The sequence below is a fragment of the Vigna umbellata genome, chromosome 4 (assembly GCF_029865625.1).
Source record: "Vigna umbellata cultivar VRB3 chromosome 4, Vumbellata_1.0, whole genome shotgun sequence".
Lineage (NCBI taxonomy): Eukaryota > Viridiplantae > Streptophyta > Magnoliopsida > Fabales > Fabaceae > Vigna > Vigna umbellata.
In genome coordinates, this window is record NC_142168.1 from 3,835,777 (window position 1) to 3,907,569 (window position 71,793).

General features: G+C 37.8%; 4 protein-coding genes across 24 annotated transcripts; 2 read left to right on the forward strand and 2 right to left on the reverse strand.

Annotated features, from left to right (window-relative positions):
- The first annotated feature begins 8,150 nt into the window (after positions 1-8,150).
- Positions 8,151-15,253, forward strand: LOC148199039 (putative glucose-6-phosphate 1-epimerase). Of its 9 annotated transcripts, none has more exons than XM_088111815.1 (11): positions 8,151-8,425; positions 8,528-8,616; positions 10,203-11,854; positions 11,942-12,155; positions 12,268-12,342; positions 12,808-12,864; positions 12,947-13,110; positions 13,269-13,403; positions 14,021-14,123; positions 14,348-14,447; positions 14,563-15,253. In XM_088111815.1, the coding sequence occupies exons 4-11, from the start codon at positions 12,045-12,047 to the stop codon at positions 14,769-14,771; spliced, it is 954 nt and encodes a 317-aa protein (XP_087967941.1). In that variant the 5' UTR covers positions 8,151-8,425; positions 8,528-8,616; positions 10,203-11,854; positions 11,942-12,044; the 3' UTR covers positions 14,772-15,253. The 9 variants fall into 9 exon arrangements, with proteins under 9 accessions (XP_087967941.1, XP_087967939.1, XP_087967940.1 ...); XM_088111813.1 differs by having other exon boundaries at positions 10,203-11,403; positions 11,653-12,155; XM_088111814.1 differs by having other exon boundaries at positions 10,203-11,403; positions 11,718-12,155.
- Positions 15,254-16,494: 1,241 nt separating this feature from the next.
- LOC148199040 (exosome complex component RRP41 homolog) lies at positions 16,495-23,040 on the reverse strand. Of its 3 annotated transcripts, none has more exons than XM_088114630.1 (12): positions 22,572-23,040; positions 20,671-20,736; positions 19,789-19,835; positions 19,643-19,703; positions 19,439-19,474; positions 19,280-19,347; positions 18,420-18,498; positions 18,298-18,334; positions 18,062-18,178; positions 17,852-17,937; positions 16,794-16,883; positions 16,495-16,693 (listed from the first exon to the last, which is right to left on the reverse strand). In XM_088114630.1, exons 2-12 carry the CDS (start codon positions 20,722-20,724, stop codon positions 16,646-16,648), a joined length of 723 nt encoding a protein of 240 aa, XP_087970756.1. In that variant the 5' UTR covers positions 20,725-20,736; positions 22,572-23,040; the 3' UTR covers positions 16,495-16,645. The 3 variants fall into 3 exon arrangements, with proteins under 3 accessions (XP_087970756.1, XP_087970757.1, XP_087970755.1); XM_088114631.1 differs by having other exon boundaries at positions 16,631-16,693; positions 17,852-17,922; positions 22,590-23,032; XM_088114629.1 differs by having other exon boundaries at positions 16,631-16,693; positions 22,590-23,032.
- Positions 23,041-56,816: 33,776 nt separating this feature from the next.
- LOC148199041 (putative glucose-6-phosphate 1-epimerase) lies at positions 56,817-63,884 on the forward strand. 9 transcript variants are annotated; one of them, XM_088111834.1, is made up of 11 exons: positions 56,817-57,091; positions 57,194-57,282; positions 58,834-60,485; positions 60,573-60,786; positions 60,899-60,973; positions 61,439-61,495; positions 61,578-61,741; positions 61,900-62,034; positions 62,652-62,754; positions 62,979-63,078; positions 63,194-63,884. In XM_088111834.1, exons 4-11 carry the CDS (start codon positions 60,676-60,678, stop codon positions 63,400-63,402), a joined length of 954 nt encoding a protein of 317 aa, XP_087967960.1. In that variant the 5' UTR covers positions 56,817-57,091; positions 57,194-57,282; positions 58,834-60,485; positions 60,573-60,675; the 3' UTR covers positions 63,403-63,884. The 9 variants fall into 9 exon arrangements, with proteins under 9 accessions (XP_087967960.1, XP_087967958.1, XP_087967959.1 ...); XM_088111832.1 differs by having other exon boundaries at positions 58,834-60,034; positions 60,284-60,786; XM_088111833.1 differs by having other exon boundaries at positions 58,834-60,034; positions 60,349-60,786.
- A 1,239-nt stretch (positions 63,885-65,123) lies between these two features.
- Positions 65,124-71,658, reverse strand: LOC148199042 (exosome complex component RRP41 homolog). Of its 3 annotated transcripts, none has more exons than XM_088111401.1 (12): positions 71,194-71,658; positions 69,294-69,359; positions 68,412-68,458; positions 68,266-68,326; positions 68,062-68,097; positions 67,903-67,970; positions 67,051-67,129; positions 66,929-66,965; positions 66,693-66,809; positions 66,483-66,568; positions 65,425-65,514; positions 65,124-65,324 (listed from the first exon to the last, which is right to left on the reverse strand). In XM_088111401.1, the coding sequence occupies exons 2-12, from the start codon at positions 69,345-69,347 to the stop codon at positions 65,277-65,279; spliced, it is 723 nt and encodes a 240-aa protein (XP_087967527.1). In that variant the 5' UTR covers positions 69,348-69,359; positions 71,194-71,658; the 3' UTR covers positions 65,124-65,276. The 3 variants fall into 3 exon arrangements, with proteins under 3 accessions (XP_087967527.1, XP_087967528.1, XP_087967526.1); XM_088111402.1 differs by having other exon boundaries at positions 65,262-65,324; positions 66,483-66,553; positions 71,212-71,650; XM_088111400.1 differs by having other exon boundaries at positions 65,262-65,324; positions 71,212-71,650.
- Between the last annotated feature and the right edge of the window lie 135 nt (positions 71,659-71,793).

A 71,793-nucleotide genomic window follows, 5' to 3' on the forward strand; every position in this document is an offset into this window, starting at 1 on the left:
TGTTTTAACTCTTGGACATAACTAATGCTCGTTTGTTTTTCTCTGCATCCAGAGAACAAATGGCACCTAGACTTCCTCCTCCTCCTCAACCGAATGAGTCCGATACGTCCAGCAACACTAGGTTGTTGGAAACCGTGGTGGAAAGACTGCATCAACAGAATACCACGTTACTGGAGCAGAATGCTACCTTGATGCAGCAAAACCAAGCTGCTATGCAAGGTTTGGAGGCCTCGCGTGTTAATTCTGAAAACACGCAAAGGCAATTGATGGAGATACTGGCTGCAACTAGAGGTGCGCCTGGAGCATCTTCTTCTAACGCTGCCCCACCTGCAACGGAATGGAGTTTGGAGAGTTTCCTCCAACATCATCCGGCTAAATTCAGTGGGAAATGCCTTCCTGATGAGGCAGACCAGTGGCTAAGGGATATGGAGAGGATCTATGATGCGAAGAGGTGTCCAAATGACAATCGGTTGGCATTCACAGAATACTTATTGACTGGTGAAGCTAGTCACTGGTGGACAAGCATGAAAGCTATCCTGGCAGACGCGCATAACCCCATTAATTGGGAGGTTTTTAGAGCAAAATTTTATGAAGAATACTTTCCGGACAGTGTGCGGTTTGCTAAGGAAGTGGAGTTCCTTCAATTGGTGCAAGGTAGTATGTCTGTCTCGGAATATACAAACAAATTCAAACATCTTGTCCGTTTCAATACCATGGCTACAAGTGAAGAATGGCAATGCAGGAAATTTGAAAATGGGCTGAGGAGTGATTTAAAAGTGTTAATATCCTGCTTGTGCATCAGATCTTTTCCTGCCATGGTTGAGAGAGCAAAAGTACTGGAGAAGAATGTTGCTGAGGCCGAGCAACAGAAGAAGCAGCAATTGAATAGGGGGCAGGTTGCATCCAGAAACAATACGAACGTAAGAAGGCCCCCATACGTTCGTCCAACTCAATCATCTGGTGGATCACAGGCCTTAGTCACTGTTGGCCAAACTGGACAGCCAAGGAATTTGACGTGCTATCAGTGTGGAGGACCACATTTGAGATGGGCTTGTCCTCAACTTGCTGGAGGGAAACATTGCAACAAATGTGGGAGGAATGGGCACTCGGATCGGGAGTGCAATATGGGAGGTCGTGCAGTAATGAGACCACCGAATGCTGGAAGAGCTTCACAAGGGAGAGGTGGACGTGCACAAGCCACAGGAAGGGTGTATGCTATTACTGGTGCTGAAGCTGCTCGTTCAGGTACACTCATCACCAGCACTTGCTTACTGTTTGGAAAGCCTTGTGATGTGTTGTATGATTCGGGGGCAACTCATTCCTTCATCTCGAAGGCGTGTGTTGAGAAGTTGGGGCTAGTGGAGAGCGAGTTACAGTTCGATCTGGTGGTGTCAACCCCAGCGGCTGGTGGGATTAAGACATCTACAGTTTGTGTAAGATGTCCTATAGAAGTTGAGGGACGTAGATATAAGGTCAATCTCATTTGCCTACCCCTTCAAGACTTAGAAGTAATTTTGGGGATGGATTGGTTGAATACCAATCGGATCCTCATTGATTGTGGGAAGAAGGAGCTAGTGTTTCCAGATGTAGAAGAAGAAGAACTGTCAATTACTCTTGGACAGTTTAAGGAGGATATCATGGAGGGAGCAAGCTGTTTTCTTATCATGACGTATGGAGACAATGAGATAGAACGTTCATCCAATATTGATAACAGTGGAGGACGAACAGTAGTGGATGAGTTTCCGGATGTCTTTCCGGATGAAGTACCTGGTCTACCTCCCATCCGTGAGGTAGAATTCACAATTGATTTGGTAACCACTGCTGCACCCATCTCGGTTCAGCCATATAGAATGGCACCAGCTGAGTTAGCCGAACTCAAGAAACAGATTGAAGAATTGATGGATAAGAGATTCATCCGTCCAAGTGCTTCACCATGGGGAGCACCTGTGTTGTTGGTTAAGAAGAAGGATGGCAGCTCACGGCTATGCATTGATTATAGGCAACTCAATAAGCTGACCATCAAGAACAAGTATCCACTACCAAGGATAGACGATCTTCTAGATCAGTTGCATGGTGCGTGTGTGTTTTCTAAGATTGACTTACGTTCGGGCTATCATCAAATTAGAGTGAAAGAGGAGGATATTCAGAAGACTGCATTCCGGTCTAGATATGGTCATTATGAGTATGTGGTGATGCCCTTTGGAGTGACAAACGCACCTGCAATCTTCATGGATTACATGAACAGAATTTCCAGGCCGTACCTTGATAAATTTGTAGTAGTGTTTATTGATGACATCCTCATTTATTCCAAGAGCTTTGAAGAGCATGAAGACCATTTGAGAATTGTCTTGAGCGTGTTGAGGGAGAAAGAGCTGTATGCCAAGCGTTCAAAGTGCGAATTCTGGATGAAGGAGATCCAATTTTTGGGGCACGTTGTTTCTGCTGGTGGTATTGCAGTAGATCCAGCCAAGGTGAAGGCAGTGCTGGATTGGGAGAGTCCACGTTCTGTCACGGAGGTTAGGAGCTTTGTGGGACTCGCGGGCTACTACAGGCGGTTTATTGAAGGATTTTCTAAGATAGTAGCCCCTCTGACTTACCTCACCAGGAAGGACCAGCCGTTTGCTTGGACAGATAAATGTGAGGAGAGCTTTCAGGAATTGAAGAAGAAATTAACAAGCGCTCCTGTGTTGGTCATTCCAGATACAGCCAAACCTTTTGAAGTGTATTGTGATGCATCATATCAAGGTTTGGGCTGTGTACTGATGCAGGAAAGGAGGGCAGTGGCTTATGCTTCCAGGCAGCTGAAAATCCATGAGAAGAATTACCCCACACACGACTTGGAGCTAGCAGCAGTCGTGTTTGCATTAAAGATCTGGAGGCATTATCTGTATGGTGCAACGTTTCAAGTGTTTAGTGATCATAAGAGTCTCAAGTACCTCTTTGATCAAAAGGAATTGAATATGAGGCAAAGGAGGTGGCTTGAATTCTTGAAGGACTATGAATTTGAACTGTTGTATCATCCTGGAAAAGCAAATGTGGTGGCTGATGCCTTGAGTAGGAAGGCCGTAAGAATTTCTGCAATGATGGTGAAGGAGCTGAATTTGGTGGAGAGTTTTAGAGATCTAAGATTACAATTTGATTTAGGAACGAACGCAATAACGTGCTGTAATCTTAGAATTTCCAGTGATGTATTTGACAGAATTTGGATGAAGCAACGTGAGGATGAAGAATTGGTGAAAATCCTGAGCGTGCTTGGTACAGATCAGGCTAAGGGGTTCAATGCTGGAACGGATGGTCTACTAAGATATATGGGGAGAACGTGTGTTCCAAATGACAGTGAGCTGAAGAGAATTATAATGGAGGAGGGACATCACAGCCGTCTTAGCATGCATCCTGGCATGACTAAGATGTATCAGGACCTTCGTTTGTCATTCTGGTGGCCTGGTATGAAGAGTGACATTGCACGTTTTGTGTCATCTTGTTTAACCTGTCAAAGAGCCAAGGCTGAACATCAAAGACCAGGAGGATTGCTGCAGCCATTGGAGATTCCAGAATGGAAGTGGGATAGCATCTCCATGGATTTCGTGACTCATCTGCCACGTACAGTCCGAAACCATGATTCAATTTGGGTAATTGTGGATAGATTGACTAAGAGCGCCCATTTCTTGGCTGTTAATTTAAAGATGTCCATGTCAAACTTGGCCAAATTGTACATTAGAGAGATTGTTAGACTGCATGGAGTTCCTTCGAGTATTATATCAGATCGGGACACGAGATTCACATCTCGTTTTTGGCAGTCACTGCAAGGAGAATTGGGAAGCAAACTGCAAATGAGTTCTGCTTATCACCCTCAGACGGATGGCCAATCTGAGCGAACCATTCAGACTCTTGAAGACTTGTTGAGGACTTGCGTTATAGATCATATGGGAGTATGGGATGAAGTTCTGCCGCTTGTTGAATTCACATACAATAACAGCTTTCAAGCAAGTATAGGAATGGCACCGTTTGAAGCTCTTTATGGAAGGAAGTGTAGAACTCCTTTGTGTTGGTTCCAAGAAGGCGAGAATGTGTTAACCGGACCTGATTTGATACAGCAAACAACCGAGAAAGTGAAACTGATCCAGGAACGTTTGAAAACGTCTCAAAGCAGACAGAAATCGTATGCCGATAAGAGAAGAAGACCCTTAGAGTTCTCTGCTGGTGATCACGTTTTTCTAAGGTTGAATCCAATCACTGGTGTAGGAAGAGTTCTTCGTCCAAAGAAGCTATCACCTAAGTACGTTGGACCTTATCAAATTTTAAAGAAGATTGGAGCAGTGGCGTATGAATTGGCTTTACCACCTCAACTGTCCAACCTTCATCCAGTCTTTCATGTTTCTCAACTCCGGAAGTATATAGCTGATCCATCACACGTACTGGAGTTAGAAGACATCCAAATTCGCCCAGACAGGACACTGGAGATGCAACCTGTTTGTGTGGAAGACAGCCGCACCAGACTCTACAAAGGAAAGGATGTTCGTCTCGTGAAAGTGGTGTGGAATGCAAAGACTGGCGATTCAACATGGGAGGTGGAAGAGGCTGTAAAGGAATTGTACCCTCACCTATTCCCTGGTAAGTTTTATAATTTTCGAGGACGAAAATTTTTGTAGTTAGGGGGAATGTGAGAACCTGATAAATTAATACACACTAATTCATTCTCTAATCATCAATTAATGCACTGTGCCACGTCAAAACTCCACTCACCTTCACACTGCATGCGCCTGCCATGTGTCACGGTTAGAGCACTCTGAGAATGTTAGTGGAAGACAAGTGGTGTGTAGAGAATGGGAGTTAGTTTCTGTGAAGGAAGGAAGTGAATTTTCAGGAAAACTCTTCCCATTCTCTGCATGCAATCACCTTCTTCCTTACGAAACTCTAGCCTTTCTTCATCTCTGACTTCTCTCTAAACCGTTCCATCTTCTCTCTAAGATAACTCACTATCAATTCCTCCAATCCTATTTCAGACACCGTAGAAACCTCCTCAGCACTGTGAGCATCATTTTGATCCGAACAGAACTGAGAACTGATCTGGTAAGTTCTCGTCCCTGCACTTGGTCTGTTTTAGTTCATGCGAACCAAATCCTGGTTGCATGCATGGGTTATAGGTTTGAATCTGATGTCCTTTTTGGTATCTCTGATTTAGTGAAAGTCGTGGAGTGATTCATTGGGTAGAAAGCTGTTATTGATCGAGAGAAAACCTTAAGCATTTGGAAGTGCACTGCTAGACCAGGTAAGGGAAGCTTTAGTAATTTAATTTAATACTTGTTTGATTTGTATGAAAGCAATGAAATGTATTGGATGTCTGAACTGCATGAAACAATTGATGTTTAAGTATGCGCGAATGAGCATGGTTGCACTGGATGTATATTATTAATGTTGTTTGAACTGTATGCAGAGAATGAAATGTGTGAGGTTGAATATGATTGAATTTCTGTATGGTTTGGAATGAAAGTGTTTTGAACTGTATTGAGGATATGTTTGAACTGGAAAATGGAAAATTCTGTATTGATGAGATGATGATATGAATTCTGTAATGTATGAGAATTATGTTGGAGATAAATCCTAAGTTATGGTTCGTATGAAAACTGTGAAGTTAATATGAATGAAAAATCTGGAAATCTTATCTTCTCTGATTGATCATGTACGCTCGTTATCGAACGGTCTTATACCGTTCGGTTTCCCTGGAACATCACCTAGAATAAGGATTCTTTCATTTGGAAAGGACTCTGATTAAGAACGAGCGTTATTGGTGTCAAGAGTTAGGTGTGAGCGTTCGGCTTAGCCTAGTGTGTCCATCAATTGAAAATAAAGTGAAGTGTAGTTAGGACGCTCGGTTTTGTTTACCAGCGTTCGTCATAAGCAGCGCTTAGTATTATACTGAGCGTTCGTCCAAATGAACTCTCGATCTTAGATTGAGCGTTCGTCATCGTTAGCGTTCGGTCTGATACCGAACGATCGTTCAAATGCGCGTTCGTTCTATTTGGTGCCCGGTCATTGACCTAGCGTTCGTCCTAAGGAGAGTTCGGTTTATACTGAACGCTCGTCCTTATCATTGCTTCGTGAGCGAACGTCAATAGTGTTCGTTCAATTTATTAATTAACGTTCGGTCTTTGACTGGCAGTGCTCGTTTCCGAATTTATTAATACTCTGATTATTTATTTGGATTCACTTAAACCGTGATGGTCCTTTTCATTTAACCTCAAGTCCTTATACTTAGAATTTTCCTAAGTATTATTCTGATATTTTAAACTCAATCTCAGTTACATTACTCCTTTGTCTTAACGTCCGTGAATGGGTAATGGTTCGTTTCTTTTGTTCAGAAACGTGACATCAGAGTACTGTAATACATTCGTCTGGATCGATTAAACGATAAACATGGTTTAAATTAAGAGAGTGGAACATAGAATGGAAATCTGAATAAGAGGAATGTTTAACAAGGTGCGAATGATAGTGTGAATGGAATTATTGGATTGGATTGTGAATGAGCGTTTCAAGGAGGAACGTCTCCATGATGTGAATATGAGAAGTAGTGTAGTATGACCATGGTAAAATCGCTGATGGCTGTTCATCCTGATATTCCGTGATTGCTCATCCTCCTGTAGAGGAGAGTAGTTCATGCGTGGGAATGGCAGGAGGCACTAGTCCTACATAGTACTTTGGGCTGATAAGGGTTAACCTCGGGTGGCAGCTGATGCGAATTCCAGTTACTACATCACCCGGGTGCACGAACGCCTGCGGTTACATGGATCATACAGTCCGGACAGTCTTTAATTATGAGAATTTGCATGAGTTACTGTATGCGTGGATATATGTATCTAATGATGTATGAATGGTATGATTGATTTACTATGTTAAAAATTATGATGATTGTATTGAATTAAATTACCTAAGCTTACCCTTGCAATTTTCCTTGTGTTGTCTACTGTATCTGGATGTCCGTCTTGTCAATGCAATGATCATCCGTTGTGGATGTGAGCAGATGGAGAGGTACTCCTGGAATCAATGCTAGAAGAAGAAAATTTGGAGGATGCCAACTTGGTAGAAGTTGAAGTCAAAGCTGAGCAGTAGAGGCTCGTTCCGTAGTAGATATTAGATTTTTGTGCTGTATTTTGGCAGTTCTGTATATAGTTTTGCATAATAGATTATTCAGCACTGTCTTTGAATTGATCATGAATTCTGAACGCTGTAATTTGCTGTACGTGCTGTTTTCTCTTGGAGCAGCTGTTATAAGTATTAAGACTGCACTGTATTTACTGTAAATGTGATTAGTTCTGATTAATGGTAATTACTATTTATTGGGATGTTACACCGTTTATAGTTTGCGAATTTTATAAGCGAGTTCAAGTTAATTTACTGGTTCGAAGTCAAAGAAAAACAATATTTTGTATCGATTTAAATAATTTCAGGTACTCCTTATAAGTTGCAGAAGATCAAAATTATAATTTCTAATTTAAGACTCCAACTAAAAAATTAATCAGTTCAAGGTTTTTGTTTTTAAAAATATTAAACCTTAGCCATTAATACAATGGTTTACTGTAGAATGAAAAGATTGAAAAGTTTAAAAAGAAAAAATAATTTCAGTACAACAAAATGCAAAAAATGTGTATGTAATCATGATTGAAAGAGACAGGAAAGAAATAAATGTGCACAGTGAAAAAGATAATGAAGATAATATTAGTAAACAACATATTGTATGAATAAATGTAAATTTAATGTTCAAAATACTAACGGTGATGCAGAGTCTAGAATTCCATGGACGTCTCTTTGCCCTTATCGTCTCAATTGAACAGCCGTGACGAAATGATAGTATAATAATAATTATTATTATTAATATTATTGTCATACTAATAATATAGGGAGGATAATGATAATTTATTAGACTAAAATTTTTTATTGTGGGAATTTCAATTTCTTTTTTTGTGCGCTCTATCTCAGTATATTAAAAAGAAAGAAAATGGTCAGTGTTTCCGTGTGTGAGGCCCAGAAATATTACTCTGCTAATTATCTGTCCAAAATCATCATTTCACGCCACGTCACACGCTCAGTGCATTAAAAACGCACCAAGCGCTGCATGCACGCATGCCACTTGTCACGTTGGAAGTTTCTGAAGTCAGAGTGGGGGTGCAGGTGTCCGAAAATGAGACGCTCGTTCGTCTGGAATTGGAAGGAACAAAAGTGGTTTTTCGAAAACCCTTCCACTCACCTGCACCATTCATCTTCTACCTCTGAACCCAAACCTCCATTTTCTCCATCTTCTCTCTAAAGCTTCCAACTTCTCTCTACGAAAAATCTCACGTTTATTCTCCAATCACAGTTTCAGAACCATAGGAACGCTCTCTGAGACGTGGGCGTTATTTTGGACCGAATAGAAGTAGGATCTAAACTGGTAAGTCCTCTCTTCCCGTCATTCGTCCCTTAGGTTTCATGCGAACCAGTTTCTGGGTTCATGCATGAGTAAGATCTGAGTTATTTTGATTTTTGTGTATAGATTTAAGTGGAGTTAGTAAGTGAACCTGGAGTAGAAAGCTATTAGAGGAAGCACCATAACCTTGCATTAGGGCGAACACTGCTAACCAGGTAAGGGAAGCTTATATGTTTAATTTATACTTGTATGTTGTGTAATCTGGATTGCATGTATGAAAAGTATGATGTTTGAGCTGTATGGACGACCACTGTTATGGAATATGATTTCTGATTTTGATTGATCTGCATGTTGGTTTGATACGTATGAAAAATGGATGTTATGTTGTATGAAGTAAATCTGTATTTTGATGTTGAATATGAAGTTACTGGAATGCATGTTATAAAGTTTATAAATTGAAAATCCTATGAATTATAAAGTATAAATTTAAAGGTTGAAAATCTGGAAATTTGTTAAGTTTGAGAAATCTGAAACTTAAATCATCCCCTTGATAAATGACGCTCGTCATCGTACGGTCATAGACCGTTCGGTTTCCCTTAAAATAACTTAGAATGGAATTTCTTTCATTTGGAAAGAATTCTGCTCGAGAACGAGCGTCCCCAATTGAATGTCTGAGCGTTCGGTTCAGCTCAGCTGTATATAAATATTTGAAACTTTATGAATACGTAACGCTCGGTCTTTAACCGAAGCGTTCGTCCTTAATAGCGTTCGGCCTTATGTCGAGCGTTCGTTCTTAATAGCGTTCGGCCTTATGTCGAGCGTTCGTCCTTAGTATCGTTCGGCCTTATGTCGAACGTTCGTCCTAAATAGCGCTCGGTCTTATAACGAGCGTCCGTTCTAAATCTCGCTAGGTCTCATACCAAGCGCTCGTACTAATTGGATAAATGTCTGATAAAATAGCGTTCGTTCAAAGTATTAAGTATTTATTTTCTTTACGTTCGTTCAATTCCTGGCATTAGTTTTCATATGCAAATCTCTTCAAATAAAATTCTAAGTGTTCTTGACCCTCCATTGTGCATTAAATCTGGACCAAGTTTTTATCACTATTATTTTCTAAGTACCCGTACACTTCAAGTCGAGTCAGTTCATTTAACTGGCCAAACAGAAATTACGTTCGTTACATATATTTTCCTGAGTATCCAGTAACTTCATTTGGACGTTCGTCCTAAGTTTTCAGTGGACTGAGCGTTCGTCATTTTTTTACTTCTAAATCTAAAGATGAAAAAGATGATGAAATATGATAAATTAAAGTGTGAACGCCATATGGAGCGAATTTATGATGTTGGATTTTGGACGAGCGTTCCAGGGAGGAATGTCTCATATATGATTGAATATTGAATTGGTAAAGTATGACTGTCCGTGATACTCATCTTCATGTAGAAGGGGGTAGTCATGCGTGGGAATGGCAGGAGGTTCTTCGTTCATCGCTTAGTTATGGGCGAGGGATTAACCTCGAGTGGTAGCTGATTAGGTATATCCCGGCTAATACACCACTCGGGTGCAAGGACGCCTGTAGCTACACGGTTCATACAGTCCGGACGGTCGTCTAGAATATATATAAATTTACTATGTTACATTATGTTGAATTGTATGTTGTGCGTGTGCATTTGAAATGTTGAATGAGTATGTTGAATGTATGAATTAAATATTATAAGCTTACCCTTTCGTTTTCCTTGTGTTGTCAATTGTCCTTGTACGTTCGTCCTGTCTTGCAATGATCATCCGTTGTGGATGTGAGCAGATGGTGGTGCGTCCCTTGAAGAAATGCTGGAAGAAGAAAATTTGGATGAAGCTAATCTGGTGGAAGTAGAAGTAAAGGCCGAGCCTTAGAGCGCTCGTTAGATTAGATTGTAAATGTTTAGTTTATTTTTGGACGTTCGGTTATATGTTTTGGTAAAACCGTTCGTTATTAGCGCTCGTTGTTTTGAGCTGTATATTGAAACGCTGCCTCTTAAGCCGTTTGGATTTTGGAACTCGGTTATTTGTAAAGACTGCTTAATTACTGTTAATTGTAATTAATTCTAATTTATGGTGATTACTGTATTTTGGGATGTTACACCGTGCTAAAAGAAAAAAGAAAGAGAAATTGAAAGATAAGCCCGGGATTGCGGTGACAAATCCATTTTGCACACCTCATTGGAAGAAATACCGAACATCTACGCATGCCCTTATAATAGTATGCTGAAGTGATGTGATGTCTCTGTGTTGTGTGTTCTGTGTTTAAGACATAAATGTTTTTTTTTGTTTTTTCTATTGGTTTACATCTTGAGATGGATTCATCCATCACCTTCGATTGTGTTGTGCTGTGTGTTGTGTATGTGACTCTTGATTCTGTCCACCACAGTCCAAAGAAAAAGTAGCTTTCAACCCTGTACTAGAATGGTGTATATTTTATTCTGGTTTTAAATCTTGTACACAAAATTAATGTAGTTTAATTGTCATTAAAAAATGTTTAAATTTTTTAACGGTTTGTACATGTGTACATTTACTTTTCGTATCTCCACGTCCAAGAACTAGATCTCTTCAGCAGCCAACAGACACAGAATTTACAAGACCGGTTTTTGCTCCTTATCTTAAGCTTCTGTAAAAGTTTTATCTCGCCTTCACACAACATTGCCACCTACCATTTGCTGTAGTTTTTTTGGTTTTTCAAATCTTGGGGTTGTTGAAAGTTTTGAACTTTCTTGATTCAATTGCAAGTATGGTCTTGAATGCATACTTCTAAGAAAAGGGTACCTTTCAACTTTTTGAACGCTTCTTCTTCGTCATGTATGTATCTATGTACTTGATGAGCATGTGCTGCCTCGTGTCATTGGATGTGTGAATTTTCTTAACTCATTTCACAGAGGTCATGCATTATTCTGGCTCCTACTGCTGCTTCTCTCTGCATCCAAGACCTGGTGTCGGTTTAGACTTAGAATTCCTGATTCCGGATTGTTGAAGTAAGTAAACTTATTACCAGTGTTTGGTTAATGGGAGATTTATTATTCAGTATTCTCTTGAGATTTATTAGTGTTTGGTTTTTCTTCCTTAATTTGAATTTTCCTGAAGAAATTATGGTTATTGTATTCTGCTTATATTAAAGAAAATTTTAATTTTATTACAGCTGTAATATATGTATGTGTGTGTATGTATATGTATGTATGCGTGCGTGATTTATTTATTTACTGATAGTTATTATGTTTTTTCAGTGTTTAATTGTCTTTTTCTGCTGTGAATCTGACAAGTTTTAAGGACATGTTTGGATGTGTATCAGGTAGATTGGTATTCAATTGCTAAATGTTCAGTGTAATGTTTCTGCTCTTGGCTTTCTGGAGTTTTCGTGGAATTCTATCACACATTCCAGATTCTTGTTTAAATAGGTCTATTGTTCCGTAGATCTGAATCATACCAGTGAGAAGAAATTTTCAGTGAAATTGGGTGTTGGGATTTTGGATTTAACTGACGAGGAGGCTAATTCACGTGTTTGTTACGGTATAGGTGTGAGGTGGAGACCCCTTCAATCCTCTGACATTTGCATGTTCTGAATTTGAGAAGCTTAATAGGATTTTGCTGAAGAAATTTAGGATCTGCATTAATTTGAATGGGGCATTCTGCAGCCGTATGGGACTATAGAGCAGCAACTGAAATTACAAAGGACTGGAATGGAATTGATCAAGTTCTGCTTCGGACCCCAAGGGGTTCTTCGGCACGGGTGAGAAATTGTTCATTGCAAAACTGGTGTCGGTTTTAACATTTGGTAAAGTTATGATTTTAAAATTTAATTACTACGATTACTTAGATTAACTGTTTTTTCTCGAAATTAGGTAAGCTTACATGGGGCGCAGGTCACTTCATGGCGGAATGAGCACGGGGAAGAACTTCTATTCACAAGCAGCAAGGTATGTCTTTCAATTTTGATTGAAAATCAATTTGTACATTTTAAATTATATGAATTTTGTTAGTTGTCAGCGCTGATAAGGAAAACATGTCAATATTTCATAATCTTGCTTTCTGAAAATTTTCATTTTGGGATAATCTGCATTATATTGCAACTGGCATGTGAAGGGCATTTGCCCAAATAATCAATAAATTTAAGAAGAGTTTGGATTTTGATGAATCATAGTATTCTATGCTGTCCATCAATCACATCGATGCAAGAGAAAAACAGGGAAGAATGGTGCATTGTAGTGCTTTTGTCCTTTGGAACCACTGGGGTTGAATACTGGTATAATGAAAAACTTTGACGGCAAAACCAACTTCTTAACTGATGCTTTTGTAGGAACACAGAACTTTAATCAATTATACTTTTTAAAGAGGCAAGTAGTAATAACTAACTGTTTTGTTTCCTTTTCCATTATCTGTAGGCAATTTTCAAGGCTCCAAAAGCAATTCGAGGAGGAATTCCCATGTGTTTTCCACAGGCAAGCTTATTCCTTTTTACGTTCATTTTATATAACTTGTAACATGCATACTTACATATCTTGAGCTGAATTTGTTTCACAGTTTGAAAACTGTGGATCGCTGGAGCAGCATGGTTTTGCAAGAAATAGAATGTGGGCAATTGATGAAAACCCTCCTCCTCTTCCTGGGAATGACTCCAGTGGGAAATCCTTCATTGACCTGGTGCTAAAATCATCTGAAGAAGATATGAAGTGCTGGCCACACAGGTATGAATAGCATGATGTGACAGTATAACAGGGATATCCACTCTCCATGTGTTTGATAATTTGAATCTGGCATATATGCACTCGATATTACTTTTTCCTGTGTTTGGCAGTAAATTTCAAGCAGTAGTAATCTAACGATTGTTTAATAATTGTACCAGTTTTGAATTCCGTCTTCGGGTGTCTCTTGCAGCAGATGGGGACCTGACTTTGATATCTAGAGTCAGGAATATAAATGGCAAGCCATTTAGTTTCTCATTCGCGGATCACACATACTTATTGGTTTCTGACATTAGGTATGGATAATTCTTTGTTGTACTTGGTCTGCATTCCCTTTTCTGAGTGTGTGGGATGATGTCCAACCATCATTTTTCTTTTCCATAGTAAATTGATTGCTGAACACTTGATGGGAGTTTTATTAGCACTAATGGTACTTCCTTGTTCAATATTTATAGTAGACAAATATATTTGGTTTTTGTTCTGAAACGTGTAGTTTCTGCATTTGCTGAATGCTTTAAATTGTGGGATTTTAACATTCAAGCAGATCTTAGAGGACTGTTTCTCTTCTTTAGAAACTAATAACAACTTACACTCTAATCATTTGAAACTAGCATGGATACTCTATATATTAGGTGGATTCTTCTCCGAATACTGGAATTATGAGTTTTATTCATGTCAGTTATCGGGAAATATGTAAACAAGTGATCAGTCGTAATGAAAGTACAAAGTTCTTACACAGCCTATAGAATTTGTAAGCATTTGAAGCAAACTACTGTTTGCAATGCTTGTTACCTATATAGATTCTTGTTTACATATTTTTACTTGAACTACCTCTCTTTTGATTGTTTTAGAACAGGAAATTTTATTTTAAGATTGACGATCATTATTAACGTCACATTAACAATTTTTATAGTGAGATAAGGATTGAAGGTCTGGAGACACTGGACTACCTAGACAACCTTTTCAAAAAAGAACGATTTACTGAACAAGGAGATGCAATAACATTTGAATCTGAGGTAAACCCTTCTAGGTTATATTGATGTTAACAAAATGTAGACATTTATAGTTCCATGCTGCAATTTAAGCTATTACTTCAGGTTGAGATAAATAGAGCACTATATTCCTGGCCTATGCTGCAGTTTTGTCAATAACACACAGTATCCACTACTAAAGTCTTTTGGTTTTGACACAATGAAGGCTAATGAAGATGTTTTTAATATCCATACTTCCTTCATGGCAGGCGGATCGAGTTTATCTTAGCTCTCCAAACATAATTGCAGTGCTAGATCATGAGAAGAAGCGAACATTTGTTACAAGGAAGGAAGGTCTCCCTGATGTTGGTAAGCTCTAAGTAGCAAATTTTTTCCACAAACAAAATACAAACGTAGATAAGGTTTCGAGTTGTAGAAAATATAAAATCAGTCCTTTTCATCTTAACTTTTATGGTGTGTTCAGCTGTGTGGAATCCATGGGAAAAGAAATCAAAATCCATGGTAGATTTTGGTGATGAAGAGTACAAACAGATGCTTTGTGTTGACGGGGCGGTGATAGAGAAACCGGTGAGCTTGAAGCCGGGAGAGGAATGGACCGGTCGGCTGCAGCTATCAGTTGTGCCATCAAGTTTTTGCAGTGACCGTCTTGGTCTTGACAGAAGTGGTCTTTGAGGAATTGTACAAAATGGGTCTGAGTTAATGCTGCTACTACATCCAGCAATGTAGCAGCATCTAGTTGTAGAAATAGTGCTGTTCAGTAGGAGTGTCAGGTTTTATGTTGTTATGATCTTAGGCTAGAAATAGTGCTTTATAGAGGCCTATGTTTTTTGTGAGAATGGCTTTCAAGTGTTACCAGGTCATTAGTCAGTTGGTTCCTTCCGTTCTGCTATGGATGCTCCTTCTTTAAGCATTAGATTTGTTGAGTTGGTGCCGAGTTTATTCTCTCCATGGATTTGATGATATGTTCCACGGCATGGATAATTTAGCTTTGGTGTTCCAATTTGCTTATATTGGATGGTTACGGCTATGATCTGCCTCTCATGACAGAGATAAAACGAGTGATTAGTGGACAATGTGATCATGCATCTTTTTTTGGCATTTTCCATTTTACAGTGATACGTGCATAATTCAATAACCTTCACATAAATTTTGTATACTCTCACTGTTTTTATTTCATGGTTAGTTGGCTGAATTATGCTATAAATGGCTTTTAAAGTAATCTAGAAGTCAATATTTTTATTATAAATGATGTTTACAATTGAATGACATTGTCAAGAATTCTGATGTTGACTGTGATGTAATTGAATTCATGTCTGTATTCAATAAAGTGGGTCAAAAGTGGTGCGTCAAAAAGCAATAGCACTTCTCCTGCTTGAGATTCGAGACATTGCGGTTGGTTATTCAAACTATGAATCGGTATTTACTTTTTTCCAACTGAGCTTCATATGTTCATCTGCACTTATAATTATCTTAATTTTTTCATCATTTACCAGTGGTTTCTTTTAAGAGGTAAAATTTTTGTGTTCAATTATATTCTCGTTATATCACTCTCCATTCATAATTCTCATAACTTCAAACTTATTTTTATAAATAGTTAGTATTATAATATATTTTTTAATGAAGTCTGGTATTAGTTGAAAACAAACTCAACCATCAAAATACTTTCCTTTACCATAGAAATAATCCTAAAATTCTCTTGATCATTAACTTTCAGGTTAACTTTTTCTGTGAAATTTTTTTCCCAGAAAAATTAACATTTTTCCATACAATATTATTACTTCAAATACTTTTTTTTCTTCTAAATCTGTATTAGTGATGTTTCAAACTTACAGTATTCAACTCTACCAAAAAACTTCAGTATTCCGCTCTAGCATACGTATTTAAAAGAAATAAAAAAATGTTAACTTAATTAAATTACTTTATATTTACCAGGATTTAGAAATTACTATAAATTATTTACTTTTTATATTTACATAATTAATCAGTTTAACTCGTTATATCAAGACTTTAACTGCAATACAAACATTTAACACCAAAGCTGTCTTTATCAAACTGTATCGTACCCAAAAAGGAAATTTAGGAAACTAACCATTGAAATTAGTTAGCAATTAAATTGTCAATACTGATGTCATTGCTTTTTCTGAGGATGCAATCACCATGTACACACACTCCACCAACCCAATGATTATTTCGATTCTAACTTCAATCATTAATTCTTCATTCGTTGAAGTGTCAGATCATTAGTTCCATTCTACACGTCTTATTTTGGGGGATTGGTGGAAATTCAGAAAGTGGTCCCAAAATAAATCATAATTTTGCTACCTTTTATTCATAGTGATAAGGTGACAGAAATGAGAAACGAATTCTACAACAATTTTCCGTTTTATTCAGCACCGTATGCTAAAAACAAAATTGTTCCACGTAAATACAAGAGAATTCTCCTCCATAACCAAAAAAAAGCACAAATGCTGAAAGAACGGACCTACAAATCTGGAAAACCGTGACCACAGGTAATAATAATCATAGCATCATTTCTGCTATAAAAACTATACACCTCGTCGATACTCCAGTTGCTTTGTGTTCTCCAGCAAAATCTGTCAGCCATCAAAGAAACAGGATTTAAGCAGTGAAATTAATGTAAAACTTGTTTGGACTCCTCTTAGTATAATCACAAAAGTGTCAGCAGGTTCTTACTTCTCGAATGTAGTTTGCTATTGCTTTGCAGCCTTCGATTGCCAGTTGCATAACATTTTCCAAAATGTCAATTGGTAGTTTAGAATCCATCTATAGACAGTAACAACAGTAATTAGTGCAAATAAAATTAAACTAGGAGCTTTTCCATTCTAAACTACGAAATATGGCAGGGAGTGAACGAATGAAATAAGCTGGATGAGAAAAGAAAAGCATTGCATGCTTTTCATAATAATGATAGTAGTAAATTTCTGATTAAAACTTTGAAGGTTCACAATCTCAACCAGCCTTTACATAGTGGCACGTGTTCGAAACAAATTTAACTCCATAATATCAATCTAAGAATGGGAGCAATAAACTGACTGATAAACTGTCATTGGAAAAAATCTATGCCAGCCCCACCAAATGAAGTTACCCTCCCTCTCTGTTTTGTGGACCATACATGAATTTCATCCTATAATAAGGTGGCGGAAAGAATATATCAACTATATTTCTTCAGTCAAAATTTAAAGTATCAATAAAAGATCTGCAACTAAAAAAGTAAAAGATGCTGAACTGGAATTCCAAATAAAGAGTTACCAAGTATGATACTAGTGAAAATTAAGTTACACTTGATCAAACATTAACTCAGACTAAAAAGAAGATTTGTCATAACATAACTCCATCAAAGGGTACAACAGCAAATCACTCTATCAGGAACCTTCGTAAGAAGTATCTGTTGATTAAAAAACAACTGATATTTGAAAAAAGATTCATGTGTACAGCAAACTATTAAGTTGTTAAATCTGAGGCGAGCTTAGATAAGCTTCTTTTGGGGATTTCCGAACATGCACCTATTCCCTCGAGTAATCAAGGGTTAAAACTCTACTGTTCTCTCCAAAATCTCTAATAACAAGAACAGTTTTTGAAGGAAGAGGAATTACAGCTTCAACACCACCAGACTCTTTACTACGTGAGTACCAATGACTGAGAGAGCAATAAAAAGTTTTCCTTTCTGTTGAACTAATTTACCTGGTTGACTACACAATAGATACAGAGAAAATAACAAGACATGAATTAACCTGAAGCAGTGTTACTTTATCCAACTTTGGCAGAATTCCTAGGGTTACATCAGGACCTCCAGCACTGTCTTCTACATAGTTCAAATCTGTACACATTCAGAAACCTTTAATAATTAGGGCAGCCCGTGCATCAGAAGTAGACAGAAACAAAACAGACATACCACACTTGTATTTAGCCAGTTCAAATTTAGAGTAAATACAGATATATACCAAGCAGACTTGTGCTGTTAAGGTATCCGGCACTGCAGGATGTTACAAGATCACGCATAGGGATCCCAGCATCGGCAAGGGCCAAAGTTGCAGCATTTATACAAGCAGATCTAGTTCCTATAAAAGACATGTCAACATCACCCAAAATTAATGTACATATTAAATGAGTAAAGAGAGAAAATAAAATGGCAATGACAGAAGAGAATCACAAGATCCCATTATCAAGTCTTAGTTACCTCCATCTGCTTGGAGAACTTGGACATATATATCTATCTGCAAATTTAATAAGTAAAACATTAGGGAGGACTAGGGGAAAGCAAAGCACATGACAAAATAAGTTCTTAATGTGTAATAAAACCTGAGATCGAGGCAATAGATGTGTCAATATAGATGCTTCCATGGTTTGCCGAATAACCAGGGAAATTTCAGTTGATCTCCTGTAGAATGAGAACTTCAAATCACGTAGTAAAAAATAAGAAGTGATCCTATTATCCTTCTGTAAGAGAACCTTACAATGAGAACCATATTAAAACTATGAAGGAAAAGCAAAACAGGATAACATTTATATCTGCAAACATTGATAGTTAAGCCATTCAAAACTATTCAGTGAGTTTTGGCCAAAGATTACTCAAAAAAGTCAAAGCTTGCAAAAAAGATTAAAAATGAGAAAAGGCAGTAAAAGGGTGCATGGGGTTAAGCTTTTCATTGTTTTATGATACATAACCCATTGCTGAGCCTGTAGTCAGCTATATCAAAGGCATGGAGCAGCCAGCCCCAAAAACACTACAATACGTTAGTGGATAGCAAGATAGTTGTTACATAGAAAATTATGAATGCAAGATTAAACAAAAAATTATACTGTATCACATGAACGAATGCAATATATATATATATATATATATATATATATATATATATATATTACTAATTAATAATATATATATTACTAATTAATAATCAAAATTTATACTCTAAAAGTCTAAACATGCATTACCACCATTGCTATTAAATTCTTACCTCAGTAAAAAGATCAAAAAGTCCAATTTACAAATTACAAGGCACTCTTAAGATAGATTCTACTAATGCAACATTCACTATCATCCTAGTAGTCTATGCTCCAATACCATTTTGATAAGTATAAAACTACGAATATATAAAAAATAAGTGAAAGGTCAAAAAGAATAGGAAGTTAAACAAAAGCAAGTAAATGAGCAAAACCTGTCACCCTTTGATTTCCTCATGCGATCTCCAGTGCTAAAATTAGCCATGCTGTACTCACACCGAACCTATAGACATACATTGCACATAAGCAACAATTAAGTTTTTGTTACAATTCATATAAATACAGACAACAAAACTTAGAAAAAGAAAAACTACCAGAGCATGGTTGGTTATTTGGCTTCTATTTTGCACCTGAAATGCAGAGAAGTTACTAAAGAAAAACAGCAAATCATCTAAAGCTCAACTACAACATCAAAGTTTTTTAAATGTCTAAACCAACTAACACTGAAAAAGGATAGTTAACAATCCTTAAATTACATAGACAAATTTTCATTAGCAAGGTAAATAATTAAACAGTACCTCTCTAGGGCCATAGACAGCAGCAATAACTTTTGTATTACCCATCTCAAACATGGCAGAACTGTTTTCAAAATAAAAAAACTTTATGGTCAAATGCTTCAAATGATATCACAACTTAATTTTCTAAAAAGCTAAAATTCATTTACCCATCTGCTTTGGATACAGCACCAATTTCTGCACGAATTTGTCGCATCTACAATATACCATAAAGAGAGGAGAAAAAGTTAAAGGCAAAAGATCAGTAGAGAAAGAAATATAAAATCATAGATTTAGATCCTCTGCAGTGAAGGAATAACACTTTAGAGGATAAACTGCAGTAATAGTCATTGAGATTTTAATAACTTCATAGTTTCTTATACATGTACATATATTTTATCACACTCTTAAATACTAAATTTTTAATAAATAGTAATAACTTCACCTTATCCTCTAAAGTGCATCTCCTCATTTTAAATAGTCGAATCCCAAAATCATGTCCAAATCACAGCTGTTAAATAGGACTGAATTCCATAGGCCAGACCTTAAAATGCTGCTTTCAATTAGCTCATTTTGTCATAGGACCAAGTTCATATATCTCACTAAAAAAGGTTGGTTAGACATCCTTAGGGTTAGAACCCTCCATTTTCTTACTTTTATCATTTGGCAAACTACAACATTTGTAGCTTTTAAGTGATAGGTTTTAATGTTTATCAGAACTAAGGTTATTGACTGCTTCTAATCTGTTTATATGTTTTTTTGCAGTTCAAAATGTGCCCTTACACATTTCCATTACCCATGGCATGGCTCATCTATGTATAACCCATATGCAGAACTATCTACAGATCTTATATATACTAATTAACATAAAGCTTCAGTAATTCATGACTATGTAAGAATTCATGTAGGATATTATTATTTATTAATACTCCGCATTTCATACGCTTCATGAGTATTCTTGAAAGATCTAAAGGAACCTTTTTTGGAATGAATATTAAGTGAAGAAAAAAAGGAGGAAAAAAAAAAGCCCAAGAAAAAAATAATAGCTGTACCTCCATGGGTCTGCGACCATCCAGTCGAAGTCCTTCTGGGCTGACGTATTCCATCCTCAGGTCAATCTATGGCAGAGACAAAAAGGAGACAAAGATGAGACATAAGCAGCTGGATTTTGTTTTATTTTGCTTTATATTCTTCGCTTCCAAAAAAAAAATGATATTTTCTACTAAAGTTATTGAAACAAAATGGTGAGATTTTGCAGAATCTGTGTAAGGACTTGGATTTGAGTCAGCAAAAAGGGGATGACAAGTGGCAAAAGATGAGAGGTTGAGTACTTTAAAATAAAAATTGAAACATTGATTTTTAACTCATTCCTCTTGTCTGAGAAACCATTCCTCTTCCTGCAAGCTCTCTCCTCCCCCTATATCTTCTCCCTTTCCCTTCTTCACACTGAACCATTAAATTCTCGATTAGGTGCTGCCCCAACGATCACAAAGTTGCGGGTCTTGCTCTTAGTCGATCAATTTCTCTAATCAGAACCGGTAAGAAAACCCCCTTTCTCATGTGCCCTAGGGTTGTAAGCATGTGATTGAACTTGTTGCATGCAACCCATTTCGTTTTCTTCCGTAATCTAGCTTCTATTGGGTTCTAAGATTCGTTTTCTATCATCAACCTCATTTGTTTACGTACTTACCTAGGCCTTTTATTAATTACATTAAATCTATATCATCATAAGTACACAAAGGGTCCCACCCCTTATTAATTCCAACGTACCAAAATCCCTCCCCTGTCAATGTCCTATTAATCCCACCATATGGCCCACATCATCTAGGCTAATTCAAATTTTTTTTAACACCAACGACTTACTACTTTTCAAACATACCTCTAAACCTAGTATCTACCATTCAACAACTGGAATAATTTTCAATAGGTTATTAATCTTGCCCAAATTCATTGCCACTTCCAAATGAAATAACCTTCAAATTCCATGGTCAACATTATCCTATTCAGCAACAGAGTTCATGCAGTCACAATAACTGATGTGTAGCATCTAATATGAAATCCAAAGATTAACCATTCATGTCATATTATAGTACTCACAACATTTATGATTGCACCGATCACACACAACCAAAGCATCCATAGCCAACTTATATTAACTATACATATAAAGAGACACAGTACATCGATCATGCAACTTTATTCAAACTTACCTATAACTCCGTTTTATTTACCTATACTACAACATTTATCATTTGATTATCATCCATCAATTGATTTAATGCATTTAAAAGTGACAGGACAACATTCCAATAACGCAATATTGCTCACAGCACCATGCTCTCTTCACTTTCAAGCACATTATTACAATACACATGGATTAAATCTTGGCATTTATCACTTCCACATTTAAAACATCTATTTCATGACTCCAGCAACAATTTTACACGATTTAACCCAATCATTCCACATTCTATCATCATTGTACATGTAGAACATAGTACACATATTCACTTTTATATTTCTTATCTCTAAGAAACAGGAAATAAAAAACATCAGTCACCAATCAAAATTGTACCAGTCTCCAAATAAACTGCCCAAGATAGCATCTAGTTAATTTCAGTCAACTTTAATCCATAAATACACTAACTATTAACCCATAAATAACCACTAGAATAGACAGGAAGGATGCACAATAGAGACACCCTTAATAGGTTAATGAGGCACCACGACAGGTACAAAGGCACTTTGTAATATCACATACAGGCAACACTCATCAAATAACATTTACTCACTACTAAAGCATTCACACCCAAGATGAAGTATGCACCAGCCAACATCCTCACATACAACCCAAATCTAATATACAATCTACCACAAGCAATTATGCACTCAACACAGGATACAACAACATTACATTAGTACAACTAGTCAGTAAGTTGAAGACTAATCTCACATCATACAAAAACACGACCTTTTCTTGTGGCAATTGAGCACGACGAGCAGTGGTGGAATAGAGAGCAGGGAATGAAAGAGCGCCACCTACCAACGAACCTCCATCAACATCCACACCACCAAACGTGCACCGTGAAACCGCAATGTTGAATCGACTGACCGCCACCACTCCTGACGTAAACGCCAACTTCCACGAGTCACCACCCTACCGCAAGCGCCACGAACCCTAGCCACCAACGAACCCACCTCCGCGTTAGGAACACAACAATGGCTTACGGTGACCAACCTCAACTTAGGGCAAAGACAGGGAAGGGGAGAGAGGGATCTCTAAAATTGGGGAGACGAGAGAAGGGGAGAGGGGGAATTCTGAAATTTGAGAATTTGGGGCAAAAAAACCCAAATTTCTGATTTAACCTATAACTGACATTACCGAAGGCCTACATGCCTTCGGTATATTATGTCCACAAAATTTTTCCGAAGGTCTAAAGGCCCTCGGTAAATAACCGTCGATAATAACGCTTTTTCCTGTAGTGACCTTAGTCATCATAAACATAAGCATTTATTTCATAAAATTCATCAAGACAAGCATCCTATCATGTTAAGACTCTAGACACGTCCGGACATAGAATGTATGTAGAGTTGGGGCGGGTTGTGCACTTGTGATGGCCTCTACTACTTTGCAAAGCCATTGCCGAGGGGTTACACCCGACCATACACAAGGCTAGTCCGTTACCGCGGAATAGACCTCCAGTGATAGCGTCTACCCTAGGACCTCCCACTACTCCCACCACACGCGTCAATCCTCTCTAAGTGAGAATGAAAGACCGTTGGAGTGTTAGGAATAACCCCCCATATGGAAGCCTCTTACATTCATTCAATACACTAACTGATCCCACCGAGAGATCTAAATTTCCGATTCAATCCTACCATTTTAAATCTTATGATATTCCTTTTGGATCAACAATGTACATCATAAACCACTTATAACCATACACTTTCAACCAATCTGGATCACATGAAGATGCATTCATAAATTGTAACCGAAATATTTAAATAACATAACTTACTGGAATGAGAGAAAACATAACAGAAAATATCACCACTGGACGAACACTATTTGGACGAGCGCCAAGAGCCCTTGGGAGGACACTGTTTGAACGAACGTCCAAAACCCATTGGTCGGACACTGTTTGAACGAACGTCAAAATCCCTTGGGCGGACTTTGTTTGGACGAACGCTCAACGATCAAACATGAAGACCGAGCGCTAGCGATCACTAACCAATATCAAGACCGGACGCTTAAGATTCAACCCTAAGAATACAAACTTAAGGCTGAACGCTCACAATCGCAACTAAACCAAGGCCGAACGCCACCAACATGAACGCTCGCTATTACTTATGGACGCTCGCTACTAATTCAACCTCTGACCGAACGCTAATTAAACCATCAACTGAACGAACGCTACTAACCAACACCTGAGCGATCGTTACTAAACCATAACTTGAGCGATCGTTATTTAAACCAATGACCGAACGCTGTTAATATCATCCCCTAAGACCGAACGCTCCCCAGACAAGGACGAACGCTAATCAAACCAACATTTGACCGAACGTCACTCAGCACATGGCATGACCGAGCGTTCAAATCCGACATGGACGAACGGTCAGTTTGCGCATTCTGCAGAATTCTGCAGAATTATGCAGAATTCTGCAGAATGGTAACAGAACCTCCCTTTGACCATTTCTAACCACTTTTCTCAACTTCTTAGACTCTTAATTCTCGTTTTAGACTTAATTAAACTTGTCCAACTGATTCTAAGCATTCCTACTACCATTTTTAAGTGATTAAAGTTCACTTTCAGCTCCAAAACACTAACTTCAACAACTTAGGGACCCAAATTTGATTCTACTACTTGGAACATGTTTCCGACCACTCTTATGTTTCTAACAAGTCACAATGGACTTGTCTAGGCTGCCCAAACAGTCCAGGAACACTGCAGCCTTCATTTACTCAAAATCCCTACCTCACTTCCTCTAAAATGGCCTAAAATTGACCCTAAAGACACTTTATTTCCTTTCTAACAGCACTACCATAGAATTTTCACGCTAAAACAGTTCCAACATACACAATTCCATCATTCTAAGTCATTCCAAACAGTTTATAGACATCAATCACCAAATACACATAACACACACTTCCATACATGCATTTCAAGTTTAGCTAGAACCAAGTTCATGCTTCCACCACAAACCACTACAAATTTTATCATGCATTCACTCCACACAGTAAAATCAAAAGTAGAACTAGCTCCCCTTACCTCTAGTGTAGACAACCAAGCTCAAGTAGGAACCCTAGACCACTTGCTTGCACTCTCAAAATGTTAGAATCACCTATAAATCATCAATTGATGATAGAAAACGAATCTTAGAACCCAATAGAAGCTAGATTACGGAAGAAAACGAAATGGGTTGCATGCAACAAGTTCAATCACATGCTTACAACCCTAGGGCACATGAGAAAGGGGGTTTTCTTACCGGTTCTGATTAGAGAAATTGATCGACTAAGAGCAAGACCCGCAACTTTGTGATCGTTGGGGCAGCACCTAATCGAGAATTTAATGGTTCAGTGTGAAGAAGGGAAAGGGAGAAGATATAGGGGGAGGAGAGAGCTTGCAGGAAGAGGAATGGTTTCTCAGACAAGAGGAATGAGTTAAAAATCAATGTTTCAAAACTAATGTAATTTTATTTTAAAGTACTCAACCTCTCATCTTTTGCCACTTGTCATTCCCTTTTTGCTGACTCAAATCCAAGTCCTTACAAACGACATCAATAGAAAATAATATTTAAACTGTAATTAATTTTAACTATTCTATCAAAATAATATTGATTTTATAAAATTAAATTAAATTTAAATATCAATTATTTTAAATTAAATTAGATTTAAAATTTATATTTTGAAGAAAATATAATAACTATTCAAACCAAATTTTATAGAAAGGAGTGATCTAAAATGTTATCGGGAATTATTAAGACAAAGATAATAATACTTCAATAATATTTTTTCATAATATTTTAATATTATTTATGTATCATTCTGTAATTGATTTATATTAATATTTATAATTATTATTATTAATTATAAAATAATTTTAAATTAATTATATAATGATACATAAATAAAGTTAAAATATTATTAAAATATCATTTTTAGATTATCGTTATCTTCGAAAGAATATAAGTATTAAGCAGAATTGAAGATTGAGGATTGTGTGGGTGTGGTGTGAGAGATGTGACATGTATGGAAAGCAATGTCGTTGAATAGTGGACATTAAAAGGATGAGATATGTGGGACGGTGGTAGTTGGCTACATCAGAAGGTAGTTTGCTACACCCATTCCTCAACACGAAATGTAAGGACCTGCACGTTCATTTTAATGTTAGTGGTGGGGTAGGGACTTCAAGTGGGCGGCTGCACGTTCACAAGCAGTGGAGAGACTTCCTGTAATGACCGCACGTTCTCTCCCTTTTGGTAGTGTGTTAAGAGATTTCGGCAAGTGTACCGAATCGTTCAAGTAATAAACCGGTAAGACCGGGTATCGTTTTCCCAAGAGACTCGTAATACTAAAGAATTGTGCGATTAACAACTCATATAGACTCAATAACATAACATCAATTTACAAAACAAGTGCAGAAACATAACTTCACAAGTAATTACAAGGTTGGACTTTGGTATTGAAGGCACTTGGAAATGGAAAAGACTAAAAATGGTATGAAATGACATTGTTAAGGTTAGTTTTCACCAATGCACTCTTGTGTATGACCAATTTCATCTCCTCTCTATCAATTTACTAAAGTCAATCCACTAAAACACTCTAGCCCTAATCCCTTAGGTGAAAGAGCCTAGGTTTTCCTTATCAAACTCCAATCCCTTGGACAATCTAACAAGCAAAACCCGCATTAAAGAGCTGGGATCTAAGACAACATGTGAATCATCTTCCATCCCTAGAATCAATTGTTGGAACAATCGGTACCGTTATAGAGTTGCGCAGCGGAATAAAATATTCGGAAAGCGTGTTACGGTCACAAATCAAGTTTTGATGGTTCGTTTTAGAAAAACAATTTTCTTAGAGAAAATTAATCAAACAGTTAACATGCGTAAAAGGTAAAGAGTATAGAGAGTAGAAAAATTGATACACTGGATTTTTATCCTGGTTCGAATCAAAAGATTCTACTTCCAGTCGTTAATCACTATAAATAGTGATTAACCTTTTTCACTAAAAATGGTTTCACAGATTACAACAAATAGTGAATAAAGCAGATAAATAAACCTTCCTTCGACGAACGAACAGGAAGAAGAACACTCTGCCAACTCGAAGAGAAACGCTCCGAATATCGACAAACGAAACGCGAGCTTCTCCTATTCACGAGACCAGGCAGAGCACCTTGCTAACTCGAAGAGAGCTTGCTCCGACTATCGACACACGACACACGAGCCTCTCCTGTTCACGAGACCAAGCAAGGGAACTTGAATTATAGCTTCTGAGAACTTCCTCTGACAAACAGTATTCTACAAGAGCTTCTGTTCAACAACGTTACCTTCTGATTTCTCCAAATCAAAATATATACCAAGTACACTGAATGCCAAAGGACAGCTCCCAACTGCCATGAATAATCGATTATTGTAAGTGATAATCGATTATTCAAGTCCGTTACAGGTTTTCAAAGATGTGATAATCGATTATAGGAAGTGATAATCGATTATTCAAGTATGACTTGTGATAATCGATTATTGCTTAATCATAATCGATTATTGCAGGTTAAAAATGCAAGTTTTACAAGGTTTACAAGAATTTCCTACTACATTTAATTTCTACAACTTGCTTTTAACTAATTCTAATATCTTCTTCAACTAAAACTTCTTGTAGCATCATCAAAACAAATTTCTTCAAGATTTACCAATACTCCTTATTGGTAACATCAATGACCCACAAGGACTCCTATTTCAGTTCTGGGTTTCATCTTACGTCCCCATAATCCATAAAACCCCAAAATCAAGTCATGAACGTCCCCATTACATGCAAGCTTTAAGATCGGAAACAAGAATACTAGCAATTGATAGAAAAGGCATATATATATTCAAATCATTCAACAATTACACAAGAATTCAAAGGCTACAACTAATCCCAACAAGATGGGTTTGGCTCTCCATTTCCATGGAGAGCCTTTAAGCTTACAAAATGGCCATGGAAGAAGATGAAGAACCCAAGAGGAAGAAGGGAGTGTTCCCACGAACCCTAGCAGCCCTCCAAGCTCTCCTCTAAGTGAAATCGCGCCTCCAACGAACCAAACACCGTTTCCCCTTCGCGTTTTAGGGTTAAATAGCCACATTAGCAAAAGTCGCGCCCGGCGCCCCCTCTGTTTCGCGCCCGGGCGCGAAACTCACTGGAAAGTCACGCCCGGGCGCCCCATTTCTCACGCCCGGGCGTGAAATTCTCTGGAAAAATTGAAAGTGGACGAGCGTCCTCTTCTCTGCAATGGACGAGCGTCCTAAATCTGGACGAGCGTCCTCTTTTGCATAGACGAGCGCCCACTCGTGCGTTTGTCCGTTCTGGACGAGCGTCCGTTTCTGTCTGCACGGACGAACGTCCAATTCTGCTGGACGATCGTTCTCTGATTGCTTGGCCGAACGAGCGTCCTCTCTGGACGAGCGTCCTCTTCTGCCTGGCTTGGACGAGCGTAATCTTAACCCTCTCGGGACGAGCGTCTTGTCTGGACGAGCGTCCTCTTCCACCAGGACGGGCGTCCTCTCTGTTGGACGAACGTCCACTCTGCTTGGCTTGGACGAGCGTCCCTTTCTGCATGGACGAGCGTCCTCTCGTGCTTCCACTCTGGACGAGCGTCCTCTCTCTTTGCTGGACGAACGTCCTAAATCTTGGACGAGCGTCTGCGTGCACATTTCTTGGTCCAGTTCTATAATTTGTTGGAGACTCTTCCAAGCTCATTTTTAGCTACAAAATAAGGGATTATTGATGAAAGTAAATCAAAGTAGCCAAAAACACAATTATTTAGAAAACAAGACAAAATAAGAGGATCAAGTGTTGGAACAATCGGTACCGTTATAGAGTCGCGCAGCGGAATAAAATACTTAGAAAGCGTGTTATGGTCACAAATCAAGTTTAATGGTCCGTTTTAGAAAAACAATTTTCTTAGAGAAAATTTATCAAACAGTTGATGTACGTACAATAAAATGAGTGTAGGGAATAAGAAGATCAACACAGAATTTTTATCCTGGTTCGAATCAAAAGATTCTACGTCCAGTCGTTAATCACTATAAATAGTGATTAACCTTTTTCACTAAAAATGGTTTCACAGATTACAACAAATAGTGAATAAAGCAGATAAATAAACCTTCCTTCGACGAACGAACCGGAAGAAGAACACTCTGCCAACTCGAAGAGAACCGCTCCGACTATCGACAAACGAAACGCGAGCTTCTCCTATTCACGAGACCAGGCAGAGCACCTTGCTAACTCGAAGAGAGCTTGCTCCGACTATCGACACACGACACACGAGCCTCTCCTGTTCACGAGACCAAGCAAGGGAACTTGAACTATAGCTTCTGAGAACTTCCTCTGACAAACAGTATTCTGCAAGAGCTTCTGTTCAACAACGTTACCTTCTGATTTCTCCAAATCAAAATATGTAGCCAAGTACACTGAATGCCAAAGGACAGCTCCCAACTGCCATGAATAATCGATTATTGTAAGTGATAATCGATTATTCAAGTCCGTTACAGGTTTTCAAAAATGTGATAATCGATTATATGAAGTGATAATCGATTATTCAAGTATGACTTGTGATAATCGATTATTGCTTAATCATAATCGATTATTGCAGGTTAAAAATGCAAGTTTTACAAGGTTTACAAGAATTTCCTACTACATTTAATTTCTACAACTTGCTTTTAACTAATTCTAATATCTTCTTCAACTAAAACTTCTTGTAGCATCATCAAAACAAATTTCTTCAAGATTTACCAATACTCCTTATTGGTAACATTAAGCAAGTTATAAGTTAGAAAGGAGTTGATTTTGCTACTAAATTGATGCTTAAAATATGGTAAAATTTAGCATTATCATAGTGGTGGGACTCCATGTTCAGCAATGGTGCAGCTGCCGGTGGAGGGTGAGTCACTCCACTTGGAAGTGCTCCAACCACCAAGGAACACCATCATCTCCTTCGTTGGTGGGCATAGCACTGAGGAGTGGCTGTGGGGAGCACCATTTCTTCCTTCTTAAAGGTAAAAGCCATGGATTCAAAGGGTTTTGGGGGATTCTGAAATTCTGGAGGAGTGAGAGGCTTGCTGCAATCTGGGAGAAGAGAAGGAGAGCTGGGCACTGTAGCAGAGAACTGGAACGGCAGAAGAAGAACTCAGGGATTGATTCAAGGTTTCCAAGGAAGTCTTCAAGAGGTAAGGGGAGCTAGATCCTTTTCTCTGGATTGTATGAACCATGTATGTGTGTACTGAAATCTATGATTTAGTGTCGTTGATGAACAAATTTTGTACTTAGAGTGACTTTATCGTGTATGAATCTGTATGAGTGATGGTAGAATATTGTTGTTGAAGCAAATCTGGGAAGAAGGGGATGAAAATGGGGTTTCTGGGTTCTCTCTGGAAATCTGGTGCGATTCTGCAGAATTCTGCAGATCGCGCGTTCGTCCAATTTGGAAAGCCAAATTGGACGTTCGTCCAAATGGCTCGACCAATTAGTGGTCGGCCAAAATAGCATGAGCGTTCGGTTTTGTGTTAACGAGCGTTCGTTCGTTATCAGTGATATATTAGACGTTCGTCCCAACTGTATACAGAGAACTAGAAATTTTAGGCGTTCGTCCCTAAATTGATATTTACGTGATCTTGAGCGTTCGACATTGGGTATTAGAAATTGCAGTCGTTCGTCCTTGATATGGATTCTTAAGTTTAATCTTGATCGTTCGACCTTAAGTTGATACTTTTAAGTCTGGATCTTTAAACGTTCGGTTTTGGTGTATTAGTAAGCGTTCGGCCTTGGTTAATTGTGATGTGAACGTTCGGTAATAATTTGATAGTCTTAAGTTTAAATCTGGAGCGTTCGGTTTTGTTCTGTGAGCGTTCGGTAATGGTTTAATTCTGATTGTGAGCGTTCGTTATAATTAGTATTCTAAGTCTGAATCTTAGACGTACGGCCTTTGTGTATTAGTAAGTATAAACGTTCGTTCTAAGGATGCTGAATTTAACAGTGTTTGATCTTGAGTGATCCGTTTTGGTGTACGGTTGTTCGTAAGCGTTCAGTGTTAGATTGATATTCTTAGGATTTAATCTTGAACGTTCGGTTTAGATGTGTTAGTGTGCGTTCGGTTTTAAATTGATATTCCTAAATTTAGATCTGGGACGTTCGAATGTAAATTGATATTCTTAAGGTTGGATCATGAACGTTCGGTCTTAGTGTATTAGAAATTGTAGCGTTCGTCCCAATAGTGTTTAAATCAATATGGTAATTGGTAAAATAGTGTTCGGCCTAAGTACGCGATCCCAACGTGCGTCCTAAGTATTAATCTCAGCGTTCGGCCAAATGGTGTGCAATTTAATATTGTACTCGGACTTAGCGTTCGGCCTGATAGTGTAGGATTTAATAACGTTCGTCCAAACAGTGTTCGGCCTGGTGTTTGGTAATTAGCGTTCGTCTATGGTGTTAATAGCGTTCGTCCAATGGCGTTCGTCCAGTAGCGTTCGTTCGGTGAGCAGTGCTCGTCCAAATAGTATTATGCAAATGTTGGGTGTTAAGTTCATTCCTCTTGAATTGAATTATGTGCAAAATGTTTGGAAAATATATACTGTGATGGGATTTATGTGAATGTATGCAATACGTTGGATTTATTGTGATATTTTGGAGGTATCTGGTTATTCATGACTTGGGATAAGGTTTAAAGTAGCAGTATAATTCATGGACGTAATTCCATGATCCTCAAGGAGAGGATACATGGTGGTGTTTTGAGGTTGTATAGAATGATTACATGGTAGCTCAGTTTTGGGGGTCATCCTGAAACTCCAATGGTCTTTCTTCTCATGTAGAGAGGATTGAACATGTGGTGAGGAGTAGCAGGAGGTCCTAGTCTTGGATGCTTCCATATGATCCAAGGTGAGTGATAACGGATTAACCTCGTGATTGTGGCCGGGTGGGAGTGCCCAAAGTTCCACCGGGCGGTAGTGCCCAAAGTTTCACAAGGCGGTAGTGCCAGGGCGGGAGTGCCAAAATTTCATAAAGCCACCACGAGTGCAAGACCCGCCATAGCTCGGTAATCATTCTAGTCCGGACGAGTCGGTCTATAAAGGAACAAGTCGGGGTATAAAGTAACAAGTCTTGTAATGTCAATTTACTATGATTGATGAACTTTCACATGTCGTGTGAGTGTATGAATTATGATTTAATGAGTATGCTTTAATCGTTCTTTTATATGAATCTATGTATGATAACATGTTTTTTATATCTAGCTCACCCTTGCATTGTTTGTGTTGTGTGCTGTTTGGGTATGTTTCTTTGGCGATGATCATCCACTTGGATGGGAGCAGTTGGCGGGGAGGATACCTTAGGAGCAGCTCTTGATGAAGACGGCAGTGCTGCAACCTAGATTTACTAGTTCTTATTTCGTGGACTCGTTTAATTATATTTGTTGTATTTTAAGTTTTAAATTTTCCGTAATTTCCATGGAAAATTCCAATACTCTAGTTGCCAATTCCGTACTATTTAATAAGGATGACTGTAATCCTTGATTAACTCTTGACTGCTTTCCTATATTATGCATGATGACGTCTTTATTATATATGCATGACGTATATAATTGGGATGTTACACGAAACAACCATAAACCCTACAACATCAATAACTGTGAACACATGCTTATATTTCACTGTTAACCCAACATTTTCATATTTTCAATAAACAGTGAACGAATGAGTTTGGAAGGTTCATGTTTGGGAAAGAATGTGTTATGTAACATCCCAATAAATAGTAATTACCATTAATTAGAATTAATTACAATTAACAGTAAACAGTCAACAGTCTTTATAGCTAAACAAGAACTACCAGGCCAAACTGCTAGGAGTTTCAGTGCTACAAAGTCGAGCCCCAAAAATTTAAAACGAACGCTAATAACGAACGGTTTTACAACAAGTAACCGAACGTCCTAAAACAAAACTAAAACCACTAACAACTACTAAAAGCGAGCGGTCTACTGCTCGGCCTTAACCTCCACTTCGACTAGGTTGGCGTCCTCCAAATTTTCTTCTTCCAGCATAGCCTCAAGTGGCGCCTCTCCATCTGCTCACATCCACAACGGATGATCATTGCATTGACAAGACGGACGTACATAACAGTAGACAACACAAGGAAAAATTGCAAGGGTAAGCTTAGGTAATTTAATTCATACATATCACATGTAATTTAACATAAGAATTTAACACACAAGACATGCATCAATATATCAAAGCATAATATAAATCATCCAACTATTATAAGACCGACCGTCCGGACTGTGTGAATCCATGTAACCGCAGGCGTTCGTGCACCCGGGTGACGTAGTAGCTGGAATTCGCATCAGCTGCCACCCGAGGTTAACCCTTATCAGCCCAAAGTACTATGTAGGACTAGTGCCTCCTGCCATTCCCACGCATGAACTACTCTCCTCTACCTGAGGATGAGCAATCACGGAATATCAGGATGATCAGCCATCAGCGATTTTTCCATGGTCACACTTTACAATTCATCATAATCATTCATAGAGACGTTCCTCCTTGGAACGCTCGTTCAAATTCCAAAATCATAACTTCATCTCAAATATGGTTCTCACACTTTATAATCCCCTCACCATTACGTTTTCATTCTTAGTTACATTTCTTTAAAAATACGAACGTTAATTAACTGTATAGACGAACGCTATTTAGAAATCAGGACGAACGCTATTTAGAAATCAGGACGAACGCTATTTAGAAATCAGGACGAACGCTATTTAGAAATCAGGACGAACGCTATGTAGAAATCAGGACGAACGCTATTTAGAAATCAGGACGAACGCTATGTAGAAATCAGTAATTATTCAATTAGTACGAGCGCTGGATAGGAGACCTTGCGCGATTTAGAACGGACGCTCATTATAAAGCCGAGCGCTATTTCGGACGAACGCTTGGTATAATACCGTGCGCCGTTTAAGACGAACGTTCGACCGAAGGCCGAACGCTATCAAAGACGAACGCTCGACATAAGGGTCGAACGATATCAAGAACGAACGCTCGACAGAGGGTCGAACGCTACCAAAGACGCACGCTCGACATAAGGTCGAACGCTACCAAAGACGCACGCTCGACATAAGGTCGAACGCTATCAAAGACGCACGCTCGACATAAGGGCGAACGCTATCAAAGACGCACGCTCGACATAAGGTCGAACGCTACATATCATTTACCTTTTTGAACGAACGTTCGGTCTAAGACCGAACGACACTTTAGGACGCACGCTCAATTTAGCATTTCAAATGGGGACGCTCGTTCTAAGACAGAATCCTTTCCAAATGAAAGAATTTCACTCTAATTCAAATTTAGAGAAAACGAACGGTATATGACCGTACAAGGACGAGCGTAATTGATCAATCAGAGAACATGATATTTTTCCAGACTTTTCAGTTTACAATGACTTTACAGATTTTTATACGATTCATAACTTATGATTTCTCTCCACCAAAATTCTCATACGTTACAAAATTAATATTATCATTCCAAACCATACAGCACTTAATCATATTCCAAATCATACATTTCATTCTCAGCATACAGTTCAACCAATGTTCATCACATACATCCAGTGCAACCATGCTCTTTCATGTATAACTAAATATCAAATATTTCATGCATTTCCAAGCATCCAGTACAATAACAGAGTTCGTTCACGCATGCTTAAATCATCATACATTTCATAAATTCAATTCAATTCATGCTTTCATACACACCATACCAGTATAAATTAAATTACTAAAGCTTCCCTTACCTGGTCTAGCAGTGAATTTCCAAAGGCTAGGGTTCCACTCTCGCTCTCACAGCTTTCTATCCAGAAGCTTACTCAACAACTTCCACTTAATCTAATACACCAAAATCGTAGACAGATCAGACCCCTAACCCACGCATGCAACCAGAATTTGGTTCGCAGAAACAGAAGAGAAGAACGTTCAGGGACGAGAACTTACCAGTCACAGAATTCTAACTTGTTCGGTTCAAATGAAAGCTTACAGCACCGAGAATGATCCTACGGTTTCTGAAATGGAAGCAAAGATGCTAGTGGGGAGTGATCTTAGAGAGAAGATGGAAAGGGTTTAGAGAGAAGCTGGAGAAAGAAATGGTCAGGGTTTAGCGAGGAAGAAGATGAATGCGTGAAATGGAGTGAAATGCTTCAGAGAAATCATTTTCTCTACCTCGTCAACCAGCCATGCATTCACGCACTGCCACCTGGTTTTCCACTACCGCTTTAGAAGCTTCTGACGTGACAGAATGGCGTCAGTGCACGCAGAGGGTAAATTTCCCTTCCCACGCAGAAGGATCGTCCAATCCACTGCATGCCACTTGTTTTCCACCAACTTTTCTGGAACGCTCCCTCAGTGACACATGGCAGGCGCATGCAGATTGGGTTTGACGTGTCAAAATGCTTTTAATGGTGATTAAAGAGTGTGATTTGGTGCGTTAATTATTTAGGGTTTCACATGTTACATTTGTTATTTTCTGCTGACTCTCCCATCATCCTTCACATCGCACCTTCCTTCAACACATCTTATTTAAAGTATGTTTTTTTTATTCATAGTCTTCAATACTCACATGAGGAATCTTCAACACCCACATGAACACAGTGAGTGATAAAGTTTTCCTTTTCAAAATCATCATTCTGGAATTTAAATTCCTCATATTGGTCTTCTGGGTTTCAAACCACAGACAGTAAAAGGTTGTTTCATTATTTTTATCAAAACTATATTCAAACCACAATAAACCAAGCCAAACCAAATCTCTAAAATATATTACTTTACTTTATCATTACTCAATATATATGATGAACGGTGATGGTCAATTACCATAAATAAAAGTAATAATACTTTCGTTCTTTTTATCTATTTATTCTTACTAAGGTGACATATTAATTCAGAAATAAAATTTATGTCTTTGTTAATCATTGAGCAGTCAATAATTCTTTTAATTCTATATAAAACAGTCTTTTAATTCTATATAAACAGTGATAAATCGGTTGGTTGAATTAAGTAAAATTTACACTAAAAATAATTACAATTCTATGTCATATTATTATTATTTAGGTAATAAATAATCAATATTAATAAATGATTGTCTTTTAATATAGGACATTCAAATAAACACTGAAATATTCTTTGTAGGTAGAATGTAACATCCCAATAAATAGTAATTACCATTAATCAGAACTAATCACATTTACAGTAAATACAGTGCAGTCTTAATATTTATAACAGCTGCTCCAAAAGAAAACAGCACGTACAGCAAATTACAGCGTTCAGAATTCATGATCAATTCAAAACCAGTGCTGAATAATCTATTCTGCAAAACTATATACAGAACTGCTAAAATACAGCCCAAAGGTCTAATATCTACTACGGAACGAGCCGCTACTGCTCAGCTTTGACTTCAACTTCTACCAAGTTGGCATCCTCCAAATTTTCTTCTTCCAGCATGGTTTCAAGGGGTGCCTCACCATCTGCTCACATCCACAACGGATGATCATTGCATTGACAAGACGGACATACAGAACAGTAGACAACACAAGGAAATTTGCAAGGGTAAGCTTAGGTAATTTAATTCCATATAATCAACATAATTTAACATATAAAATCAGTCATACAATTCATACAATATTAAACACATATCCACGCATACAGTAACTCATTCAGATTCTCATAATTAAAGACTGTCCGGACTGTATGATCCATGTATCTACAGGCGTTCTTGCACCCGGGTGATGTAGTAACTGGGATGCCCTCAACAGCTGCCACCCGAGGTTAACCCTATCAGTCCAAAGTACTCAGTAGGACTAGGGTCTCCTGCCATTCCCACGCATGACCTACTCCCCTCTACTTGAGGATGAGCACTCACGGAATATCAGGATGAACAGCCATCAGCAGCTTTACCATGGTCATACTACACTACTTCTCATATTCACATCATGGAGACGTTCCTCCTTGGAACGCTCATTCACAATCCAAATCTCATAATTCCATTCAAATCACCATTCGTACATATTCACAATTTCTCTTAATCAAATTTTCATTCTGTGTTCTACTCTCTTAATTTAAATACAAGTTACTCTTTAATAGATCAAGACGACTGTATTACAGTGCACTGCAGCCTCGTTTCTGAACAAAAGAAACGAATCTTTATCCATTCACGTAAGTTAAGAACACTGAAGAATTTAATTGAGATTGATCCAAGAAGATATGAATAATACTTAGGATAATTCTAAGTATAATACTGGATATTGAATAAAAAGGATAAATATAATTTAGATATATTTAAATAAAAAACCAGAATATGATAAGATTCAGATACGAACACTGCCATTGAAAAACCGAACGTTAAATAAGAATTTGGACGAACACCATATACGTTCGCTCACGAAGCGATGATAGGACGAGCGTTCAGTTATAAAACCGAACACTGCTTAGGACGAACGCCAGTCAATGACCGAGCACCAAATAGAACGAACGCGCATGGGAACGAACGCGCATGGGAACGAACGCGCATGGGAACGAACGTTCAGTATCAGACCGAACGCTAACTGGAACGAACGCTCAATCTAAGATCGAGAGATCATTTGGACGAACGCTCAGTATAATACTAAGCGCCACTTATGACGAACGCTGGTAACAAAACCGAGCGTACTAATACTCTTCAATTTATTTTTAGATGGTTGGACACGCTAAGCTGAGCCGAACGCTCAAACCTAACTCTTCACACAAATAACGCTCGTTCTCGATCCGAATCCTCTCCAAATGAAAGAATTCTTACTCTAAGTTATTTTCCAGTGAAACCGGACGGTATAAGACCGTTCGATGACGAGCGTACACCATTAATCAGAGAAGATCAGATTTTCCAGATTTTCAAACACGAGAATTTCACAGTTTTTCATACTATTCATAACTTAGAATTTTTCTTTAACATAAATCTCATACATTACATAATTCATATTATCATTTCATAATTCCAGAGTCTTCCATTTTCCAGTTTCAAACATATCATCATCAACATACAGTTCAGATCATTATCATTCCAAATTATGCAGAAACCAATCACATTACAACTCATTCACTGCATAATTTCACACAACATTCCTGATATCCATACATTTCAATTCTGCTCATTCACGAATATTCAAAATTCATATAATTGCATACATTTCAGACATCCATCACAATTCATTACTGTCATACAGATCAAACATATATCAAATTAAATTACTAAAGCTTCCCTTACCTGGTCTAGCAGTGCACTTCCAAATGCTTAAGGTTTTCTCTCGATCAATAACAGCTTTCTACCCAATGAATCACTCCACGACTTTCACTAAATCTAAGATACCAAAAAGGACATCAGATTCAAACCTATAACCCCTGCATGCAACCAGGATTTTGGTTCGCATGAACTGAATGAACGAAGTGCAGAGATGAGGACTTACCAGTCACAGAATTCTAACTTGTTCGGTTCAAATGAAAGCTTACAACACCGTGAATGATCCTACGGTTTCTGAAATGGAAGCAAAGATGCTGGTGGTAAGTGATCTTAGAGAGAAGATGAAAAGAGTTTAGAGAGAAGCTGGAGGATTTGAATTCAGATTTTCTGGGAAGAAGATGAAGCATGCAAGGAATGGAGAAGAGGTTTCCAGAAAATATTTTTCTCTTCCCACGCAGGACAAACGTCCATTCTCTGCATGCCACTTGTTTTCCACTAACGTTTTTGGAACGTTCCCTCAGTGACACATGGCAGGCGCATGCAGAGTGGAAGTGAGTGGGTTTTGACGTGGCAAGGTGTAATAAATGGTGATCAGAGTGTGGATTTAAGTGCTTAATTAATCAGGTTCTCACATTCCCCCTAACTACAAAAATTTTCGTCCTCGAAAATTCTAAGGCTTACCAGGGAATAGGTGAGGGTACAATTCCTTCACTGCCTCTTCAACCTCCCATGTTGAGTCACCAGTCTTTGCATTCCACACCACTTTCACGAGACGAACATCCTTTCCTTTGTAAAGTCTGGTGCGGCTGTCTTCCACACATACAGGTTGCATCTCCAGTGTCCTGTCTGGGCGAATTTGGATGTCTTCTAACTCCAGTACGTGTGAGGGATCAGCTATATACTTCCGAAGTTGGGAAACGTGGAAAAATGGGTGAAGGTTGGACAGTTGAGGAGGCAAGGCAATGTCGTATGCAACTGGCCCTATTCTCCTTAAGGGTGTGTTCGGTTGAAGGGAATTCACTGTTTACAGTAACTTGTGAGCGACGATGGAAATAGCGAACGTGTTCGTTTGTAGCGATTGTTGATGACGGAAAAGAATGGATTTGTGGGATGGCACAGCTTGATCGATAGCCGCACTACTGAAATGCCTTGAGCAGATTGATACCACATTTACACAATCGCCATGAGCCATTTCCATAATACCCAGGAAGATGCACGATCAAAGGACATGCGAGCACATTATTAACTTTTGACTGGCAGACGCGTAATCGATTTCAACCACACCTATCGGTTATATTTGAGTAAGGCTGAATGATTATGGGAAGAAAATGAACTACAGAAGAACGCTGACGTAAAGAACTGGTTGACAACATTTCATTAAAGAGATAATAGCTTTGAAAGGTCGACCAACTCATGACATAAATACAGAATGGGAAAATTACTAGTAGGAAATCACGAGTCTTTCCAAAGAAAATGGTGAAATGGGAAAGTTTATCACTGTTTGATTCGAGTGTGAACAGAGAAACAGAAGGAATCAGAGAAATAGAGGAGAGAAAACACATAAACAAGTAATCTGATCATCACGGAGAAAAATTATTATTAATTGAAATTCAAGACATATACATATATATATATATGTATATATATATATATATATATATATATATATATATATATATATATATATATATATATAGCTAATCCAAGTAAAGAATGGAGATAACGAATGTCCAAGAAGAGAAAAATAGAACGTTGTTTATAACTCACGTGCAGAAGGAAGAGAATAGAAAGTTTCACTACGAACGTTTAAACGAAAACTAAACGACTAATCAGCAAGAAAACCCACTAAATGAATTAAAAGTTGGTCTATTTGACAGTTACTGTTTAAGAAGGAGAGCATAGAAACTTTTCCAATTGATTGGTGGAGAGTATCAAATTTCTTCAGTTTATGCAAGGACTGAACTGCTTGGTTCTTGGAGAAAATGAGACTTCATCTCTAACCCATAATCGACTCAAAACATGCGTATGCCCAGGTCTTCCTGTTTTGGGATTTTTCCTATCCGTCTGGCCGTTCGCTTGGAGTAATAAGTTGAACAAATCATCAATTGGTTTCCCCAACTTACTCTTCAATGATTGTACAGTACTAAAAGATGAACTAAAGCAGATGAAAATCTCTACTTATCTTGCTACTAGATTGCGTTCTAAGGAATCCGACTACTCCCCTACTGCTTCTCAACTGATTATTATAACGCACATACCCTTGGTCAACCCGTCCCTTAACTAATATAATATTATGGCTTTTTGACCGTTCGATAAAGGTAATTGGCTTAAGTTCTTGATAATCCTATGTCGTTGTCATGCTCTCTCGAAGGTTCTACCTTTACCTTTTGTCATGCTACCCATAACCCGCACGATGTCCGCTTTCGTAACCGACTATCAAGAATGATTTTCTAACTGCTTAACTCAGATCCTTGACAAACAGTTCATATACTACCTCCAACTGAAACGTCTGATGCCATTCGATTCTAGTCCTCCACTTATCCCTACTCATGGATCATCATAGCCTACACAAGTCTTAAAATTTTCACTTTATTCATCCAAAGTTCTAAAGTAAGGTTACCCTTAGACGTTCTTCACGTTGCATTTCGATTCATCCTTCCTATTTATTGACCAAACTGGTGCACTTATAGTAAAACGCTCGTTCATAATAACTGCCTTCTCAAATTCCATCTACTCTGCTGAAGCTATTCTATAAAAGGCTACTAACACTAATTACGCATCTGGTACCAGGTCAGAGAAAAGTTCAACTCCACGTTGAGGGGATAACCTAGGCGCCTCTTCTTGGGGATTCGATAATTCAAACGTTTCTTATTAACGTTAGGCTACCCAAGGTGATTTACACAATATTTACCTGGAATGACTTCCTAGTGAAGCGACGCCAGCAAGTAACACACTCACTACCCTATCACTGAACATCTAATCTTATGGACCTTTTAACACTGCAAGGATTAACGAAGAGTATAAAATTGAGATTACCGGATCTTACCTGTTGGAATAGAAAAAGAACGGGAGTTTGGTATCGAGCGTCTAATCAATTGGTTTAAGACGCCAAGCGTGTTAATCCGAACGGTAAAATCTCATTTACACCGAATGATCAAGGAGGGAAAAATACAATTTCACATGCACTGAGAATACTTATTTCACTGATTTTCAATTCGCTGTACCAGTACCAGGGTATAGTATTTATGAAAAAAAAAAAATGAAGAGTAACTACCAAGGACAGTTAATCAGAAACTGTTTGGGTTATTCAAAATAATTAACACTCAGCTTTACTCTAACATCACTACCTATGACTTTCAACACTATTGACTCGGCTATTTAACCTAAAATCTACCATCTCCCTTTTGTTGAAGCTAGCTTTTCTGCTTATTAGGCATTCTTGGTCGTAACAAACCTTCTTTCTACACCGCTTACACTTCTGATTAGTGCTACCGAACGATTCCCTCGCTACCACCAACGGAGGCCCCTAATAACGTTCGCATCCTTACCTATACTCTTAAGTCCCTGAAACTCTCAACTAAACTCGATTCTCGATTTATCACGATTTACACACGCCCTAGCAATACTCCCATATATTCCACTCCTGTTGGTAAATAAGAGAAGAAGTAGACGACTAGCTTTAGTACTATCCTTCCACACCAAATCCACATACTGCTACTGAGACGTCTCTGCTGAAACTTGAACGCTCTTCAAATGTTGATAAGTCTGAACTAACGAAATGTTCCGTCGCTGCATATCGGTGATTGTTCATCCCATCCATGTCGTGGAGTTAAACGTACCCATAACCGTAGATAAGAGAGGAAAGACCTAAATGCCCCCTACTGAAAATACAAGGAGAAAAATATTCCTCATTCTAACTCAGGGATCATATTTAAATCGAACGCTGACTACGGCCAAAAGCCAAATCAGCTTAGTCAACAAGACAGTGCATGACCGAACGGTAATTAATAAAAAGTTCGGTCACAAGAAAACCAACCGGAGACCGAACGATCAGCAAGAAACCGGACGGTCGAGTTCAATAATTAGAAGGGTCAAATCTCAATCAGGATTCAGAAAAGAAAAACATCTCTGGCACAAGTCATGAGTGTACATCCTTATTGCTTATATCCAGACATTCTCTGTTCTCAAAGCTTTTAGTTGAATATATAGAATTGGCATCTAGATTTGGGAAAAACGGTAGAACATACCATTTAATCTCAATTCTCTATAGGAAAACATGACAAACCCGTAACTCACAGGTCGTTTTAGGAACTAACTGCTCTGATACCAATAAATGTAACATCCCAATAAATAGTAATTACCATTAATCAGAACTAATCACATTTACAGTAAATACAGTGCAGTCTTAATATTTATAACAGCTGCTCCAAAAGAAAACAGCACGTACAGCAAATTACAGCGTTCAGAATTCATGATCAATTCAAAACCAGTGCTGAATAATCTATTCTGCAAAACTATATACAGAACTGCTAAAATACAGCCCAAAGGTCTAATATCTACTACGGAACGAGCCGCTACTGCTCAGCTTTGACTTCAACTTCTACCAAGTTGGCATCCTCCAAATTTTCTTCTTCCAGCATGGTTTCAAGGGGTGCCTCACCATCTGCTCACATCCACAACGGATGATCATTGCATTGACAAGACGGACATACAGAACAGTAGACAACACAAGGAAATTTGCAAGGGTAAGCTTAGGTAATTTAATTCCATATAATCAACATAATTTAACATATAAAATCAGTCATACAATTCATACAATATTAAACACATATCCACGCATACAGTAACTCATTCAGATTCTCATAATTAAAGACTGTCCGGACTGTATGATCCATGTATCTACAGGCGTTCTTGCACCCGGGTGATGTAGTAACTGGGATGCCCTCAACAGCTGCCACCCGAGGTTAACCCTATCAGTCCAAAGTACTCAGTAGGACTAGGGTCTCCTGCCATTCCCACGCATGACCTACTCCCCTCTACTTGAGGATGAGCACTCACGGAATATCAGGATGAACAGCCATCAGCAGCTTTACCATGGTCATACTACACTACTTCTCATATTCACATCATGGAGACGTTCCTCCTTGGAACGCTCATTCACAATCCAAATCTCATAATTCCATTCAAATCACCATTCGTACATATTCACAATTTCTCTTAATCAAATTTTCATTCTGTGTTCTACTCTCTTAATTTAAATACAAGTTACTCTTTAATAGATCAAGACGACTGTATTACAGTGCACTGCAGCCTCGTTTCTGAACAAAAGAAACGAATCTTTATCCATTCACGTAAGTTAAGAACACTGAAGAATTTAATTGAGATTGATCCAAGAAGATATGAATAATACTTAGGATAATTCTAAGTATAATACTGGATATTGAATAAAAAGGATAAATATAATTTATATATATTTAAATAAAAAACCAGAATATGATAAGATTCAGATACGAACACTGCCATTGAAAAACCGAACGTTAAATAAGAATTTGGACGAACACCATATACGTTCGCTCACGAAGCGATGATAGGACGAGCGTTCAGTTATAAAACCGAACACTGCTTAGGACGAACGCCAGTCAATGACCGAGCACCAAATAGAACGAACGCGCATGGGAACGAACGCGCATGGGAACGAACGCGCATGGGAACGAACGTTCAGTATCAGACCGAACGCTAACTGGAACGAACGCTCAATCTAAGATCGAGAGATCATTTGGACGAACGCTCAGTATAATACTAAGCGCCACTTATGACGAACGCTGGTAACAAAACCGAGCGTACTAATACTCTTCAATTTATTTTTAGATGGTTGGACACGCTAAGCTGAGCCGAACGCTCAAACCTAACTCTTCACACAAATAACGCTCGTTCTCGATCCGAATCCTCTCCAAATGAAAGAATTCTTACTCTAAGTTATTTTCCAGTGAAACCGGACGGTATAAGACCGTTCGATGACGAGCGTACACCATTAATCAGAGAAGATCAGATTTTCCAGATTTTCAAACACGAGAATTTCACAGTTTTTCATACTATTCATAACTTAGAATTTTTCTTTAACATAAATCTCATACATTACATAATTCATATTATCATTTCATAATTCCAGAGTCTTCCATTTTCCAGTTTCAAACATATCATCATCAACATACAGTTCAGATCATTATCATTCCAAATTATGCAGAAACCAATCACATTACAACTCATTCACTGCATAATTTCACACAACATTCCTGATATCCATACATTTCAATTCTGCTCATTCACGAATATTCAAAATTCATATAATTGCATACATTTCAGACATCCATCAGAATTCATTACTGTCATACAGATCAAACATATATCAAATTAAATTACTAAAGCTTCCCTTACCTGGTCTAGCAGTGCACTTCCAAATGCTTAAGGTTTTCTCTCGATCAATAACAGCTTTCTACCCAATGAATCACTCCACGACTTTCACTAAATCTAAGATACCAAAAAGGACATCAGATTCAAACCTATAACCCCTGCATGCAACCAGGATTTTGGTTCGCATGAACTGAATGAACGAAGTGCAGAGATGAGGACTTACCAGTCACAGAATTCTAACTTGTTCGGTTCAAATGAAAGCTTACAACACCGTGAATGATCCTACGGTTTCTGAAATGGAAGCAAAGATGCTGGTGGTAAGTGATCTTAGAGAGAAGATGAAAAGAGTTTAGAGAGAAGCTGGAGGATTTGAATTCAGATTTTCTGGGAAGAAGATGAAGCATGCAAGGAATGGAGAAGAGGTTTCCAGAAAATATTTTTCTCTTCCCACGCAGGACAAACGTCCATTCTCTGCATGCCACTTGTTTTCCACTAACGTTTTTGGAACGTTCCCTCAGTGACACATGGCAGGCGCATGCAGAGTGGAAGTGAGTGGGTTTTGACGTGGCAAGGTGTAATAAATGGTGATCAGAGTGTGGATTTAAGTGCTTAATTAATCAGGTTCTCACATAGAACTTTGGTTCGATCGAACAGGAAAACCTTTTTAAAAAAAACTTAACCTTAACCCCAAACTAAAACAACATTGTTTTGAAATTGTTTTGCATATAATTCTTTTTCTTGAATATTCAATAAATTTATCGCTCTTTATATAAACTTATTTGTGAGAACCTGATAAATTAATACACACTAATCCATAATCTGATCACTATTTTACTGCACCGTGCCAATTCAAATTTCACTTACACTTCACTGCCTGCATCTGCCAAGTGTAATGTTTGAATGTTTGGAATTTAGATAGTGGAAAACATTTGGCAGTGGACGAATGGATGTTCATTCTGCGTAAGAGGGAATCAATTTCACTCTCTTAAATTCTGCATACACTGAATGACATCTGTTATGTTGGAAGCTTCTAAAAGCTGTAGTGGAAGCCAGGTGGCATTTCATGAGTGCTTCACCGTTTGAAGAGGAAGAGAAAAACAATTTCTCAGAAAACATCTCTCTCCTTCCCATGCAATCTTCTTCTTTCTCTCGAATTCTGATTTCTCATCTTCTCTGTATTTCCCTGCACTCTTTCATCTTCTCTCTAAGATAACTCACTATCAATTCCTCCAATCCTATTTCAGACACCGTAGAAACCTCCTCAACACTGTGAGCATCATTTTGATCCGAACAGAACTGAGAACTGATATGGTAAGTTCTCGTCCCTGCACTTGGTCTGTTTTAGTTCATGCGAACCAAATCCTGGTTGCATGCATGGGTTATAGGTTTGAATCTGATGTCCTTTTTGATATCAGATTTAGTGGAATTGGTTGAGTGAATTCCTGGATAGAAAGCCGTGAGTGCAAGAGTGAAATTCTAAGCAATTGGAAGTACACTGCAGTAACAGGTAAGGGAAGCTTTAGTAATTTAATTTGATATATGTTTGATCTGTATGACAGTAATGAATTGTGATGGATGTCTGAAATGTATGCAATATATGAATTTTGAATATTCGTGAATGAGCAGAATTGAAATGTATGGATATCAGGAATGTTGTGTGAAATTATGCAGTGAATGAGATGTATGAGTTGTAATGTGATTGGTTTCTGCATAATTTGGAATGATAATGATCTGAACTGTATGTTGATGATGATATGTTTGAAACTGGAAAATGGAAGACTCTGGAATTATGAAATGATAATATGAATTATGTAATGTATGAGATTTATGTTAAAGAAAAATTCTAAGTTATGAATTGTATGAAAAACTGTGAAATTCTCGTGTTTGAAAATCTGGAAAATCTGATCTTCTCTGATTAATGGTGTACGCTCGTCATCGAACGGTCTTATACCGTTCGGTTTCACTGGAAAATAACTTAGAGTAAGAATTCTTTCATTTGGAGAGGATTCGGATCGAGAACGAGCGTTATTTGTGTGAAGAGTTAGGTTTGAGCGTTCGGCTCAGCTTAGCGTGTCCAACCATCTAAAAATAAATTGAAGAGTATTAGTACGCTCGGTTTTGTTACCAGCGTTCGTCATAAGTGGCGCTTAGTATTATACTGAGCGTTCGTCCAAATGATCTCTCGATCTTAGATTGAGCGTTTGTTCCAGTTAGCGTTCGGTCTGATACTGAACGTTCGTTCCCATGCACGTTCGTTCCCATGCGCGTTCGTTCCCATGCGCGTTCGTTCTATTTGGTGCTCGGTCATTGACTGGCGTTCGTCTTAAGCAGTGTTCGGTTTTATAACTGAACGCTCGTCCTATCATCGCTTCGTGAGCGAACGTATATGGTGTTCGTCCAAATTCTTATTTAACGTTCGGTTTTTCAATGGCAGTGTTCGTATCTGAATCTTATCATATTCTGGTTATTTATTTAAATATATCTAAATTATATTTATCCTTTTTATTCAATATCCAGTATTATACTTAGAATTATCCTAAGTATTATTCATATCTTCTTGAATCAATCTCAATTAAATTCTTCAGTGTTCTTAACTTACGTGAATGGATAAAGATTCGTTTCTTTTGTTCAGAAACGAGGCTGCAGTGCACTGTAATACAGTCGTCTTGATCTATTAAAGAGTAACTTGTATTTAAATTAAGAGAGTGGAACACAGAATGAAAATTTGATTAAGAGAAATTGTGAATATGTACGAATGGTGATTTGAATGGAATTATGAGATTTGGATTGTGAATGAGCGTTCCAAGGAGGAACGTCTCTATGATGTGAATATGAGAAGTAGTGTAGTATGACCATGGATAAGCTACTGATGGCTGTTCATCCTGATATTCCGTGATTGCTTATCCTCATGTAGAGGAGAGTAGTTCATGCGTGGGAATGGCAGGAGGCACTAGTCCTACATAGTACTTTGGGCTGATAAGGGTTAACCTCGGGTGGCAGCTGTTGAGGGTATCCCAGTTACTACATCACCCGGGTGCAAGAACGCCTGTAGATACATGGATCATACAGTCCGGACAGTCTTTAATTATGAGAATTTGGATGAGTTACTGTATGCGTGGATATGTGTTTAATATTGTATGAATTGTATGACTGATTTTATATGTTAAATCATGTTGATTGTATTGAATTAAATTACCTAAGCTTACCCTTGCAAATTTCCTTGTGTTGTCTACTGTTCTGTATGTCCGTCTTGTCAATGCAATGATCATCCGTTGTGGATGTGAGCAGATGGTGAGGCACCCCTTGAAACCATGCTGGAAGAAGAAAATTTGGAGGATGCCAACCTTGTGGAAGTTGAAGTTAAAGCTGAGCAGTAGAGGCGCGTTTGTGTAGTAGCTTTAGTTAGTTTTTCTGTACTGTATTTTGACATTTCTGTATATAGTTATGCAGAATAGTAAATCAGAACTGGTTTCTGTATTTATTTTGAATTCTGAATACTGTAAAGTACTGCATATTCAGTTTTAAATATGTGTGAGCAGTTGATGTAAATTGCTGTACGTGCTGTTTTCTTTTTGAGCAGCTACTGTAAATATTAAGACTGTACTGTATTTTCTGTAAATGTGATTAGTTCTGATTAATGGTGATTACTATTTATTGGGATGTTACATTTATTGGTATCAGAGCAGTTTTGTTCTTTTAAGGACATGTAGGGTTATGAGTACACTATACTTTCGTTGTGTGCTTATTGTATGTTGATGAGTTATTATTTTTAACTCTTGAACATAGCTAACGTAAGTTTTCTCTGGTCCAGAAAACGAATGGCGCCTAGACTTCCTCCCCCACCTCAGCCAAACGAGGCTGACACTTCTAGCAACACCAGAATGTTGGAGACAGTCATCGATAGGCTGCAACAACAGAACACCACCTTAATTGAGCAAAATGCTGCCTTAATGAGGCAAAACCAGGAAGCACTGAATAGTTTGGAGGCCTCACGTATCAGTTCTGAAGCAACTCAGAGGCAGTTGATGGACCTGCTGACCTCTACTAGAGGCACACCAGGAGCCTCTTCTTCTACTGCTACACCTCATGCAGAATGGAGTTTGGAGAGTTTCTTACAACACCACCCAGCCAAATTTAGTGGGAAAGGACTGCCGGATGAAGCGGATCAGTGGTTGAGGGATATGGAACGGATCTATGATGCAAAAAGATGTCCGGATGACAACCGTTTGGCGTTTACAGAATATTTGTTAACCGGTGAGGCTAGTCACTGGTGGATGAGCATGAAAGCCATATTGAGGGACGCGCAGAATCCCATTAATTGGGAGGTTTTTAGAGCAAAATTTTATGAAGAATATTTCCCGGACAGTGTGCGGTTTGCAAAGGAGGTGGAGTTCCTTCAGTTGGTACAGGGTGGTATGTCTGTCTCAGAATACACCAACAAATTCAAACATCTGGTCCGTTTTAATACCATGGCTACAAGCGAAGAATGGCAGTGCAGGAAGTTTGAGAATGGACTTAGAAGTGATTTGAAAGTGTTGATATCCTGCCTGTGCATTCGGTCTTTCCCTGCCATGGTTGAAAGAGCAAAGGTACTGGAGAAGAATGTGGCTGAGAACGAACAACAGAAGAAGCAGCAATTGAATAGGGGGCAGGTTACATCCAGAAACACAACTAACTTAAGAAGATCCCCATACGTTCGTCCAACTCAATCATCTGGTGGATCACAGGCCTTGGTCACTGTTGGCCAAACTGGACAGCCAAGGACTTTGACGTGCTATCAGTGTGGAGGACCACATTTGAGATGGGCTTGTCCTCAATTGACTGGAGTAAAGCATTGCAACAAATGTGGGAGAAATGGACACTCGGATCAGGAGTGTAATATGGGAGGCCGTGCGGTAATGAGACCTCCAAATGCTGGAAGGACTCAACAAGGTAGAGGTGGACGTGCACAAGCAACAGGAAGGGTGTACGCTATTACTGGTGCTGAAGCTGCTCGCTCAGGTACCCTTATCACCAGTACTTGTTTACTGTTTGGAAAGCCGTGTGGTGTATTATATGATTCGGGGGCGACTCACTCCTTCATCTCGAAGGCGTGTGTTGAGAAGTTGGGGCTAGTGGAGAGCGAGTTACAGTTCGATCTGGTGGTGTCAACCCCAGCGGCTGGTGGGATCAAGACATCTACAGTTTGTGTAAGATGTCCTATAGAAGTTGAGGGGCGTAAATATAAAGTTAATCTCATTTGCCTACCCCTTCAAGACTTAGAAGTAATTTTGGGGATGGATTGGCTGACTACCAATCGGATCCTCATTGATTGTGGGAAGAAGGAGTTAATATTTCCAGAAGTAGAAGAAGAAGAACTGTCAATCACTGTTGGGCAGTTTAGGGAGGATATCATGGAGGGAGCAAGCTGTTTTCTAATAATGACGTATGAAGACAATGAGGTTGAGCGTTCAACCAATGTTGATAACAGTAGAGGACGAACTGTAGTAGATGAATTTCCGGATGTCTTTCCGGATGAAGTCCCTGGACTACCTCCCATTCGTGAGGTAGAATTCACAATTGATCTGGTAACCACTGCTGCACCCATCTCGGTTCAACCTTACAGAATGGCACCAGCTGAATTAGTGGAACTTAAGAAACAGATTGAGGAATTGATGGACAAGAGGTTCATCCGTCCCAGTGCTTCACCGTGGGGAGCACCTGTATTATTGGTAAAGAAGAAGGATGGCAGCTCCCGTCTCTGTATTGATTATAGGCAACTTAATAAGCTGACCATCAAGAACAAGTATCCACTGCCAAGGATAGACGATCTGCTGGATCAATTGCATGGTGCGTGCGTATTTTCAAAAATTGATTTACGTTCGGGCTATCATCAAATCAGAGTTAAAGAGGAGGACATTCAGAAGACTGCATTTCGGTCTCGTTATGGCCATTATGAGTATGTGGTGATGCCCTTTGGAGTGACAAACGCACCTGCAATCTTCATGGATTATATGAACAGAATTTTTAGATCGTACCTGGATAAATTTGTTGTGGTGTTTATTGATGACATCCTCATTTATTCCAAGAGCTTTGAAGAGCATGAAGACCATTTGAGGACTGTCTTGAGCGTATTGAGGGAGAAAGAGCTGTATGCCAAGCGTTCAAAGTGTGAATTCTGGATGAAGGAGATCCAATTTTTGGGACACGTTGTATCTGCTGGTGGTATTGCAGTGGATCCAGCCAAGGTGAAGGCAGTGCTGGATTGGGAGAGTCCACGTTCAGTCACGGAGGTTAGGAGTTTTGTGGGACTCGCTGGCTACTATAGGAGGTTCATTGAGGGATTTTCTAAAATAGTAGCCCCTCTAACTTACCTCACCAGGAAGGACCAGCCATTTGCTTGGACAGATAGATGTGAGGAAAGCTTTCAGGAACTGAAGAAAAAATTAACAAGTGCTCCTGTGTTGGTGATTCCAGACACGGCCAAGCCTTTTGAAGTATATTGTGATGCGTCGTATCAAGGCTTGGGTTGTGTACTGATGCAGGAAAGAAAGGCAGTGGCATACGCTTCCAGGCAGTTGAAAGTTCATGAGAAGAATTACCCCACACACGACTTGGAGCTGGCAGCAGTGGTGTTTGCGTTAAAAATCTGGAGGCATTATCTGTATGGTGCAACGTTTCAAGTATTTAGTGATCACAAGAGTCTCAAGTACCTCTTTGATCAAAAGGAGTTGAATATGAGGCAAAGGAGGTGGCTTGAATTCTTGAAGGATTACGAATTTGAATTACTGTATCATCCTGGAAAAGCAAATGTGGTGGCTGATGCATTGAGTAGGAAAGCCGTAAGGGTCTCTGCAATGATGGTGAAGGAGCTGAATTTGGTGGAAAGCTTTAGAGATCTAAGATTGCAGTTTGACTTGGGAACGGACGTTATCAGATGCTGTAATCTCAGAATTTCCAGTGATGTGTTTGATAGAATTTGGATGAAGCAACGTGAGGATGAAGAATTGGTGAAAATCTTGAGCGTGCTTGGTACAGATCAGGCTAAAGGGTTCAATGCTGGAACGGATGGTCTACTGCGGTATATGGGAAGAACGTGCGTTCCAAAGGACAGTGAGTTGAAGAGGATAATAATGGAGGAGGGACATCACAGCCGTCTTAGCATGCATCCTGGCATGACTAAGATGTATCAGGATCTTCGTTTATCCTTTTGGTGGCCTGGTATGAAGAGTGATATTGCACATTTTGTGTCTTCTTGTTTAACTTGTCAACGTGCAAAAGCTAAACACCAAAGACCAGGAGGATTGCTGCAGCCTTTGGAAATTCTAGAATGGAAGTGGGACAGCATCTCTATGGATTTCGTGACTCATCTGCCACGTACAGTCCGAAACCATGATTCAATTTGGGTGATTGTGGACAGATTGACTAAGAGCGCTCACTTCCTGGCAGTTAATTTGAAAATGTCCATGACAAATTTGGCCAAGCTGTACGTTAAGGAGATTGTTCGGTTGCATGGAGTTCCTTCAAGTATTATTTCAGATCGAGACACGAGATTCACATCTCGTTTTTGGCAGTCATTGCAAGGAGAATTGGGAAGCAAACTGCAAATGAGTTCTGCTTATCACCCTCAGACGGATGGCCAATCTGAACGAACCATCCAAACTCTTGAAGACTTGTTGAGGACCTGCGTTATAGATCATATGGGAGTATGGGATGAGGTTCTGCCGCTTGTGGAATTCACGTATAATAACAGTTATCAAGCAAGCATAGGAATGGCACCGTTTGAAGCTCTTTATGGAAGGAAGTGTAGAACTCCTTTGTGTTGGTTCCAAGAAGGTGAAAATGCAGTAACTGGACCTGAATTAATCCAGCAAACAACTGAGAAGGTGAAACTGATTCAAGAACGTTTGAAGACTTCTCAAAGCAGGCAGAAATCGTATGCAGATAAGAGAAGAAGACCCTTAGAATTCACTGCTGGAGATCACGTGTTTCTGAGGTTGAATCCAATCACTGGTGTGGGAAGAGTCCTTCGTCCAAAGAAGCTTTCTCCCAAGTACGTTGGACCCTATCAAATTCTGAAGAAGATTGGAGCAGTGGCGTATGAATTGGCTTTACCACCTCAACTGTCCAACCTTCATCCAGTCTTTCATGTTTCTCAACTCCGTAAATATATAGCTGATCCATCACACGTACTGGAATTAGAAGACATCCAACTTCGTCCAGATCGAACACTGGAGATGCAACCTGTTTGTGTGGAAGACAGCCGCACCAGACTCTACAAAGGAAAGGATGTACGTCTTGTGAAAGTGGTGTGGAATGCAAAGACTGGTGACTCAACATGGGAGGTGGAAGAGGCAGTGAAGGAATTGTACCCTCACCTATTCCCTGGTAAGCTTTAGAATTTTCGAGGACGAAAATTTTTGTAGTTAGGGGGAATGTGAGAACCTGATAAATTAATACACACTAATCCATAATCTGATCACTATTTTACTGCACCGTGCCAATTCAAATTTCACTTACACTTCACTGCCTGCATCTGCCAAGTGTAATGTTTGAATGTTTGGAATTTAGATAGTGGAAAACATTTGGCAGTGGACGAATGGATGTTCATTCTGCGTAAGAGGGAAATCAATTTCACTCTCTTAAATTCTGCATACACTGAATGACATCTGTTATGTTGGAAGCTTCTAAAAGCTGTAGTGGAAGCCAGGTGGCATTTCATGAGTGCTTCACCGTTTGAAGAGGAAGAGAAAAACAATTTCTCAGAAAACATCTCTCTCCTTCCCATGCAATCTTCTTCTTTCTCTCGAATTCTGATTTCTCATCTTCTCTGTATTTCCCTGCACTCTTTCATCTTCTCTCTAAGATAACTCACTATCAATTCCTCCAATCCTATTTCAGACACCGTAGAAACCTCCTCAACACTGTGAGCATCATTTTGATCCGAACAGAACTGAGAACTGATCTGGTAAGTTCTCGTCCCTGCACTTGGTCTGTTTTAGTTCATGCGAACCAAATCCTGGTTGCATGCATGGGTTATAGGTTTGAATCTGATGTCCTTTTTGATATCAGATTTAGTGGAATTGGTTGAGTGAATTCCTGGATAGAAAGCCGTGAGTGCAAGAGTGAAATTCTAAGCAATTGGAAGTACACTGCAGTAACAGGTAAGGGAAGCTTTAGTAATTTAATTTGATATATGTTTGATCTGTATGACAGTAATGAATTGTGATGGATGTCTGAAATGTATGCAATATATGAATTTTGAATATTCGTGAATGAGCAGAATTGAAATGTATGGATATCAGGAATGTTGTGTGAAATTATGCAGTGAATGAGATGTATGAGTTGTAATGTGATTGGTTTCTGCATAATTTGGAATGATAATGATCTGAACTGTATGTTGATGATGATATGTTTGAAACTGGAAAATGGAAGACTCTGGAATTATGAAATGATAATATGAATTATGTAATGTATGAGATTTATGTTAAAGAAAAATTCTAAGTTATGAATTGTATGAAAAACTGTGAAATTCTCGTGTTTGAAAATCTGGAAAATCTGATCTTCTCTGATTAATGGTGTACGCTCGTCATCGAACGGTCTTATACCGTTCGGTTTCACTGGAAAATAACTTAGAGTAAGAATTCTTTCATTTGGAGAGGATTCGGATCGAGAACGAGCGTTATTTGTGTGAAGAGTTAGGTTTGAGCGTTCGGCTCAGCTTAGCGTGTCCAACCATCTAAAAATAAATTGAAGAGTATTAGTACGCTCGGTTTTGTTACCAGCGTTCGTCATAAGTGGCGCTTAGTATTATACTGAGCGTTCGTCCAAATGATCTCTCGATCTTAGATTGAGCGTTTGTTCCAGTTAGCGTTCGGTCTGATACTGAACGTTCGTTCCCATGCACGTTCGTTCCCATGCGCGTTCGTTCCCATGCGCGTTCGTTCTATTTGGTGCTCGGTCATTGACTGGCGTTCGTCTTAAGCAGTGTTCGGTTTTATAACTGAACGCTCGTCCTATCATCGCTTCGTGAGCGAACGTATATGGTGTTCGTCCAAATTCTTATTTAACGTTCGGTTTTTCAATGGCAGTGTTCGTATCTGAATCTTATCATATTCTGGTTATTTATTTAAATATATCTAAATTATATTTATCCTTTTTATTCAATATCCAGTATTATACTTAGAATTATCCTAAGTATTATTCATATCTTCTTGAATCAATCTCAATTAAATTCTTCAGTGTTCTTAACTTACGTGAATGGATAAAGATTCGTTTCTTTTGTTCAGAAACGAGGCTGCAGTGCACTGTAATACAGTCGTCTTGATCTATTAAAGAGTAACTTGTATTTAAATTAAGAGAGTGGAACACAGAATGAAAATTTGATTAAGAGAAATTGTGAATATGTACGAATGGTGATTTGAATGGAATTATGAGATTTGGATTGTGAATGAGCGTTCCAAGGAGGAACGTCTCTATGATGTGAATATGAGAAGTAGTGTAGTATGACCATGGATAAGCTACTGATGGCTGTTCATCCTGATATTCCGTGATTGCTTATCCTCATGTAGAGGAGAGTAGTTCATGCGTGGGAATGGCAGGAGGCACTAGTCCTACATAGTACTTTGGGCTGATAAGGGTTAACCTCGGGTGGCAGCTGTTGAGGGTATCCCAGTTACTACATCACCCGGGTGCAAGAACGCCTGTAGATACATGGATCATACAGTCCGGACAGTCTTTAATTATGAGAATTTGGATGAGTTACTGTATGCGTGGATATGTGTTTAATATTGTATGAATTGTATGACTGATTTTATATGTTAAATCATGTTGATTGTATTGAATTAAATTACCTAAGCTTACCCTTGCAAATTTCCTTGTGTTGTCTACTGTTCTGTATGTCCGTCTTGTCAATGCAATGATCATCCGTTGTGGATGTGAGCAGATGGTGAGGCACCCCTTGAAACCATGCTGGAAGAAGAAAATTTGGAGGATGCCAACCTTGTGGAAGTTGAAGTTAAAGCTGAGCAGTAGAGGCGCGTTTGTGTAGTAGCTTTAGTTAGTTTTTCTGTACTGTATTTTGACATTTCTGTATATAGTTATGCAGAATAGTAAATCAGAACTGGTTTCTGTATTTATTTTGAATTCTGAATACTGTAAAGTACTGCATATTCAGTTTTAAATATGTGTGAGCAGTTGATGTAAATTGCTGTACGTGCTGTTTTCTTTTTGAGCAGCTACTGTAAATATTAAGACTGTACTGTATTTTCTGTAAATGTGATTAGTTCTCATTAATGGTGATTACTATTTATTGGGATGTTACATTATTAAATATCCAGTAAATATAATGACATAACTCAAAATTAATACTTGATATATTTAAAGTTTTAAAAATAGATGAATGAAACAAACTGGGTTTCCATATAAAATCAAATATAAGCTTATAATATAATAATAGCTCATCTACACTTTTAAAAATTAATTAAGTCTTTAATCTATATATATAATTAGTTATGCCGTTTATAGTTTGCGAATTTTATAAGCGAGTTCAAGTTAATTTACTGGTTCGAAGTCAAAGAAAAACAATATTTTGTATCGATTTAAATAATTTCAGGTACTCCTTATAAGTTGCAGAAGATCAAAATTATAATTTCTAATTTAAGACTCCAACTAAAAAATTAATCAGTTCAAGGTTTTTGTTTTTAAAAATATTAAACCTTAGCCATTAATACAATGGTTTACTGTAGAATGAAAAGATTGAAAAGTTTAAAAAGAAAAAATAATTTCAGTACAACAAAATGCAAAAAATGTGTATGTAATCATGATTGAAAGAGACAGGAAAGAAATAAATGTGCACAGTGAAAAAGATAATGAAGATAATATTAGTAAACAACATATTGTATGAATAAATGTAAATTTAATGTTCAAAATACTAACGGTGATGCAGAGTCTAGAATTCCATGGACGTCTCTTTGCCCTTATCGTCTCAATTGAACAGCCGTGACGAAATGATAGTATAATAATAATTATTATTATTAATATTATTGTCATACTAATAATATAGGGAGGATAATGATAATTTATTAGACTAAAATTTTTTATTGTGGGAATTTCAATTTCTTTTTTTGTGCGCTCTATCTCAGTATATTAAAAAGAAAGAAAATGGTCAGTGTTTCCGTGTGTGAGGCCCAGAAATATTACTCTGCTAATTATCTGTCCAAAATCATCATTTCACGCCACGTCACACGCTCAGTGCATTAAAAACGCACCAAGCGCTGCATGCACGCATGCCACTTGTCACGTTGGAAGTTTCTGAAGTCAGAGTGGGGGTGCAGGTGTCCGAAAATGAGACGCTCGTTCGTCTGGAATTGGAAGGAACAAAAGTGGTTTTTCGAAAACCCTTCCACTCACCTGCACCATTCATCTTCTACCTCTGAACCCAAACCTCCATTTTCTCCATCTTCTCTCTAAAGCTTCCAACTTCTCTCTACGAAAAATCTCACGTTTATTCTCCAATCACAGTTTCAGAACCATAGGAACGCTCTCTGAGACGTGGGCGTTATTTTGGACCGAATAGAAGTAGGATCTAAACTGGTAAGTCCTCTCTTCCCGTCATTCGTCCCTTAGGTTTCATGCGAACCAGTTTCTGGGTTCATGCATGAGTAAGATCTGAGTTATTTTGATTTTTGTGTATAGATTTAAGTGGAGTTAGTAAGTGAACCTGGAGTAGAAAGCTATTAGAGGAAGCACCATAACCTTGCATTAGGGCGAACACTGCTAACCAGGTAAGGGAAGCTTATATGTTTAATTTATACTTGTATGTTGTGTAATCTGGATTGCATGTATGAAAAGTATGATGTTTGAGCTGTATGGACGACCACTGTTATGGAATATGATTTCTGATTTTGATTGATCTGCATGTTGGTTTGATACGTATGAAAAATGGATGTTATGTTGTATGAAGTAAATCTGTATTTTGATGTTGAATATGAAGTTACTGGAATGCATGTTATAAAGTTTATAAATTGAAAATCCTATGAATTATAAAGTATAAATTTAAAGGTTGAAAATCTGGAAATTTGTTAAGTTTGAGAAATCTGAAACTTAAATCATCCCCTTGATAAATGACGCTCGTCATCGTACGGTCATAGACCGTTCGGTTTCCCTTAAAATAACTTAGAATGGAATTTCTTTCATTTGGAAAGAATTCTGCTCGAGAACGAGCGTCCCCAATTGAATGTCTGAGCGTTCGGTTCAGCTCAGCTGTATATAAATATTTGAAACTTTATGAATACGTAACGCTCGGTCTTTAACCGAAGCGTTCGTCCTTAATAGCGTTCGGCCTTATGTCGAGCGTTCGTCCTTAGTATCGTTCGGCCTTATGTCGAACGTTCGTCCTAAATAGCGCTCGGTCTTATAACGAGCGTCCGTTCTAAATCTCGCTAGGTCTCATACCAAGCGCTCGTACTAATTGGATAAATGTCTGATAAAATAGCGTTCGTTCAAAGTATTAAGTATTTATTTTCTTTACGTTCGTTCAATTCCTGGCATTAGTTTTCATATGCAAATCTCTTCAAATAAAATTCTAAGTGTTCTTGACCCTCCATTGTGCATTAAATCTGGACCAAGTTTTTATCACTATTATTTTCTAAGTACCCGTACACTTCAAGTCGAGTCAGTTCATTTAACTGGCCAAACAGAAATTACGTTCGTTACATATATTTTCCTGAGTATCCAGTAACTTCATTTGGACGTTCGTCCTAAGTTTTCAGTGGACTGAGCGTTCGTCATTTTTTTACTTCTAAATCTAAAGATGAAAAAGATGATGAAATATGATAAATTAAAGTGTGAACGCCATATGGAGCGAATTTATGATGTTGGATTTTGGACGAGCGTTCCAGGGAGGAATGTCTCATATATGATTGAATATTGAATTGGTAAAGTATGACTGTCCGTGATACTCATCTTCATGTAGAAGGGGGTAGTCATGCGTGGGAATGGCAGGAGGTTCTTCGTTCATCGCTTAGTTATGGGCGAGGGATTAACCTCGAGTGGTAGCTGATTAGGTATATCCCGGCTAATACACCACTCGGGTGCAAGGACGCCTGTAGCTACACGGTTCATACAGTCCGGACGGTCGTCTAGAATATATATAAATTTACTATGTTACATTATGTTGAATTGTATGTTGTGCGTGTGCATTTGAAATGTTGAATGAGTATGTTGAATGTATGAATTAAATATTATAAGCTTACCCTTTCGTTTTCCTTGTGTTGTCAATTGTCCTTGTACGTTCGTCCTGTCTTGCAATGATCATCCGTTGTGGATGTGAGCAGATGGTGGTGCGTCCCTTGAAGAAATGCTGGAAGAAGAAAATTTGGATGAAGCTAATCTGGTGGAAGTAGAAGTAAAGGCCGAGCCTTAGAGCGCTCGTTAGATTAGATTGTAAATGTTTAGTTTATTTTTGGACGTTCGGTTATATGTTTTGGTAAAACCGTTCGTTATTAGCGCTCGTTGTTTTGAGCTGTATATTGAAACGCTGCCTCTTAAGCCGTTTGGATTTTGGAACTCGGTTATTTGTAAAGACTGCTTAATTACTGTTAATTGTAATTAATTCTAATTTATGGTGATTACTGTATTTTGGGATGTTACACCGTGCTAAAAGAAAAAAGAAAGAGAAATTGAAAGATAAGCCCGGGATTGCGGTGACAAATCCATTTTGCACACCTCATTGGAAGAAATACCGAACATCTACGCATGCCCTTATAATAGTATGCTGAAGTGATGTGATGTCTCTGTGTTGTGTGTTCTGTGTTTAAGACATAAATGTTTTTTTTTGTTTTTTCTATTGGTTTACATCTTGAGATGGATTCATCCATCACCTTCGATTGTGTTGTGCTGTGTGTTGTGTATGTGACTCTTGATTCTGTCCACCACAGTCCAAAGAAAAAGTAGCTTTCAACCCTGTACTAGAATGGTGTATATTTTATTCTGGTTTTAAATCTTGTACACAAAATTAATGTAGTTTAATTGTCATTAAAAAATGTTTAAATTTTTTAACGGTTTGTACATGTGTACATTTACTTTTCGTATCTCCACGTCCAAGAACTAGATCTCTTCAGCAGCCAACAGACACAGAATTTACAAGACCGGTTTTTGCTCCTTATCTTAAGCTTCTGTAAAAGTTTTATCTCGCCTTCACACAACATTGCCACCTACCATTTGCTGTAGTTTTTTTGGTTTTTCAAATCTTGGGGTTGTTGAAAGTTTTGAACTTTCTTGATTCAATTGCAAGTATGGTCTTGAATGCATACTTCTAAGAAAAGGGTACCTTTCAACTTTTTGAACGCTTCTTCTTCGTCATGTATGTATCTATGTACTTGATGAGCATGTGCTGCCTCGTGTCATTGGATGTGTGAATTTTCTTAACTCATTTCACAGAGGTCATGCATTATTCTGGCTCCTACTGCTGCTTCTCTCTGCATCCAAGACCTGGTGTCGGTTTAGACTTAGAATTCCTGATTCCGGATTGTTGAAGTAAGTAAACTTATTACCAGTGTTTGGTTAATGGGAGATTTATTATTCAGTATTCTCTTGAGATTTATTAGTGTTTGGTTTTTCTTCCTTAATTTGAATTTTCCTGAAGAAATTATGGTTATTGTATTCTGCTTATATTAAAGAAAATTTTAATTTTATTACAGCTGTAATATATGTATGTGTGTGTATGTATATGTATGTATGCGTGCGTGATTTATTTATTTACTGATAGTTATTATGTTTTTTCAGTGTTTAATTGTCTTTTTCTGCTGTGAATCTGACAAGTTTTAAGGACATGTTTGGATGTGTATCAGGTAGATTGGTATTCAATTGCTAAATGTTCAGTGTAATGTTTCTGCTCTTGGCTTTCTGGAGTTTTCGTGGAATTCTATCACACATTCCAGATTCTTGTTTAAATAGGTCTATTGTTCCGTAGATCTGAATCATACCAGTGAGAAGAAATTTTCAGTGAAATTGGGTGTTGGGATTTTGGATTTAACTGACGAGGAGGCTAATTCACGTGTTTGTTACGGTATAGGTGTGAGGTGGAGACCCCTTCAATCCTCTGACATTTGCATGTTCTGAATTTGAGAAGCTTAATAGGATTTTGCTGAAGAAATTTAGGATCTGCATTAATTTGAATGGGGCATTCTGCAGCCGTATGGGACTATAGAGCAGCAACTGAAATTACAAAGGACTGGAATGGAATTGATCAAGTTCTGCTTCGGACCCCAAGGGGTTCTTCGGCACGGGTGAGAAATTGTTCATTGCAAAACTGGTGTCGGTTTTAACATTTGGTAAAGTTATGATTTTAAAATTTAATTACTACGATTACTTAGATTAACTGTTTTTTCTCGAAATTAGGTAAGCTTACATGGGGCGCAGGTCACTTCATGGCGGAATGAGCACGGGGAAGAACTTCTATTCACAAGCAGCAAGGTATGTCTTTCAATTTTGATTGAAAATCAATTTGTACATTTTAAATTATATGAATTTTGTTAGTTGTCAGCGCTGATAAGGAAAACATGTCAATATTTCATAATCTTGCTTTCTGAAAATTTTCATTTTGGGATAATCTGCATTATATTGCAACTGGCATGTGAAGGGCATTTGCCCAAATAATCAATAAATTTAAGAAGAGTTTGGATTTTGATGAATCATAGTATTCTATGCTGTCCATCAATCACATCGATGCAAGAGAAAAACAGGGAAGAATGGTGCATTGTAGTGCTTTTGTCCTTTGGAACCACTGGGGTTGAATACTGGTATAATGAAAAACTTTGACGGCAAAACCAACTTCTTAACTGATGCTTTTGTAGGAACACAGAACTTTAATCAATTATACTTTTTAAAGAGGCAAGTAGTAATAACTAACTGTTTTGTTTCCTTTTCCATTATCTGTAGGCAATTTTCAAGGCTCCAAAAGCAATTCGAGGAGGAATTCCCATGTGTTTTCCACAGGCAAGCTTATTCCTTTTTACGTTCATTTTATATAACTTGTAACATGCATACTTACATATCTTGAGCTGAATTTGTTTCACAGTTTGAAAACTGTGGATCGCTGGAGCAGCATGGTTTTGCAAGAAATAGAATGTGGGCAATTGATGAAAACCCTCCTCCTCTTCCTGGGAATGACTCCAGTGGGAAATCCTTCATTGACCTGGTGCTAAAATCATCTGAAGAAGATATGAAGTGCTGGCCACACAGGTATGAATAGCATGATGTGACAGTATAACAGGGATATCCACTCTCCATGTGTTTGATAATTTGAATCTGGCATATATGCACTCGATATTACTTTTTCCTGTGTTTGGCAGTAAATTTCAAGCAGTAGTAATCTAACGATTGTTTAATAATTGTACCAGTTTTGAATTCCGTCTTCGGGTGTCTCTTGCAGCAGATGGGGACCTGACTTTGATATCTAGAGTCAGGAATATAAATGGCAAGCCATTTAGTTTCTCATTCGCGGATCACACATACTTATTGGTTTCTGACATTAGGTATGGATAATTCTTTGTTGTACTTGGTCTGCATTCCCTTTTCTGAGTGTGTGGGATGATGTCCAACCATCATTTTTCTTTTCCATAGTAAATTGATTGCTGAACACTTGATGGGAGTTTTATTAGCACTAATGGTACTTCCTTGTTCAATATTTATAGTAGACAAATATATTTGGTTTTTGTTCTGAAACGTGTAGTTTCTGCATTTGCTGAATGCTTTAAATTGTGGGATTTTAACATTCAAGCAGATCTTAGAGGACTGTTTCTCTTCTTTAGAAACTAATAACAACTTACACTCTAATCATTTGAAACTAGCATGGATACTCTATATATTAGGTGGATTCTTCTCCGAATACTGGAATTATGAGTTTTATTCATGTCAGTTATCGGGAAATATGTAAACAAGTGATCAGTCGTAATGAAAGTACAAAGTTCTTACACAGCCTATAGAATTTGTAAGCATTTGAAGCAAACTACTGTTTGCAATGCTTGTTACCTATATAGATTCTTGTTTACATATTTTTACTTGAACTACCTCTCTTTTGATTGTTTTAGAACAGGAAATTTTATTTTAAGATTGACGATCATTATTAACGTCACATTAACAATTTTTATAGTGAGATAAGGATTGAAGGTCTGGAGACACTGGACTACCTAGACAACCTTTTCAAAAAAGAACGATTTACTGAACAAGGAGATGCAATAACATTTGAATCTGAGGTAAACCCTTCTAGGTTATATTGATGTTAACAAAATGTAGACATTTATAGTTCCATGCTGCAATTTAAGCTATTACTTCAGGTTGAGATAAATAGAGCACTATATTCCTGGCCTATGCTGCAGTTTTGTCAATAACACACAGTATCCACTACTAAAGTCTTTTGGTTTTGACACAATGAAGGCTAATGAAGATGTTTTTAATATCCATACTTCCTTCATGGCAGGCGGATCGAGTTTATCTTAGCTCTCCAAACATAATTGCAGTGCTAGATCATGAGAAGAAGCGAACATTTGTTACAAGGAAGGAAGGTCTCCCTGATGTTGGTAAGCTCTAAGTAGCAAATTTTTTCCACAAACAAAATACAAACGTAGATAAGGTTTCGAGTTGTAGAAAATATAAAATCAGTCCTTTTCATCTTAACTTTTATGGTGTGTTCAGCTGTGTGGAATCCATGGGAAAAGAAATCAAAATCCATGGTAGATTTTGGTGATGAAGAGTACAAACAGATGCTTTGTGTTGACGGGGCGGTGATAGAGAAACCGGTGAGCTTGAAGCCGGGAGAGGAATGGACCGGTCGGCTGCAGCTATCAGTTGTGCCATCAAGTTTTTGCAGTGACCGTCTTGGTCTTGACAGAAGTGGTCTTTGAGGAATTGTACAAAATGGGTCTGAGTTAATGCTGCTACTACATCCAGCAATGTAGCAGCATCTAGTTGTAGAAATAGTGCTGTTCAGTAGGAGTGTCAGGTTTTATGTTGTTATGATCTTAGGCTAGAAATAGTGCTTTATAGAGGCCTATGTTTTTTGTGAGAATGGCTTTCAAGTGTTACCAGGTCATTAGTCAGTTGGTTCCTTCCGTTCTGCTATGGATGCTCCTTCTTTAAGCATTAGATTTGTTGAGTTGGTGCCGAGTTTATTCTCTCCATGGATTTGATGATATGTTCCACGGCATGGATAATTTAGCTTTGGTGTTCCAATTTGCTTATATTGGATGGTTACGGCTATGATCTGCCTCTCATGACAGAGATAAAACGAGTGATTAGTGGACAATGTGATCATGCATCTTTTTTTGGCATTTTCCATTTTACAGTGATACGTGCATAATTCAATAACCTTCACATAAATTTTGTATACTCTCACTGTTTTTATTTCATGGTTAGTTGGCTGAATTATGCTATAAATGGCTTTTAAAGTAATCTAGAAGTCAATATTTTTATTATAAATGATGTTTACAATTGAATGACATTGTCAAGAATTCTGATGTTGACTGTGATGTAATTGAATTCATGTCTGTATTCAATAAAGTGGGTCAAAAGTGGTGCGTCAAAAAGCAATAGCACTTCTCCTGCTTGAGATTCGAGACATTGCGGTTGGTTATTCAAACTATGAATCGGTATTTACTTTTTTCCAACTGAGCTTCATATGTTCATCTGCACTTATAATTATCTTAATTTTTTCATCATTTACCAGTGGTTTCTTTTAAGAGGTAAAATTTTTGTGTTCAATTATATTCTCGTTATATCACTCTCCATTCATAATTCTCATAACTTCAAACTTATTTTTATAAATAGTTAGTATTATAATATATTTTTTAATGAAGTCTGGTATTAGTTGAAAACAAACTCAACCATCAAAATACTTTCCTTTACCATAGAAATAATCCTAAAATTCTCTTGATCATTAACTTTCAGGTTAACTTTTTCTGTGAAATTTTTTTCCCAGAAAAATTAACATTTTTCCATACAATATTATTACTTCAAATACTTTTTTTTCTTCTAAATCTGTATTAGTGATGTTTCAAACTTACAGTATTCAACTCTACCAAAAAACTTCAGTATTCCGCTCTAGCATACGTATTTAAAAGAAATAAAAAAATGTTAACTTAATTAAATTACTTTATATTTACCAGGATTTAGAAATTACTATAAATTATTTACTTTTTATATTTACATAATTAATCAGTTTAACTCGTTATATCAAGACTTTAACTGCAATACAAACATTTAACACCAAAACTGTCTTTATCAAACTGTATCGTACCCAAAAAGGAAATTTAGGAAACTAACCATTGAAATTAGTTAGCAATTAAATTGTCAATACTGATGTCATTGCTTTTTCTGAGGATGCAATCACCATGTACACACACTCCACCAACCCAATGATTATTTCGATTCTAACTTCAATCATTAATTCTTCATTCGTTGAAGTGTCAGATCATTAGTTCCATTCTACACGTCTTATTTTGGGGGATTGGTGGAAATTCAGAAAGTGGTCCCAAAATAAATCATAATTTTGCTACCTTTTATTCATAGTGATAAGGTGACAGAAATGAGAAACGAATTCTACAACAATTTTCCGTTTTATTCAGCACCGTATGCTAAAAACAAAATTGTTCCACGTAAATACAAGAGAATTCTCCTCCATAACCAAAAAAAAGCACAAATGCTGAAAGAACGGACCTACAAATCTGGAAAACCGTGACCACAGGTAATAATAATCATAGCATCATTTCTGCTATAAAAACTATACACCTCGTCGATACTCCAGTTGCTTTGTGTTCTCCAGCAAAATCTGTCAGCCATCAAAGAAACAGGATTTAAGCAGTGAAATTAATGTAAAACTTGTTTGGACTCCTCTTAGTATAATCACAAAAGTGTCAGCAGGTTCTTACTTCTCGAATGTAGTTTGCTATTGCTTTGCAGCCTTCGATTGCCAGTTGCATAACATTTTCCAAAATGTCAATTGGTAGTTTAGAATCCATCTATAGACAGTAACAACAGTAATTAGTGCAAATAAAATTAAACTAGGAGCTTTTCCATTCTAAACTACGGAATATGGCAGGGAGTGAACGAATGAAATAAGCTGGATGAGAAAAGAAAAGCATTGCATGCTTTTCATAATAATGATAGTAGTAAATTTCTGATTAAAACTTTGAAGGTTCACAATCTCAACCAGCCTTTACATAGTGGCACGTGTTCGAAACAAATTTAACTCCATAATATCAATCTAAGAATGGGAGCAATAAACTGACTGATAAACTGTCATTGGAAAAAATCTATGCCAGCCCCACCAAATGAAGTTACCCTCCCTCTCTGTTTTGTGGACCATACATGAATTTCATCCTATAATAAGGTGGCGGAAAGAATATATCAACTATATTTCTTCAGTCAAAATTTAAAGTATCAACAAAAGATCTGCAACTAAAAAAGTAAAAGATGCTGAACTGGAATTCCAAATAAAGAGTTACCAAGTATGATACTAGTGAAAATTAAGTTACACTTGATCAAACATTAACTCAGACTAAAAAGAAGATTTGTCATAACATAACTCCATCAAAGGGTACAACAGCAAATCACTCTATCAGGAACCTTCGTAAGAAGTATCTGTTGATTAAAAAACAACTGATATTTGAAAAAAGATTCATGTGTACAGCAAACTATTAAGTTGTTAAATCTGAGGCGAGCTTAGATAAGCTTCTTTTGGGGATTTCCGAACATGCACCTATTCCCTCGAGTAATCAAGGGTTAAAACTCTACTGTTCTCTCCAAAATCTCTAATAACAAGAACAGTTTTTGAAGGAAGAGGAATTACAGCTTCAACACCACCAGACTCTTTACTACGTGAGTACCAATGACTGAGAGAGCAATAAAAAGTTTTCCTTTCTGTTGAACTAATTTACCTGGTTGACTACACAATAGATACAGAGAAAATAACAAGACATGAATTAACCTGAAGCAGTGTTACTTTATCCAACTTTGGCAGAATTCCTAGGGTTACATCAGGACCTCCAGCACTGTCTTCTACATAGTTCAAATCTGTACACATTCAGAAACCTTTAATAATTAGGGCAGCCCGTGCATCAGAAGTAGACAGAAACAAAACAGACATACCACACTTGTATTTAGCCAGTTCAAATTTAGAGTAAATACAGATATATACCAAGCAGACTTGTGCTGTTAAGGTATCCGGCACTGCAGGATGTTACAAGATCACGCATAGGGATCCCAGCATCGGCAAGGGCCAAAGTTGCAGCATTTATACAAGCAGATCTAGTTCCTATAAAAGACATGTCAACATCACCCAAAATTAATGTACATATTAAATGAGTAAAGAGAGAAAATAAAATGGCAATGACAGAAGAGAATCACAAGATCCCATTATCAAGTCTTAGTTACCTCCATCTGCTTGGAGAACTTGGACATATATATCTATCTGCAAATTTAATAAGTAAAACATTAGGGAGGACTAGGGGAAAGCAAAGCACATGACAAAATAAGTTCTTAATGTGTAATAAAACCTGAGATCGAGGCAATAGATGTGTCAATATAGATGCTTCCATGGTTTGCCGAATAACCAGGGAAATTTCAGTTGATCTCCTGTAGAATGAGAACTTCAAATCACGTAGTAAAAAATAAGAAGTGATCCTATTATCCTTCTGTAAGAGAACCTTACAATGAGAACCATATTAAAACTATGAAGGAAAAGCAAAACAGGATAACATTTATATCTGCAAACATTGATAGTTAAGCCATTCAAAACTATTCAGTGAGTTTTGGCCAAAGATTACTCAAAAAAGTCAAAGCTTGCAAAAAAGATTAAAAATGAGAAAAGGCAGTAAAAGGGTGCATGGGGTTAAGCTTTTCATTGTTTTATGATACATAACCCATTGCTGAGCCTGTAGTCAGCTATATCAAAGGCATGGAGCAGCCAGCCCCAAAAACACTACAATACGTTAGTGGATAGCAAGATAGTTGTTACATAGAAAATTATGAATGCAAGATTAAACAAAAAATTATACTGTATCACATGAACGAATGCAATATATATATATATATATATATATATATATATATTACTAATTAATAATATATATATTACTAATTAATAATCAAAATTTATACTCTAAAAGTCTAAACATGCATTACCACCATTGCTATTAAATTCTTACCTCAGTAAAAAGATCAAAAAGTCCAATTTACAAATTACAAGGCACTCTTAAGATAGATTCTACTAATGCAACATTCACTATCATCCTAGTAGTCTATGCTCCAATACCATTTTGATAAGTATAAAACTACGAATATATAAAAAATAAGTGAAAGGTCAAAAAGAATAGGAAGTTAAACAAAAGCAAGTAAATGAGCAAAACCTGTCACCCTTTGATTTCCTCATGCGATCTCCAGTGCTAAAATTAGCCATGCTGTACTCACACCGAACCTATAGACATACATTGCACATAAGCAACAATTAAGTTTTTGTTACAATTCATATAAATACAGACAACAAAACTTAGAAAAAGAAAAACTACCAGAGCATGGTTGGTTATTTGGCTTCTATTTTGCACCTGAAATGCAGAGAAGTTACTAAAGAAAAACAGCAAATCATCTAAAGCTCAACTACAACATCAAAGTTTTTTAAATGTCTAAACCAACTAACACTGAAAAAGGATAGTTAACAATCCTTAAATTACATAGACAAATTTTCATTAGCAAGGTAAATAATTAAACAGTACCTCTCTAGGGCCATAGACAGCAGCAATAACTTTTGTATTACCCATCTCAAACATGGCAGAACTGTTTTCAAAATAAAAAAACTTTATGGTCAAATGCTTCAAATGATATCACAACTTAATTTTCTAAAAAGCTAAAATTCATTTACCCATCTGCTTTGGATACAGCACCAATTTCTGCACGAATTTGTCGCATCTACAATATACCATAAAGAGAGGAGAAAAAGTTAAAGGCAAAAGATCAGTAGAGAAAGAAATATAAAATCATAGATTTAGATCCTCTGCAGTGAAGGAATAACACTTTAGAGGATAAACTGCAGTAATAGTCATTGAGATTTTAATAACTTCATAGTTTCTTATACATGTACATATATTTTATCACACTCTTAAATACTAAATTTTTAATAAATAGTAATAACTTCACCTTATCCTCTAAAGTGCATCTCCTCATTTTAAATAGTCGAATCCCAAAATCATGTCCAAATCACAGCTGTTAAATAGGACTGAATTCCATAGGCCAGACCTTAAAATGCTGCTTTCAATTAGCTCATTTTGTCATAGGACCAAGTTCATATATCTCACTAAAAAAGGTTGGTTAGACATCCTTAGGGTTAGAACCCTCCATTTTCTTACTTTTATCATTTGGCAAACTACAACATTTGTAGCTTTTAAGTGATAGGTTTTAATGTTTATCAGAACTAAGGTTATTGACTGCTTCTAATCTGTTTATATGTTTTTTTGCAGTTCAAAATGTGCCCTTACACATTTCCATTACCCATGGCATGGCTCATCTATGTATAACCCATATGCAGAACTATCTGCAGATCTTATATATACTAATTAACATAAAGCTTCAGTAATTCATGACTATGTAAGAATTCATGTAGGATATTATTATTTATTAATACTCCGCATTTCATACGCTTCATGAGTATTCTTGAAAGATCTAAAGGAACCTTTTTTGGAATGAATATTAAGTGAAGAAAAAAAGGAGGAAAAAAAAAAGCCCAAGAAAAAAATAATAGCTGTACCTCCATGGGTCTGCGACCATCCAGTCGAAGTCCTTCTGGGCTGACGTATTCCATCCTCAGGTCAATCTATGGCAGAGACAAAAAGGAGACAAAGATGAGACATAAGCAGCTGGATTTTGTTTTATTTTGCTTTATATTCTTCGCTTCCAAAAAAAAATGATATTTTCTACTAAAGTTATTGAAACAAAATGGTGAGGTTTTGCAGAATCTGTGTAAGGACTTGGATTTGAGTCAGCAAAAAGGGGATGACAAGTGGCAAAAGATGAGAGGTTGAGTACTTTAAAATAAAAATTGAAACATTGATTTTTAACTCATTCCTCTTGTCTGAGAAACCATTCCTCTTCCTGCAAGCTCTCTCCTCCCCCTATATCTTCTCCCTTTCCCTTCTTCACACTGAACCATTAAATTCTCGATTAGGTGCTGCCCCAACGATCACAAAGTTGCGGGTCTTGCTCTTAGTCGATCAATTTCTCTAATCAGAACCGGTAAGAAAACCCCCTTTCTCATGTGCCCTAGGGTTGTAAGCATGTGATTGAACTTGTTGCATGCAACCCATTTCGTTTTCTTCCGTAATCTAGCTTCTATTGGGTTCTAAGATTCGTTTTCTATCATCAACCTCATTTGTTTACGTACTTACCTAGGCCTTTTATTAATTACATTAAATCTATATCATCATAAGTACACGAAGGGTCCCACCCCTTATTAATTCCAACGTACCAAAATCCCTCCCCTGTCAATGTCCTATTAATCCCACCATATGGCCCACATCATCTAGGCTAATTCAAATTTTTTTTAACACCAACGACTTACTACTTTTCAAACATACCTCTAAACCTAGTATCTACCATTCAACAACTGGAATAATTTTCAATAGGTTATTAATCTTGCCCAAATTCATTGCCACTTCCAAATGAAATAACCTTCAAATTCCATGGTCAACATTATCCTATTCAGCAACAGAGTTCATGCAGTCACAATAACTGATGTGTAGCATCTAATATGAAATCCAAAGATTAACCATTCATGTCATATTATAGTACTCACAACATTTATGATTGCACCGATCACACACAACCAAAGCATCCATAGCCAACTTATATTAACTATACATATAAAGAGACACAGTACATCGATCATGCAACTTTATTCAAACTTACCTATAACTCAGTTTTATTTACCTATACTACAACATTTATCATTTGATTATCATCCATCAATTGATTTAATGCATTTAAAAGTGACAGGACAACATTCCAATAACGCAATATTGCTCACAGCACCATGCTCTCTTCACTTTCAAGCACATTATTACAATACACATGGATTAAATCTTGGCATTTATCACTTCCACATTTAAAACATCTATTTCATGACTCCAGCAACAATTTTACACGATTTAACCCAATCATTCCACATTCTATCATCATTGTACATGTAGAACATAGTACACATATTCACTTTTATATTTCTTATCTCTAAGAAACAGGAAATAAAAAACATCAGTCACCAATCAAAATTGTACCAGTCTCCAAATAAACTGCCCAAGATAGCATCTAGTTAATTTCAGTCAACTTTAATCCATAAATACACTAACTATTAACCCATAAATAACCACTAGAATAGACAGGAAGGATGCACAATAGAGACACCCTTAATAGGTTAATGAGGCACCACGACAGGTACAAAGGCACTTTGTAATATCACATACAGGCAACACTCATCAAATAACATTTACTCACTACTAAAGCATTCACACCCAAGATGAAGTATGCACCAGCCAACATCCTCACATACAACCCAAATCTAATATACAATCTACCACAAGCAATTATGCACTCAACACAGGATACAACAACATTACATTAGTACAACTAGTCAGTAAGTTGAAGACTAATCTCACATCATACAAAAACACGACCTTTTCTTGTGGCAATTGAGCACGACGAGCAGTGGTGGAATAGAGAGCAGGGAATGAAAGAGCGCCACCTACCAACGAACCTCCATCAACATCCACACCACCAAACGTGCACCGTGAAACCGCAATGTTGAATCGACTGACCGCCACCACTCCTGACGTAAACGCCAACTTCCACGAGTCACCACCCTACCGCAAGCGCCACGAACCCTAGCCACCAACGAACCCACCTCCGCGTTAGGAACACAACAATGGCTTACGGTGACCAACCTCAACTTAGGGCAAAGACAGGGAAGGGGAGAGAGGGATCTCTAAAATTGGGGAGACGAGAGAAGGGGAGAGGGGGAATTCTGAAATTTGAGAATTTGGGGCAAAAAAACCCAAATTTCTGATTTAACCTATAACTGACATTACCGAAGGCCTACATGCCTTCGGTATATTATGTCCACAAAATTTTTCCGAAGGTCTAAAGGCCCTCGGTAAATAACCGTCGATAATAACGCTTTTTCCTGTAGTCTTAGTCATCATAAACATAAGCATTTATTTCATAAAATTCATCAAGAAAAGCATCCTATCATGTTAAGA

Bases quoted from the DNA above. Each gene is read 5' to 3' on its own strand.
- LOC148199041 (XM_088111834.1), top strand. From the start codon at position 60,676: ATGGGGCATTCTGCAGCCGTATGGGACTATAGAGCAGCAACTGAAATT. The intron at 62,755-62,978 runs GTAAACCCTTCT...CCTTCATGGCAG, and splicing joins CAATAACATTTGAATCTGAG to GCGGATCGAGTTTATCTTAG. The intron at 63,079-63,193 runs GTAAGCTCTAAG...TGGTGTGTTCAG, and splicing joins GGAAGGTCTCCCTGATGTTG to CTGTGTGGAATCCATGGGAA.
- LOC148199040 (XM_088114630.1), bottom strand. From the start codon at position 20,724: ATGGAATACGTCAGCCCAGAAGGACTTCGACTGGATGGTCGCAGACCC. The intron at 19,475-19,642 runs GTACTGTTTAAT...TCTGCATTTCAG, and splicing joins CTGTCTATGGCCCTAGAGAG to GTGCAAAATAGAAGCCAAAT. The intron at 16,694-16,793 runs GTAAGAACCTGC...GATGGCTGACAG, and splicing joins TAGCAAACTACATTCGAGAA to ATTTTGCTGGAGAACACAAA.
- LOC148199039 (XM_088111815.1), top strand. From the start codon at position 12,045: ATGGGGCATTCTGCAGCCGTATGGGACTATAGAGCAGCAACTGAAATT. The intron at 12,343-12,807 runs GTATGTCTTTCA...CATTATCTGTAG, and splicing joins TTCTATTCACAAGCAGCAAG to GCAATTTTCAAGGCTCCAAA. The intron at 14,448-14,562 runs GTAAGCTCTAAG...TGGTGTGTTCAG, and splicing joins GGAAGGTCTCCCTGATGTTG to CTGTGTGGAATCCATGGGAA.
- LOC148199042 (XM_088111401.1), bottom strand. From the start codon at position 69,347: ATGGAATACGTCAGCCCAGAAGGACTTCGACTGGATGGTCGCAGACCC. The intron at 66,569-66,692 runs GTATATATCTGT...GAATGTGTACAG, and splicing joins TAACAGCACAAGTCTGCTTG to ATTTGAACTATGTAGAAGAC. The intron at 65,515-66,482 runs GTTAATTCATGT...TACTGTCTATAG, and splicing joins ATAAAGTAACACTGCTTCAG to ATGGATTCTAAACTACCAAT.